Below are 72089 nucleotides of genomic sequence, written 5' to 3'. Positions count from 1 at the left end.
AAATCTAGACCATGTTCCACAGAGGAAAGGAGGCACAGCCAGGCAGAGGGAGGATCCCCTACAGGTCTAAGCTGGGGGACTCCCACTCGGGGAGCAGGGCCCTGGAAAGCTAATGGGTTCAAGCAAGGCCAATTCTAAGGCCAGGCCCACAGTTTCCACCAGGAGAGACACTTGAGCCCTTTGGAGATTTAAACAACTCATTACTTTTCATAGACAAGCAGTAGCCAAGATTGCAAGCCCTTGAGGTCATTGTCCCATACAACAAAAAGGATGACCAAAACAAGAAGGCCAGATGGTGGCAACACGAGCTGTGGAGCACCTCTTTATTGAGAAGTTAATTCTAGTCTTCAGGCAAACGGTTTTACGGTCTACAGCTAGCCCAAAGAAGGAAGGCAGAACACTTCAACCCTCACCAGCGCACCTGCTGCACCTGCATAGCAATAGGAAACCCAGTGGGAGGTAGCCTCAGAGCAGTTGATGACAGACCTCCTTTTTTCCCTTGTGCTCTCAGAGAATACTGAGGTGTTTTGCCCAAGACTCGATGTGGTTCAAGCCTTTGTGTGCATGGCTCATGTGGATATATGCAAGGATGCGGGTTTGCCATAATGGAGACTCCACATGGATTCTATCACTAGGAATCTGCCATGAAAACTCAAATTTTTGGGCCGTTGCCGTGGCTTAACAGGCTAATCCTCTGCCTTGCAGCGCCGGCACACCGGGTTCTAGTCCCAGTGGGGGTGCCAGATTCTATCCTGGTTGCCCCTCTTCCAGGCCAGCTCTCTGCTGTGGCCCGGGAGTGCAGTGGAGGATGGCCCAAGTCCTTGGGCCCTGCACCCGCATGGGAGACCAGGAGAAGCACCTGGCTCCTGGCTTCGGATCAGCGTGATGCACCGGCCGCAGCGGCCATTGGAGGGTGAACCAACGGCAAAAAGGAAGACCTTCCTCTCTGTCTCTCTCTCTCACTATCCACTCTGCCTGTCAAGAAAAAAAGAAAAAAAAAAAACTCAAATTTTTGGAGTTCTGTGTATGCTCATTTGCAAATAGAGGAGATCAATTGCTCAACCAACCATGCCCAGTATGGGCAATCAGGAGTGCCAAGAATTCCTGATTTAGAGATCATGTGGTTATTTTTTTTAACTTTTATTTAATGAATATAAATTTTCAAAGTTCAGCTTATGGATTACAATGGCTTCCCCCCCATAACTTCCCTCCCACCCACAACCCTCCCCTTTCCCGCTCCCTCTCCCCTTCCATTCACATCAAGATTCATTTTCAATTCTCTTTATACACAGAAGATCAGTTTAGTATATATAGATCATGTGATTATTAACATAGAAATAGTATGTTTTAGCTAATAGTCTTTCCTACCTCTAAAATAAATTGGTACTTTGATCATAAGAATAATGATATTTAATAATAATTTATTAGAGTAGTTGAGCAGAATAATTTAGAAAATATATATATAAATCTAGCATAATGTCTGAGATGTAGCAGAAGGTCATCAAATGATGATTGCTTTCATTCATTCACTTGTAATTCATTTATTCAACAAATAGTTTTTTAAAATTTACTACCAGCAAGATATTGAGTCAGATTCTGGATAAATATTGAGGAATAAAGCAGTCAAGTCTCCATTTTCATGAAGTTTCTATGCTATTGGGGGAAATGAGCACGTAATAAATATATTCACAAATCATGTTAAGTGCAATAAGGAAAATCATTTATTACCCCAGATGAACTGAAAAGCAGAAAATGTGGTGTTCACAACACTACTACTCATTTAAGGAGCCTGTATAACCTAGTAAGGAGGACAAGATGAATATATTTTTACACAAAAATATATGAAAAAACTTTCCAACTCTAACTTTCGATGTTTCTTTTATTCCACTTTAATGATATTATCCATCATTTGGTGAAACGTTGTTCTCATACTCTAATTCTTCAGACACAGTAACATTCTTATTTATAAATATTAATTTCATATTTATTATAAGTTATATATAATCACTGGTTTTTTTAAAGATTTATTTATTTATTCAAAAGGCAGAGCTACAGAGAGGCAGAGGCAGAGAAAGATCTTCTATCTGCCGGTTCACTACCCAAATGGCTGCAATGGCCAGAGCTGGGCCGATCCAAAGCCAGGAGCCAGGAGCTTCTTCCAGGTCTCCCATGTGGGTCCAGGGATCCAAGTACTCGGACCATCTTCTACTGCCTTCCCAGGCCCTAGCAGAGAGCTAGATCAGAGTAGGAGCAGCCTGGTGTAAAACTGGCACCCATATGCAGACAGAGGCTTTATCCACTACACTACAATGCCGGCCACATAATTGCTGGCTTAAAGTCATCTAGTAAGTTCAATATTTAGTTTGTTTTGATTGTTCTTTCCTATGCGTGGGACACATTTTCCTCTTTCTTTGCCTATTTCAAAATGTTGTATTAAAAATGGTTTGGGGGAGGGGGACCGGCCCTGTGGCACAGCAGGTTAAAGCCTTGGCCTGCATCGCCGGCATCCTATATGGGCACCAGTTCAAGTCCCAGCTGTTTCAATTCCAAACTCTCTGCTATGGCCTGCGAAAGCAGTAGAGGATGGCCCCTGCACCGACATGGGAGAGCCAGAAAAGTCTCCTGGCTCCTGGCTTCGGATCAGCTTATCTCTGGCTGTTTCGGTCATTTGAAGAGTGAACTAGCAGATGGAAGACCTCTCTGTCTCTCTGGCTCTACCTCCCTCTGTAACTCTGTCTTTCAAATAAATAAAATAAATCTTTAAAAAAACTGTTTGGGGAGGCAGAACTATGGTACAGTGAGTTAAGTTGCCACCTATGATGCCGGCGTTCCATATGTCAGTTAAAGTCTTGGCTGCTCCACTTCACATCCAGTTCCCTGCTAATTTACCTGAGAAAGCAGCAGATTGCCCAAGTGCTTGGGCCCCTGCTACCTAGGGACAAACTCCTGGCTTCAGCCTGGCTCAGCCCTGGTCACTGCAGCCATCTGGGGAATAAACCAAAAGATGGAAAATTCTCTCTCTCTCTCTCTCTCTCTCTCTGTGTGTGTGTGTATCCTCTCTGTAACTCTGCCTTTCAAATAAATTAAAAAAACCTTTTAAAAAATATTTTAGATAATATAATGTAACAACTTTGAAGATGCAATTTACCACATACCATCAGGGTTTGTTATTGCTGTTTGATTGTTGGTGCTGCAACTATGTTAGTTTAGTGACCTTCCTGGACTAGTTCTTTAAAGTCTTATTCTCTGTACTATGGGGCCATTGAGTCTACGGCCATACCACCCAGAACGCATCTGATCTTGTCTGGCTTCAAAAGCAAAGCAGGGTTGGGCCTGGTTAGTACTTGGATGGGAGACTGTGCAGCCACTGAATTCTCTGCTCTGTTAGCTTGGTGATCAGCTAATAATTGGTCAGTTTTTGGACATGCTTTGAACCACTAAACATTCCATTCCTTTCTAAAAAGCTCTGTAAAAATGCACATTAGGTCTTGCCCTCCATATTTAGGCCACTGATAACTTTGCCTTAGCATTCACTTCTTGCTTGTGCAGGGCTTCTAATCAGCCAGAGGTGAAAGAGTGGGACCTCTCAGATCTTTCTTATTTATGCACCCAGCCTTTACATCTGTGTAACCTTTTAGATCCCAGGAATATATCCAAGTTTCTCAAAGCCACTGTGGATAGCTTGTTCTCCAGATGTTCGGTTCAAATGTTGGGCAGGGTCTGTTGCCTCACCTGGTATCCTAGTCAGGCAGGTGTGGTGCTAAACAATTGTCAATGGGTGTTTTGGAAACACACCCTAAAGACAAGAATTTTCAGTAATGAGAACTCCAACTCAGGACAAAAAAGTGACAACTACCCGCAAATTGGGGCTTTTCCAGGGAGCTGCAAGGCTGATCAAATAGAGTCAGCATTCTGGGAACTGGGGGCCAGTGTTACGGCGTAGCTGGTAAAGCCTCCACTGCATGTGGCATGCTGATTGGGCGCTTGTTCAAGTTCTGATTGCCTTACTTCCCATCCAGCTCCTTGCTAATGGCCTGGGTAAAGCAGCAGAAGATGGCCCAAGTGTTTGGGCCCCTGACACCCACCTGGGATATCTGGATGAAACTCCTGGCTCCTGGCTTGGGCCTGGCCCAGCCCATGGCTCTTGTAGCCATTTGGAGAGTGAACCAGTGGATGGGAAATCTCCCTCTCTCCCTCTCGCTCTATAACTGTTTAAAATAAATAAATAAATCTTTTTTTTAATGTTCTGGGTATAGGACCTTTTGAAAAGCTCTATACAGTCTGCCTCCACTGGTACCTGCAAGGCTTCCACAGCTACTGTGATTTCAAGATTTTTCAAGCTTATAGTGGAACTAGAGAGCAACAGGAGCAAAGCAGGTTAAAATGCCACAAAATCCACTGTTCTTTCTGAAATTCAACAGGTATGTTCTTCAATAAACCTTTTAAGATATTATAAACGTTTGTTTAATTTTCTGAATTCTAAAAAGTTGATTTTCAGCATTTTTTCCAGCACTTTAATTTTTTTAGGGGGTAGATTTAGCAAGGTCTTCATTGCATCACACCAGAAACCCAGACTTTCCTGGAATAAGTTAGCTATGAAGTTATGAAGGTGAAGACTAACTTAATGGCTGCAGGAGTGAGAACCACCCATGTGGGAGATATTTTAATTTTTTCCTTTTTACAGATTAATTGATATTTGCATAACAAAATTTACCCATTATCAGTGTAATTCACATTTAGTTGATAAATGATAGTTTCATGTATTTGTAGGGTACATGGTGATACTTTAATATATGTATATATTGTGGAAAGATTTTATCAGAGTAACTAGCATATCCATCACCTCAAATACTGATTCTTTATGGTGAGGACATTTAAAATCCTCTCCTTTTGCTAATTTGAAACATACATTTATTATGAATTATAGTCACCTCACCATACAGCAGAACTTATGCCCTCAAGTAACTAGAGCTTTGTTCTTTTCTCTTTCTACCCTGATTCCTCTGCTTATGGTAACCACCATCGAATTCTCTATTCCTTTGAGTTAGACTTTTTTAGATTCCACATAAAAGTATATAATACGTTCTTTGTCTCTCCATGCCTGGCTGGTTTCACTTCATATAATGTCCTTTAGATTCATCCATGTTGTTGCAAATGACAGAATTTTACTTTTATATGGATGAATAGTGTGGCATTGCATATACATATGCAATATATTAAAATTATAATTTTAATATACATTGTATAACAAATGTAATTTTAATATGTTATATATATAACATTTTAAAATCCATTCATCCATTGATTGGCAACTGAGATTGGTTGTTTCAATGTGGAAGAAATGTTAAGTAAATATTCAGTACAATTTATTTTTAGGATAGAGTACCAAGAAAGAAATGATGACATAGAAATGAGTCTGCTGTGTTAGTCTCCCTGACCCAACTGCATTATGTGCACTTGGAAGCTGGGGCAATTCATTGGCAGAATGGACTCTGCTTCAGAAATAATCCTTATTCCTTTACTCAGAATGAGCTCTCAATGCCTCCATTTACTTCAAATTACCTTGGAATGTTAAGCCCTCAGTACTACACACTGCAAAGCCTTTTGTATGTCCAAAAGAAAGATAGGTCTCATATTGAAGACTAAATCAGAAAAGGTTTTCCGCTGGATGGGGGCTGAAGAGGGAAATTGGGCTTCGTGATCATTCCATAGAGTAATTTTAACTCAAGTTCTGTGATTAAACAAAAACAAACAGAAAACTTTAAGCATTTATGCTGTTACATAAAAGAGCGGCAGCCACCACACACCTGCGCTTAACTAAAGGGAATTTTTGTCCAGAATTTCACCTATGACAAATGAAATAAGCTGTGTTTGACTCAAAAAGAAGTATAAGAAAGAATATACCTATTCCAAAGTTTAAATTTATATAACTTAAGCCACATCACTGAGAAACAGACTACTCAACAGCATCTGAGAATTCATCCTTAAATTAACACTTCAAATGGAGGGGCTATTTTTCTCCAGAATAATTCTCATTAACATTTTAATTCAATAGGAACTAACATTTTAGGGTGTTTTGGTTTTGGTTTTCTTCTATTTTGTTTATTTGTTTTGGATTTTTGTTTTGTTTTTGCTCAGCCAATTATACTCATCTTAATGCTAGAACAGATCTTACTTGATCATCCAGTAAAGAAAAATGTCCTGGCTCCAAATGCTATAAGGCAGTTGTTATAGTTGTGACTATAATTGGCATTTTGCGGTTACTGTGATTTGACCCTCAAAGGATTGTTGCCTGGCTGGTGCTGTGGTATAGCTGTTAAACCCGCTCCTTGCGGTGCTGGCATTCCAAATGGGCACTGGTTTGAGTCCCAGCTGCTCCAATTCTGATCCAGCTCCCTGCAAATGGCCTTGGAAAGCAGTAGAAGATGGCCCAAGTCCTTGGGCCCCTGCACCCACATGGGAAACCTGGAAGAAGCTCCTGGCTTCAGATCATCCCAGTTTCAGATCAGCCATTTGGGGAGTGAACCAGCGGAGAGAAGACCTCTCCCTTCCTCCTTTTCTCTTTTTTTTTCTCTTTCTCTATTTCTCTTTCTCTTTCTCTCTGTAACTCTGCCTTTCAAATAAATAAATTTTTGAAAAAAAAAGAATTCAGGATTTTAGGTAATCAGTCACCTAGTAAAATATTTTTAGCACAAATGGATGATAAATATCATTTACCTTACTTAACTTTGTTATCTGTGACCAATAATGATAACTCCCCCCCCCTAAAACACTATTTTTCCATCTCAAAACAGTTTATGGGGCAGGCATTTAGCCTAGCAATTAAAGGTGCTAGTGAAGATGCCCACATTCCATATCAGAGTACCTGGGTTCAATCCCTGGCTCCAGCTCTTGAATCCAGATTCCTGTTTCTGCGGACTCTGGGAGACAGCAGTAATGGCTCAAGTAATTGGGCTCCTACCACCCACGTGAGAGACCTGGATTGAGTTCCCAGCTCCTGATTCTGGCCTTGGCCGAGCTTCAGCTGTTGCAAGTATTTGGGAAGTAAACCAGGAGGTGGGAGTTCTGGGTTTTTGTCTCTCTTTCTCTCCCTCTCTCCTCCATTTCTCTCTCTCTGTAATACCTTTTAAATTTTTTTCAATAAAAGAGCTGAAAAAACTCAACTCAAAAACTAAACATTTAAAGAATGTACCAACCTGTCCTTAGGAAGCCATTTTGGTGCTGTGACAGATAGCTAAATGGGTCTATAAAAGAATTTTTCCTGGTGCATCAAACAACACCAGAGGCTATTCATAATAACACAAACACAGGAAAATAGTCTTCCCAGATAATTATCTGAAATCTTTGCAATGATTCTCAGTGCAGGAAGTTGAGGAATTTTCCCACACAGCAGAATCCAGTGAGTATTATCTATACAGTGTATTAATGATCTTTTGAAGGCACAAAAAAGCATGTGAGGAGTCCACAGATTTACCATTACTGAAATGCCCTTTCAGCCCATCAGTTCATGAAGATGAGTGATTAGACCCCTGCTTGATTGATGATTGAGTCCACGGCACTCATCTAAGGAGCATGCATACAGTAAGGGTAGAAGTGGTATTTGTTAAATGCTAAGCTATTGTCTTAGCTTTATATCCATTAAAATTCTCATATTCACTTCTACAACAAAACAGTTCAAAAAATGTAACTTTGTTCATAAATCAGCTTGCCTTGAGATTCTCTTATTTCTGTTTGAATATGAAAATAATCTTTTCTCCTCAGATATTGATTTAACAATGGATATCTTCTATCACATTAATCAAACTGACATCACATGTTATGAAACACTGAGAAAAACACAGATTTCCTACCTACATCCCCCCCAAAAAAGCATAGACTAAAGAAACAGACTGAACCAAGCTGAGGAATGTTCCACAAAGAAACTGGCTTTCTATCTTTAAAATGTCATGCTATATTAAACACACAGAAAGACTGAGGGATTGCTCCACACCAGAGGAAATGAAAGTCATGGCATTTTATAATCCATGGCCAAGTGTTGCACTTAGAAAGGATGTTATGGGGCATTTTGCAAAATCTGGAATGAGGTCTATGGAGAAGATGGTCACATCATATCAATACTGATGCACTTGCTGGTTTTGATGGTGTGTACTGTGGTTACGGAGGAATGTGATTTTAAATGAGTGTGCACCACAACCATTTACCATCCTGGATCTGAGGCACAAGTAGATTAGAGTAATGGGCAACTTAGATACGAGTCTCGGGTTTCAGTTGCCTGCAAACTATCCATCATGAAAAGATTGACAACCCAGCATTATGTGTTGACACTGAAATAGAATTCCAAGATGAGCAGTAAAAGGGACTAAGAGTCAAAGACAGGAAGCATAGGGAATTCAAGTGTGGGTTAAAAGTGCTCAAAAAGGCAGTTACCCTATTTGGTCTTACATTTGGGGAGCAATCAATGTTACCAAATGTGACAGGCATAAAGTGAGTCTAATGGCTTTATCATATTTGTTATCAGGAAACCAGAATTCTGATACTGATTTCATTAGAAGCTAATTATAAACACCATTCCATAACAAAATATTGCTACCTGCTACAACAGGATGACCCCCCAAAACCATCATGGATAATGAAAGATGTCACATAACTTATGATTCTATTTATGTGAGTTGTCCAGGAAAAGCTAAACTATAAAGTGGATCAGTGGTGGACTGGAACGGGAGTGAGAATGGGAATTAACTGTGAACTGCTCCATACCTCAATTTTCTCATCAGATAGATGGTGACAATTAGAGCATCTGACTCCCAAGGGTTCTGTGAAGACCAAATGAGATAAAAATAGGTTGAAAGCTTAGAGAAATGTCCTGCACTAAGGGCTGAAGTTGTACACACACACACACACACAGAGAGAGAGAGAGAGAGAGAGAGAGAGAGAGAGAGAGAGAGAGCTTGGAAATATAGAAGATAAATTTCAAGTCTAACTTAATACACCTCACAGTGAAACTTGGGGCCAGCTTGTGGTGCAATGGGTTAAGCCACAGTCTGTGATGTTGGCATCCTATATGAGAACTGATTCAAGTCTTGGCTGCTCTGTTTCCAATCCAGCACCCTGCTAATGTGTCTGGGAAAGCAGAAGAGGCCCATGAGCTTGGGTCCCTGCCACTTGCGTGAGAGACCTGGATGGAGCTCCAGGCTCGTGGTTTCAACCTGGCCCAGACCTGGATGTTTTGATCATTTGGGAAATGAATCAGTAGAATGAAGCACTCTTTCTCTCTCTCTCCCCTCCCTCTGTAGCCTTGCCTCTCTGCCTTTCAATCAAATAAATATTTTTTTAAATGAAACTTGGTTATACCTTCATATAAATAAATCTGAGAAGAAATTTACTACAACATGTACATAATAAATTATAAATATAGAAAAAATATAGGTTTATACTTATCCAAAGATTCAGTAATAAACTATACTACATCCTAGACCCATTCCTTGAACCAAGATAAAAAGCTTAAGACACTATGGGTGAATTCTTAAAATATAAAGTACAGGAAAAAAGGAAAACATACTAAATTATCTGGTTACATCCCTCATGGGTGTAGTTAAATAAAGTACAAAGAAATGCTGAGGTTGGTCTTCCCCAACCTCCCTCCATCCTCTCTGATCTTCTTAGGTTGGCATTTTGGTGTGAAATTCACAGGATTTTTTAGTATTTTTTGTATTTTCCACTCTTTTACTGAAAACAGATTTCCATTTCACTTTAGTAATACTTATAAAGATTAGGATGGTGAGGCAGGCATTTGGTTGAATGGGTAAAGGGTCCACTTGAGACCTTGTATGCTGTTATGAGTGCGCCTGGGTTTGAGTCCTGACTCCACTCTGACTCCAGCTTCCTGTTAATAAGCACCCTGGGAAGCAGTTGGTGATGGCTGAAGTGCTTGGATTCCTGCCACCCATAACAGACTGAGTTCCTGGCACCCATCTTCCAAGTGGTCCAGACCAAGGTGCTGCAGGCATTTCGACAATGAACCAACAGATGAGATTTCTGTCTCTCAAATAACTTTATAAAAATTTAAATAGTATATTGTTTATCCTGTCAATAATATCCCAACACATTCTGGAAGCCAGTAAAACTGGGGCCAAACACACCTGTCTCACTGATATACGAGGGGATCTCAAAAGTTTATGGAGGAGGCAAGCATTCAGCCTACTGGTTAAGATGCCCACATGACCCACATCATACTTGGGTTTGATTCCTGGCTCTGGCTGCTGACTCCAGCTTCCTGCTAATGCACTTCCTAGAGGGTAGGGGTGATGGCTCAAGTAACTGGGTTCCTGCCACCCACATGAGAGGCTTTGTTTGAGTTCACAGCTCTTGGCTTTTGTGTGGGGCTGGTGTTGTGGCCCAGTGGTTTAAGCTGCAGTCTGTGTGATGCTGCCATCCAATATCAGAGTACCAGTTTGAGTCCCAGATTCTCCACTTCTGGCCCAGTTCCCTGCTAATGTGTCTGGAAAGACAGTAGATGATGGACTGAGTGATAGGGCCCCTGCCACCCATATGAGAGACCCAGATGGAGTTCCTGACTCTGGCTTGGCCTAGCCTCAGCTGTTGAGGCCATCTGAGGAGTGAACCAGCAGGTGGAAGATTTGTGTCTCTCCCTCTGTCACTCTGCATCCCAAATAAGTAAAATAAATCTTTTTTTAAAAAAAAAGTTCATATTTCCATAACTTTTCAAAGCCCCCTCCTTCATTCAACTCTCCATGTTTACTTATCTTTTCTAACATATGCTGGGGTCTCGGAGGCAGCAAATTTCTCCCTTCCCCAGCAGGTGTCAAGTAGTAACCCAGGTACTGCCTCCTCGACTAAGCCCCATAATGGGTCCTTTCAATAAATGCTCACAAAGAGCAAAGCTGCTAATTTACTGCTGTAGCACACAAGTGAACAGCTGTTTTATTCTAATTCTTTGAAACAACTACTGCATTGAATATAATCTGTACCTCTTTGGTTAAACTACTTTCTCACCAGCATCAATATTGATATTCTCTTATTTATTCTCTCTCAGACCATTTACAAAATGTACTTCGTTTTTGTTATTCACCACTGATCATTTGAGCATTTTCAGAAAAAAACTTCTCACACGATGAGAGTGTAGACACAAATTTCAATATTTAATAAGCTTTATCTTGATAACTTCAAAAACAAGTTTACCTTTTAAATTGCATTATAAAAAATACATTAAGCTTCACATTAGTTTTACATGGAAATATATAATTATTTGAATATTTAAATATAATTTTCTTTAAGCAAAAAAAAGTGCTACTCAGAGCCCTAGTTACATAAATAATTTAAATGCACAAATGCAAAAACACACTTTACACAATATTGTTTCACATACTTTTTAACTCAGGACAATTACAATAAAAATCTATGCAAGATACCAAACATGGACAAGATTAATAAAATATTCATTATGGTTGTAATTTGACTTTTTACTATTAAAACAATATGATGCATTCTTGAGCACACAAAAACACCAATTGTTTTATCTAATCTGCAAATTAAGCCAACATTTATTTAGACAAAGGGGCACATCCTGTATACTATCAAATTCTGAAAGTAATTCCTTTCCAACTTACTTTCATTTTTCAAGCTTTCCTAAAATAATGGTTACAACTTAGAATAGCATTTCCAGAATGTTAAGCAGTATCATCAATCCCATATTATACTTTAGTACTTTCAGTAATGTAAATTTTAAATACAAACATGTCACCCTGAAAATGGTACTTAAAAGAGTTTCCAATGTGAAAAAGGTAGTACATTTTTCTAACTTTAAATTTTGATCTCTTGAATGGTTAAGAATTGTCATCTGTGTGTGCCATCATCACAACAGATGTGATACATCATATTTACAGAATTATTTCCATATGAAATCTTGTTTTCAAACTTACACTGGAAGAATGTCTATTAATTTGAGAGTCTTCAAAAAGGTCATGGAAAATGTTTATAATGAAAAAGCTATGTTTGGATCTCAAAAAATTTTTGCACCAAAATAATCTTATCTTCTAATTCCATTTTCCAAGAACTTTTTGAAGTTCCCTTGTAGTACCTGAGGGAACTGTGTTGATTCAATAGGAAAAAGGATATCAATAACCATAAATAGAATATTTTTACACAGTTAGCTGTTTACTTCCTGATAATTGGGCCAGAACTTACTTAGTAAATTAAAATTGCAGGATTATTCTGGACTAGTGGCCCACAGTGATATTTTAAGTAAATTAAAATGTTTGTATAGAAGGAGACATAGTTGAAGGAAATGCTATATGTGTTGTTTGGCAACTAAAAAGATAAGCACTTGCCCATTTTTTTCAACATAATTACTGCTTAAATTTAGAAGAAATTACAACACAACACCATCATAACACACCCACAGGTTAAGTAATAGCCCCTGAAATAAAATCACATTTAGAAACAAACCATTACACTATATTCATTAATTTTAAGGTAACACATTTTTTATCTCTGAAATCAAGATACATTTTAACACTGACTGTAGTTTCAATAAAATATGGTAGTCACACAATAGAGTTGAAATTCACGTTTCGCTTTAACATTGATGACAGAAGAAAAGCCAAGATCTTAGCGTACCAGTGAATGGATGCATCTGTACTAGCTCAGCCAGTGTTTCTGAATAAAGAATCTGAAGATATTCCGAGTATCCCAGATGCAAACTGCGTATCTCAACATCTTTCACTTGAATTACCAAAATCAGCAAGTTCAAGACAAATTAATGTGTTCCACTTGCAAAATGAGCCTCCACTTAGGTGATCGATTTTATTCAATTTTTTGAGATATTACATGACTTACTAAAGATTTAAAAAAAAGCGGGCTGCCCAAATAATATTATCAAACCAATAATTTCAGATTAGACGCTTAAAAAAAATGATTCCATGATGTCTAAAATATTTTTAAGAGATAAGATCATAAAATAATACAGATTTTCAAACTAAGCCAACAATCCTTCACAAAAAAGGCCATAAATGTAGTTAAAAAGACCTATCCACATTGGCAACGTGATTCTCCCCACTATGATCTAGTAATACTAAAGAAAAATCTACTGAGATGTGTGTGTGTGAATGCGTTCAAATGGAGAAAGTTAGACTTACAGATTCAATTTAAATGAAGGAGGAATTTGTGTTGTTTATAAAATCACCAGGCACTTTAAAAACTCGATTAAAGATTACGGAAATCTCATTTTCTTGAATAACTTTAAAAGAGAAAGACAAATTATATTTTAGTTATGATCTCTTAAGTCAACCTCACTCAAAGGCTGAAATAATTCAATATAGTTCCTTTTTTTTAATATCCAGTTAGAACACTATCTTGACAATGACACTCTGAAACCAGAATGCAAGTACATTCGCATTTGTTCCAATCTTTAAAAATAAGGGCATTTGTAAGTTTACCATATTCATTCTCACAATGGTATAACTTGCTGGTATGAGAATGATTGTCATAAAAAATAAGTAAGACAGGATCTGATGGACAAAATTCTATATACTGTGCTAAATTATGACAAATTAAGATGAAGATCTTCTACAGAAAATGTTGGACAGAAGTTGTTTTCAAATCTTAAAGAAAAGGACCCTAAATACTAATTTTTAAATGAATATAAAAGTTCTGAAAAATAAAATCTATAGCAAAATATTCAAGGTTCTCCCACCAAAGCTGGGAAAGCTATGTGCATTAAGTACCAAATATATTTCAATTGAAGTACTGAATCCTCAACTAGCCTTCAACTTGACCTCACTAGTTCTCAATTTGTTTGCCAGCCGAGTCAGTATTCTATCAGAATCCGGGATGTAACACACACTTCTCAAATCATAGGGTCGAAAAACAACGGGTTTTTTCTTTCTGCGGCGGCAAGTTTTAAGACCATTATTCTTTCCTCCTGCCGTGCTGGGAGAGGCCTGCACAGGCTGCTTCGGGGAACTTGCCGCAGCTCTTAACTGCACGTCAGCACCAGCTGGTGGAGCTGGGGCATGCGAAAGCACCTCCGCCGGTCTCTCCGCTGTCTCTGACCTACCCACAACAGACTGCTTCTTCTTAAGATGCATTGCCATAAAAGCGGCCCTGGATTGGTATTTACGACGCATAAAAACAGAGTACTTCGAAATATACTTTCTAATGATATCACTTGGTTTGGTCCGAATCCAAATGGACCGTTTTTCTGAAACAATTCTGCTTTTATACCGGAGAATAATTGGTTTATAAACCTTTTGGGGAAAACTTCTCTTATTACTTGTTGTCATCTTCTTTCCCTGACTTTTCTTTTTACTTTTCCTTGCTAAAAACTGACTTCTAACTGATTTTGGAGAGATTTGGGCAATACCACGATTTGAAAAAGTTAGCCGGAAACTACTTCCTTTTGGAATCTCACAATTCCCTAGGACCACAGAGGATTCACTGGTCCGCCGGCGTGACTTTAATCCATATCTTGGTGGCACTATCATGGAAGATGTTGAAGGAAAGCTCTGTCCATCATCATCATCATCATCATCATCATCATCATCATCTCCTGTGAACTCTGGATCAGTTAGAGTTTGCTTTAACGAGGGGTCATCACAATGCATGGCATCCAGCCCACATGTGCATATACACTGCATATCATCACACCCCTCGGGACTCATGGTAGAGAGCTCAGAGCATTCACCTTCTTTCAGTTTATCATCTAGAGATGAAAGAACATGGACTAAGGCTTTGGATGATGTAGGCTTCGAATGTTTGGGGCATGATTCAGGAAATTCATCTGTCCCGATTTTGACTGTTGCTGTTGCTCTGCTGTCACTCTCTGAATGTAAGTGCCTTCTTTTTGGTGATTCTTCCTCTTGGCTAACAATTTTCCTTTTCATCATTTGGTAACTTGAAAAATTGGTTTGCGTCGCATGGCTCACTTTCACTGCCCGGCACCGACATGCCACATGCCACAGCTGGTTGCTAAGCCTGTCTGCTAGAGGGTAATGAAAGCCTAGTCTATCAAAGTCCACTGAAAAGTCATCACTGTCGGAAAAACTCCCGGAAAAACTTCCAGAAAAACTACCAGAAAAACTACCTGTAGTGTCATCTGACAAACCTTGAATTGATGCAGTGTCCTGATGAAGGTCAGGCGGGGTGTTTTTTTTTCCTTTATCCAAAAAAGCTTTTTTGGGCTCACAATCATCATCATTAAAGTAACAGCGGAAACGACCTTCCTTAAATTCCTTCACGAGGGCATCAACTTTTAGGTCATTTTCTCTTATTATCTGAGACCATGTTTTCCCCACAAAAGAAGGAGGCACATTAGGCAAGGCTTCAAGAACTGGTTCATCAGGATCGTCTTCTACGACCTCTTTTGCTTTTTCCAGCTGCTTTCCAGTACCACCCATGGGAGCGGAGCTGGAAGGGGAATCATAGCTATCCTCTTTCAGGTCAAAGGTTACCTTTTTAAGGCGGCCTTTCTTGCCAACAGCTTTTTGAGGCTGGTCAGAGTTAGACCGAAGAGAAGGATTGCCCTGAAAATCCTTCTCAGAACCACAAGATTTCTTTCGCTTTTCCAGAGCTGTACGTTTTAACTTCAAAAGATCTTCTCTACCAGTTATCTGATTGGCCACTGATTCACAAGAAGTACCACAAACAACTGCACAGTCACCAGATTCATTTTTTAGGTCTTTCCAAAGGTTGGCTTCCTTGTCAGCTTTCTGCATTTGATGAGTCACTGGCTGAGAAGTGCCTTTCATATTAGAATTTCTTCTGGGACCATTAGCTCTCACCATTTTTTTATCAGGCCTTTGTGAGTGGCAAGCCACAGACAGGTCAGAGGCATCAACATCACAATCTGTTTCAGAATCACAAGACTGGCAGCTTAAATCTCCCAGAATGATATAGTCATTCTTGCGGTTTATTATTTTGAAACTCTCCTTGGACTGCCTTCTCACTGACTGAGAACGGGCTTCACAAACATGTCTTACGGCAGAACCACAGGAGTCATAGCAGTAATCGTCTACATTAATAGAGTCAGCATTTGCAGAGCTGAGTTCTTTGACAGCCCTGTGAAGTGGGTCAGCCAGCAACTGAAGAGGCATGTGAGGATGAGAAATCACTTCGCAATCACAATCACTATCACTGGTCATCAAGTCCACAAGTAATACCTCTGGATGATTTGTTTCTTTGTCTGACCCTTGACATTGGTTCACTACTATTTGAAAAGGGACATCAGAATCACACATCATTTCAGAATCACAAGGCTCACTCATCTTATCTTCCATGCTCAGATGCGCATCCTTCTGAAAGTTTGTCTCTTTGCAAGCCACTGGAGGTTGGTAGTCTGAATGAAGATGAACACCAGAATCACATTTTATTTCAAAGCCACAAGATTTATAGTTCTTATTTTCCGGGTCATTATGATACATCTTTTCTAAGTTCATTTCTTTGACAGACACAGGAGACTTATCAGCCACAAACTGAACAGGAGTACCAGAATCACAATTTATTTCAAAATCACCTAGCTTATAGCTCTTATTTTCCAGGTAAATATGATCTTCCTTCCAAAGGTTCGGTTCCTTGTCTGTTTTTTGAAGCTGGTCAGCTGCTGACTGAAAAGGATGATTGGAATCAAAACCTATTTCAGGACCACAAGGATCACTGCCCTTAATTTCCAAACTGGCACGTTCCTCTTCCAAAATTTGTGGCTGCTCCATCACTGACTGAAGAGGCATATTTGAAACATAAAATATTTCTGAACCATCAGGTTCATAGCTCTTATCATGCAGACAAACATGTTCCTCCCTCAGAAGATTTGTTTCTTTAATAGGGTCTTGAATTTTATTAGTCACAGATTGAAGAGGTTCATCAGAATCAAAATTCATTTTAGAATCATTGGGTTTGACAGCCTTCTCTTCCAAGTCAACGTGCTCTTTCCGAAGGCTGATCTCCTTAACTACTTCCTTAGTTTGGCCAATCACTGGCTGAAGGCCACCAGAATTACATATAACTCTAAAACCCTTAGCTTCATCCTTCTTATCTTCCCAGCTAACTTCATCCTTCCAGAAACTTCCTTCTTTAGCCATTTCCATAGGCTGATTACCCACGGGCTGATGAGGTTTCTCAGAATCAAAACTTATTGCAGAACCACAAGACTGACTGAGTTTTCCTTCCACCTCAATGTGCTCTGGCTTCAAAACAGTTACATGAGGTGGAGCAACTAGCGACTGAACCGAGAAATCAGAATGGGAACTCATTTCAGAACAACTATACTGGCTGTTCCTAATTTCCAAGTACTTATGATCTTTATTCTCAGGGTTTACTTGTTCAACAGCTACTTGGGGTTGATCAGCTGCAGACAGAAGAGAAACATCAGAGCCATGTTTTGAGCCATTAGGCTCATCAATCTTATTTTTAAGGCCAATATCCCCTTCATTCCACATATTAATTTTTTTAACTGCTTCTTGAAATTGTCCAGCCAATGGCTGATGGGGCGCAACAGAGTCAAAACTTATTTTAGAATCACTAAGTTGCCTGTTTTTATCTTTTGGATCAGCATGTTTTGCTTTCAAAAAGGCTAGCTGAGATTGGCCAGTGACTGAATGAAGAGGGATACCAAAATCCATATTTACTTCAGAACCTCTGGGTTCAGTACTTCCATGATCTGAGTCCACACGGTCCTCCTTCCAAACAGCGAGTTGAGATTTTTTAGTCATTGACCAAGGCGAGAAACCAGGCTTCACAATTTTTTCAGAATCACTGTACTCATCACTCTCCTCTTCTTGAATATGCTTCTCTTTTCTCTTCCTTTTTCTACCAACTTCTTGAGGTTCAGTCACTGAATGAGGAACACTAGAATCTGAATTTGTTTTAGAACCATGAACATCAGCACCTTTACCTTGGAATATAGCAACCCTTTCTTTCTGAAGCCATTTTTCCTTAATGATTCCTTGAGCTTTTTGAATCACTGACTGAAGAGGGATATTAGAACCAGCACGTGTTTCAGAAACACTTCCTTCATTACACTTATTTCCAAAGTGTGCTTGCTTTTCATTTGCAATGTTTAGTTCTTCAGTGGCTTCTTCAGAATGTCCAGTCACAGAACGGAAAAGAGTACCATAATCCAAACTTAGTTCAGAATTGGTACGTTCCTTTTCCTTATTTTCTAAAGGTACCTGCTCTTCTTTTTCAGGATTTAAGTTTTTAACAGCTACTTTAGGAGAATTAATCACTGAATGATGAGGGGCATAAGAGTCCAAACTTATTTCAGAACCACTGGGTTCATCATTCTTCCTTTCTAAGTGTATATACTCTTCTTTCTGAATGATTACTTCTTTAACAGCTACTTCAGGTTGATCATTTCCTGAATGAAGAGGAATATTAGAATCAAAAGTTATTTCAGAAACACAAGGCTCATTACTTTTATTTTCCAGTTCAACAGGTTCCTTCTCACAAACAGCTACTTCAGGTTGGTCAACTACTGAGCAAAGAGGAATATCAGACTCAAAAGTTATGTCAGAACTATTTGACTCACAGCTCTCATCTTCCAGGTTAGCGCGTTCTTCTTTTAGTCTTTCAACATCCAGCTGACTCAGATTAGAAACTGACAAAACGGGGGGATCAGAATCAAAAGTCAACTCAGAAGTGGAGGACCCACAGCTCTTAACTTCCATGTCAACATTTAACTCTTTAAGATTTACTTCACCCAAAGCCCCTTGAGGCTGATCATAAACTGACAGATAAGAAAACGCATGGGAATCAAAACTTAGATTAGAAATGCTAGAGTGAACACTCTGATTCTCTAGGTCATTATCTATGTTTGGAGGGTTTACTTCGTTAACTGCTACTTCAGACTGGTCAGCCACAAATCGAGCATCAGCATGAAAACCCATTTCAGGACCATGAGACTCACAGTTCATATCCATAAGGTCAGCATTCTTCTCTTTCAGAAGATTGATTTCTTCAGCATCCCTCTGGGGTTCATCAGCTACTGCCTCAAGTGAAACATCGCTATGAAGATGCCTTTTAGCCTTCCTGGATTTCCGTTTCTTCTTTTTCAGGCGAGCATGTCTATGCTTCGATTTTTTTTCTTTGACAGTCAGTTGGGGAGGGTCAACTACTGACTGAGGAGGAACATCACAATCATAACTTGCTTCAGAACAACTCGATCCATAGTTCTGATCAACCAACACAACATGAGACTTCTTCCAAAGTTTTGTTTCTGTGACAATCACTGGGGGACGGTCAATCACTGACTGACGTGGGAAAACAGTATCAGCACTTACTTCAGAGCTACTAGATCCATAGTTCTTATCAACCAAAGAAATGGGCATCTCATTAGGAAGGTCTTCATCTTTTACAGACTGCATGGGGTAGTCACTAGTTGTGGGGAGTGAGGCATCACAATCAAAATTCATTTCAGAACCACTAGAGTCATAGCTTTGGTCAACCAGGCTAACAGGCTTTATATTTTGAAGATTTTCGCCTCTAACAATCACTTGAGATTGGCTAGTACCCACCTGAGGAGACTCATCACAATCACGACTTAATTCAGAAACATAAGATTTAATATTCTTATACGGTAAGTCAGAATATAATTTCTTTGAAAGATTCGTTTCTTTGGCAGCCACTTTAGATATACTAGACAGCGAATGAAAAAAGGAACTGCAATCAAAACTCGTTTCAGAACCTCTAGATTCTTCCTGATCAATTCCATCCTCCTTCCACAGATTTACACCTTGAACAGCCTCCTGGGGCTGATCAGATACTGACCGGACAGAGTCACAGTCAAACTTCATTTCAGTACTCATTGAGCCCTTGTGTTCCAAAATCACTGACTTACTAAAACCCAAATGCTTTTCTTCTTTAGTACAATCCATATTAGAAAAGAATTCCTCCTGATGCCTTGGAATGGCATCTTCAAAGATCCCTATATTAGAAGGCATGTCAGTTACACTCAAGTTCTGTGCTGGGTTTGCTGCTAATTCAGGAAATTCAGCTCCTTCAGAGCTCTCAGCACCCATAGTTTCATGGGATTTAAAGCCACCTGACAAAGTTTTTCCCTGTGATTTTAAACCTTTCTGTATGACCAATTTATCTGAATTTATACGTGAAGATTTCCTATTTGATTCTTTATGTTTCTCATATGAAACTGAAGACGTTTCTAGGTTGGATGATGACCTAAGATTTTTAGAAACCCCATCTGATGGTTCAAGGTATTTTCCAAGTTTGTTTGGGTCACATTTGCTAGCTGAACCCATATGTGCTGCTAGCGGTAACCTAGTCATTTTAGTTATAACTGGTCTAGTACAAGAACTTTCAGGGAGACCACGAGCGGGGGCATTACAAATCACTGGGTGTCGGATTAAGCTTTTGCCTTTATTTGTAGCTTGACCAGTATCTACTGGATTAAACTTTTTCATACTACTCTCAACCTTAGGAACAAACACCAAAGACTGCTGCTGTCCCTTTTCCAGCTTTTGTATAACCGATGGTCGAACGGAGACTTCCTCTCCACGTTCCAGGAGTTTACTAGGTCTGGCATGGGACTCTTCAGCAGGTTCAGAACTCTCAGAGGGACTCTCTCTGTGGGGTCCAGCCGCATCCTCAGCCTTTTCTTCAGGAATAGACTCATCCATAGGCACCGTATCAGGTGATGCATCAGGATTCGCAGGTACTTCATTTTGCATTGATCTAAAAAAGATCAGAAAAAAAATATAAAACATTCTGGTATTTGTTTACAATGTTAAAATAAAAGCCGTCACAGCTGCTGCTCTCTTTCTATTATGGGCCATCCTTAGAGAGCCAAGAATCAAGGCAATCATATCAGGCTGTCTACTGTATGTACCCTAATGAGGTCACTAGCAGCCCCACCAACTGCCACTGAATAAACACAAAAACAACTGGCTCCTAAACATGTGAAAATGCAAATAAAACCAGGCATCATTTTTCAGTTATCAAGGTTAGAAAAAATTTGACACAGTTAATTAACATTGTATGTCTCAGGTTCTGCTTCTGGAGAAAGGGAATGATCATACTATTTTCCCTAATAAGATTGCTTTGAAAAATAAATTAGTTATTATTTGTAAAGATTGTTAAAGAGAAAACAAAGTCTGGCACATAGTAAACATTCAGCAATGTCAGCTACTATTATTTTCACATACTGTTTTGGCAAGGGTGTAAGGGCACAGGCACTTTAATATACTGCTGGTAGGAGTATGGATTAAGTAATGCATATGAAGATTATTAGTTAACCTCTTTGTAAACGTGTCACCTTGATAAAAAGCAATTTGGCAATGCCTACTAAAATTTAAAATATACATCCCTCTGACCTGATAATTCTACTTTTAATTTCCTCATATGTTTAATAAGGAATATTTAAGAACATTCATTGCCTTTTATTTCTAATAGCACACGAGTAGAGTCCATCTGGGTACTAGTTAAATCATCCACAGCATTTAATATGATATAATTTAGGTTTTAAAAATAATAAGGCAGGTCTACATGTACTAATAAAAATCAAACACTATAAACATTGCTAGTGAAAATAAGTGTATATAGGATGCTACCATTTATGTAAAATGGAAGGGAAAAAATATACACTTAGAACAGCACAGTATGCATGTGTCTTTTGAATTATGTCCATGTGCTTATATATTCATCATTCAAATTTTGAAATATCTTACTTTTTAAAAAGATCTAAAATTTTCATATCTAAAATCAGTCTGGGAATCTTTCCTATCAGCATTAAGACAACATGCTTGATTTAAAGCATTTTAGGGGTAGCTCATTCATATATATATATATAACCTGCTGACCTAATGATACTGCCACATTCTGAATTCATAACTTAAAACACGCAAAAATTCAGTCATCAATAACCACCTACTAAGGACTTACTACTATGTGACAGGTTCTATGCTAGATACTGATACAAATTCCAAGAAAGATAAGCTGTCTCCCAGGGAGCATTCATGCATCAGCAGAAAGTAATACAAAAAATAATTACAACTCAAAGTGAGAAGCATTATCATATCTAGACCTATTAAAAAGGGGATTAAACCGTCACAGCCCAAAGGAGCCTAAGTTAATGTCATATGCAATCCTGGATAGGATCCTCAAACGGAAAAAGAGGTAAACTAGAAGATTTTTGTTTAGGAAAACTTAATTTAAGTAAAAAAATAAGGAAATCTGAATAAACCATAGACTTTAATGTATTAATATCAGATTATTTCTTAAAACAAATGTACCATGTTAATGTAAGATGTTAATAACAGAAAAACTAGGTAGAGAAATAAAATCTATCTCCACTATCTTCTCAATTTGTCTGTGAGTTTAAAAGTATTCCTAAAAATAGACTATAAAAATAACAAAAATAAAAAGAGATTAAAGAGAGGTTGGCACTATGGCATACTGGGCCGAGCCTCCCTCTGTGGCGCCAGCATCCCATGTGGGTGCTGGTTCTAGTCCGGCTGCTCCTCTTCCAATCCAGCAATGGAGGATGGCCTAAGTGCTTGGGCTCCTTCACGTACATGGGATACAGGGAAGAGCTCCTGGCTCCTGGCTCTTGGCTTCAGATCAGCCCAGCTCCAGCCGCTGTGACCACTTGGGGAGTGAACCAGAGGATGGAAGACCTTTCTCTCTGTCTCTCCCTCTCTCTGTCTGTAACTCTACCTCTCAAATAAATAAATATTTTTTTTTTTAAAAAAAAAGGTAATTCTTAGGGCCAGCACTGTGGCATAGTGGGTCAATGCCGTGGCCTAAAGCGCTGGCATCCCATATGGGTGCCAGTTCGAGACCCAGTTGCTCCATTTCCCATCCAGCTCCCTGCTATGGCCTGGAAAAGCAGTAGAAGATGGCCCAAGTCCTTGGGCCCCTGCATCCACATGGGAGACCTAGAAGAAGCTCCTGGCTCCTAGCTTCAGATCAGCACAGCTCCAGCCATTGCGGCCAATTGGGGAGTGAACCATCAGATGGAAGACCCCTCTCTCTCTCTCTCTCTGCCTCTCCTCTCTCTGTGTAACTCTGATTTTCAAATAATAAATAAATTTTTAAAAGGTTATTCTTTAAAAAATAATTTAAGAAACCTTTATTAAATATTTTTGAATTTGAAAAAAGCCTCATTTGTCTAAAAGAACATGTGTATGTATATACGTGATATATATATATAAAATGTCAGTAACATGCAACTCTTCTTCTAATGTATCATAAGTATTAATTTTACTTTCCTGTATAAATTTATTGTCTTAATTTGAATTTGGAAAATAGAAAAATTAATTCTAACATCAATAATAGTATAATGATGGGGGAAAAATCCATACATTATCATACAACAGAATTCTAATCAATGAAAATGCCATGCAATAATCACTTTACTCTAGGTTTTCCAGAATCCTAGACTATTTTCATTTGTCTTGAGGACTATGCCACCATTCTCAAAACAAAACAAATTTTGTAATGTTTGTCTAAGAAAACAAAGGAAAGAAAGAAAAGGAGAGAAAGCAGAGTCATAAAACCAAACAAGCTGATAAAATCCCTAAAAGGTTGGGAACTGCCATCTAGATGCTTTGATTTGCACCTAAATCTGCATGAGTTTATGTTTAGACTTATAACTTGCTACAGATTAACTGAATTTCAAGTTTTGTCCTCAAGGCCAGACCAAATGATTTCATGGGTCTTCTACAACCAGCGGGCCAGACGTTCCCCATCCCTGATGTAAAGCTCTTTTTCAAGGTAACACTGTGATGAATAGGATAATAACTGGTTCAGGGAAGAATCAGGAGATGTAAAGTAAGTGGGTAATATTTACACAGCCTCAAAATTCTTCCCCGCAAGATTCTCATTAACCACACCTAGAAAAACAGTAACTACAGAGTGGAGTAACTTGCTAGATACCACCTTAATCAAGCGACTCAAGTTAAAACCATCAGCAATGAGTTAAGGCATAATCATCTGTCTGTTGATTCATACACTGAGAAGGTCACAACATCAACTCTGAGATTTTCTCAAGATGCCTAATCTAAGTTAAACCACGAGAAAACAACAAGCAGATCTAAACTTAGGGACATCCCATACAATAACTGCCCAGAACTCTTTAAAAAGGTCTTATGAGCAAAGGAAGACTGAGAACTGTTCAAGATTAAGGAGAATAAAAAGATAAGACAACTAGATACAATGTGTGATCCTAGATTGGATCTTGTTCTGGACAAAGGACATTAGGAAGGACAACTGACGAGATCCCATACGGTTTACAGATTCAATAGTACTATGCTATCAGCGCCTTTTACTGCTGTTGATCACTGTAGGGTAGTTATTTTAGATTCAATATTCAGGGAAGCCAAGTAAAGGTAACACAAGAATTTCTTATACCAGTTTTGCAATGTTTTCATAAGCCTGAATTTTTTTCCAAATGAAAAGTAAAAATATAAAAACTATTTTTAAAGGTTTAGAAACTGACCCAAAGTTCAAATTCTAGGAACGTATACCACAGAAATTGCTGCACTGGATAAACATAGTTTTTGAAAGCACTGCATATGAGAGTTATAAACTGACAACTAATACTGACTCCATGATAGGCTAATTCTATTTTTCCACCAGCTAAGAAACCTTATCTTTTGCCTCTAACTTCTCCATTACAACACTTTCACCATTTCTAAATTCTAGGTTAGAAGCTTATCCCTCTTTGACTACTGGTGTGCCTCCTGGCTAACCTAGCACAGAGATGCTCATGATTTTACCCATCTTGTATGGCCAGAGTGGCAAACACACTGTAGTACTTAATCTCATTTTCTAAAAATATGGGATATTAATTCTTCAATATTATCAAATATTTACTATTTAAATAACCAAAATAAATTTATACAAGCAAAAGGTATAAAGATATTGACAGATTATAGTCAATTCTACTTAACACTTTTAGCAAACAGGTCCAGTAACATAACTTAGTTTTTACTCTATGTTCACTCTGCTCTTGTCACTAGCTTTTCTGTTACTAATCTTTTGAAAACATTTTGCTCTCACCTTTTTCCTCTGCTATGACGTACTTATAAAACACCTCATTGACACATATTTATCTATTGGCCTGCGACTAGAAAACTTAAAATTGTAAATGGAAATTACTACCTAAAATGTCATTTTGTATTTCTTGATTCAAAGATTTACTTCAAAAAGCATTGGAACTTCACCACTTCAGCTTCTACTGTAGCATGTAATTACCGAGTAACATTATTCCACTCAGCTACTTTACCTGTTTTCTTGATAGTTATACGGGTGGTGCCGCAGTACATCCTGCAAGAAGCGTTCCATCAAACTACTGGTACACATCTGACGTCTACTCTGTCTGGTCAAGCTTCTGTGCTGAGCACTGAACAAATGCTATGAATAAAAAGGAAATGGAATGTTTTTAAATTGGTAATACTCAGTAGGAGTGACAGTTTCACGAAGTGGATTCATATACTCCCGGTAGAAATGTACATCGATACCTTCTCTACAAAGCAACTCCAAAACACGCATCTAAAAACCATGATTAAAAAAAGGTAAAATAAATAAATAAATATCATGAAAGTATCTCTCCCTTAGATGTAGTCATTGCAGTTCTCTAAATAGATCCTAAGGAAATTATTTTAAATGTGGATAATTTTCACAAAACACAATGCCTATCAGAGCATGATAACAAAGAACTGGAAACTCCTTAGGTGTTTAACAATAAAATCCTTAAATTATGCCCTAAAATACAATACATCTATCTAAGATAACACACAGTGAGTGCTGTGGCATGGTGGGTTAAGCCACTGCTTAAGATGCCCACACTGGGGCCAGCACTGTGGTGTAGCAGCTGGTAAGGCCTCTACCTGCAGTGCCGGTATCCCATGTGGGGTCTGGTTTAAGCCCTGGCTGCTCCTCTTCCAGTCCAGCTCTCTGCTAACGGCCTGGGAAAGTGGTGGAGGATGGCCCAAGTCCTTGGGCCCCTGCACCTAAGTGGGAGACCCTCAGGAGGCTCCTGGCTCCTGGCTTCGGATCGGCTCAGCTCCAACCATTATGGTCATTTGGGGAGTGAACCAGTGGAGAGAAGACCTCTCTCTCTCTCTCTCTGTCCCTGCCCCTCTGTAACTCTGCTGTTCAACTAAATAAATAAATCTTTTAAAAAAAATGCCCATATCCTAGGTAAAAGTGCCTGTGTCCTTATCCCAGATACTCCAGGGTCCAATCCCAATTCCTGCTAATGCACCTAAAAGTCACGAATGATGGCCCAAGTACTTATGTCCCTGTCACTCATGTGAAGACTTGAATGCAGTTCCTGACTACTAGCTTCAGCCTAGCCCAGCCCTGGTTGTTGTGAGCATATTGGGAGTGAACCAGCAGATCAAAGATCTCTGATTCTCTCTCAGTCTCTGTGTCCTTCCTACTCTTTCAATTTAAATTGCATGGTATTCTGAGTAGCATGATGAAAACTCACAACATCCCATTCCGGAGAGGGAACAGGAGATGGGAGGGTTGCGGGTGGGAGAGAAGTTATGGGGGGGAAAAAGCCACTGTAATCCAAAAGCTGTACTTTGGAAATTTATATTCATTAAATAAAAGTTTAAAAAATCCCACTCCATCTCACTCACAATCTAATTCATCCATGTGTTGAGCATATCCACACCATATATGCTACCCACCTACCAGTCACTTAGTAACTGTCTGATCAACTATTACAGGATCTCAGTGTTTGCATTCAAGAAACACTTATTTTACTAAATAATAGCCCCAAAGCACAAGAGTAATGATGCTGATAATTCAGATATGCCCAAGGGAAGTTATAAGGTGCTTCCTTTAAGACTTAATGCAGTACAAGATATTCTGGGAGAAAAAGCAAAATCATATTCACATATCTTTTATTACAACTCATTGTTGAAATTGTTCTATCTTGACATCTCTTACTGTACCTAGTTTATAAATTAAACCCTATCATAGGTATACATATATAGGAAAACACAACAGAATAAGGGTATAAAGAAAGAAAATGTTTTTGCACAGCTATACAATGTATGTTTTAAGCTAAGTGTTATTATTACAAAAAAGTCCAAAACAGTCATGTGTTGCTTAACATTGAGGAAACATTCTGAGAAATGCTATTGGTTGCCTTCATCCTACTCCATCTTTGCACAAATGTCATTATACAAATCTAGACAGGACAGCCAACCACTAGATACCTACAATACACTGTATAACCTATTGCTCCCAGGCTGCAAACCTGTACAGCATGCTACTCTGTTGAATACTATAGGCAAATCCGATATAATGGTATTTGTGATGTCAACATGACTAAGTATCGAAAACAAACAGTAAAGATACGGTATAAAAGAGTTCAAATGGTACATTTGTATAGGACATGAACAGACCCGAAAGATTGGAAGGTGCTCTGGGAGAATCAGTGAGAGGGGAGAGAATGTGAAGGCCTTGGACACTACTGCACACCACTGTGGACTTTGTTTTTGTTTTGTTTTGTTTTTTAACTTAACTGGTCCATATACTTTTTAAATTTTTATTTATTTATTTATTTATTTTTAAATATTTATTTATTTATTTGAAAGAGAGAGAGAATGGGAGGCAGAGGGAGAGAGAGGTCTTCCATCCAATGGTTCACTCCCAAGATGGCCGCAAAGGCAGGAGCTATGCCGATCCAAAACCAGGAGCCAGGAGCTTCTTCCCGGTCTCCCATGTGGGTGCAGGGATCCAAGCACTTAGACCATCGTCTACTGTTTCCCAGACTATAGCACAGAGCTGAAGTGGAAGTGGAGTAGCCAGGTCTCAAACTGGCATCCATATGGGATGCCAGCACTGCAGGTGGCAACTTTACCCACTACACCACAGCGCCAACCCTACCACTGTGGACTTTGTAAATGCAGTACGATTAGGCTGCACTACATTTATTTATGTATTCATTATTTCTTTAAAGATTTATTTACTTATTTGAAAAACAGAGTGACAGTCAGAGTCGGAGATATCTTCCATCTGCTGGTTGCCTCCCCAAATGCCAGGAACAGCCAGAGCTATGCTACACCAAAGCCAAGCATCAGGAACTCCATTTAGGTCTCATACGCGGGAGCAGGAATTGGGCCATGCTCCATTGCCTCCTCCATGCGTTAGTAGGAAGCTGGATGGGAAGTGTGGAGCAGCAAGGACTCAAACCACCCATACCTGGTGGCTTCACATGCTCTACCACACTGTCAGCCCCTAAATTTATTTATTTTTATTTCTTTCAATAATAAATTAACCTCAGCTTATTTTAGTTGTCTTAGTTTATGCATTTTTGATTTTAAAAGTTTTTGACTCTTGTAAAAACACATAGCTTAAAACATTATTGTACAACTGTACAAGAAATATTTTCAAGGCCAAATTGCTGCCTAAGAGACTGGCATTACATATGGGCCCCAGGTCATGTCTCAGCTACTCCACTTCTGATCCAGCTCATGGCCAATGGCCTGGAATAAGCAGCAGAGGATGGTCCAAGTATTTTGGATCCTGCCATCCACGTGAGAGACCTAGGTGAAGCTCTTGGCTCCTGGGTTTGGTCAGCAGATGGAAGATTTCTCTCTATCTCTCCCTCTCTCTCTGTAATTCTGACTTTCAAATCAATAAATCTTTTAAAAATAAATAAAAATAATTTTTAAATCGCATTTTCTGCATGGCATTTACATATAAAAATACAAGTCCCTTTTCATGTTGGTACAACTCCATTAACTCACTGATTAATCACAATAGTCTGTCTAGATATCTTTTAGACTGTCTATATCCACAATCATGTATACAAAAAGCAGCAGCTTTATTTCTTATGATCCAATTTTATAACTTTTTATAACTTTCATTTCTTTTTTCTTTCCTTATTTCCCGTAGCTAGGAACCTCTGATAATATATGCCTGTATATAATATATATATATATATATATATATATATATATTTTATTTGACAGGTAGAGTGAGAGAGAGAGACAGAGAGAAAGGTCTTCCTTCCATTGGTTCACTCCCCAAATGGCCACCCACTGCAACCGGCGCTGTGCCAATCCGAAGCCAGGAGCCAGGTGCTTCCTCCTGGTTTCCCATGCGGGTGCAGGGCCCAAGCACTTGGGCCATCCTCCACTGCCCTCCCGGACCACAGCAGAGAGCTGGACTGGAAGAGGAGCAACTGGGCCTAGAACCCGGTGCATATATGGGATGTCGGCGCCGCAGGCGGAGGATTAACCAAGTGAGCCACGGCGCCAGCCCCTATGATAAAATATTGAATATACATTTAATTCAAGCATTAAACCCATGTCCACTTAAGATATTACTGATCTTAGATTTAAATTTTTTCTTCTGGGGCCAGCGCTGTGGCACAGTGGGTTAACACCCTGGCCTGAAGCGCCGGCATCCTATATGGGCACTGGTTCTAATCCTGGCTGCTCCTCTTCCAATCCAGCTCTCTGCTATGGCCCAGGAAAGCAGTAGAAGATGACCCAAGTCCTTGGGCCCCTGCATCTGTGTGGGAGACCCGGAAGAAGCTCCTGGCTCCTGCTTCAGATCAGCGCAGCTCTGGCCGTTGCAGCCAATTGGGGAGTGAACCAGCAGATGGAAGACCTCTCTCTCTCTCTCTCTCTCTCTCTCTGTGTGTAACTATTTCAAATAAATACATAAATCTTTTTTTAAAAAATCTTTTTCTTCTTCTTCTTCTTCTTCTTTTTTTTTTTTTTTTTTTTTTTGGACAGGCAGAGTGGACAGTGAGAAAGGTGAGAGAGAGAGAGAGAGAAAGGTCTTCCTTTTTGCCGTTGGTTCACCCTCCAATGGCTGCCGCGGCCTGCGCGCCGCAGCCGGTGCACCGCGCTGATCCGAAGGCAGGAGTCAGGTGCTTATCCTGGCCTCCCATGGGGTGCAGGGCCCAAGCACCTGGGCCATCCTCCACTGCACTCCCGGGCCACGGCAGAGAGCTGGCCTGGAAGAGGGGCAACCGGGACAGGATCGGTGTCCCGACCGGGACTAGAACCCGGTGTGACGGCGCCGTAAGGCGGAGGATTAGCCTATTGAGCTGCGACGCCGGCCAAAAATCTTTTTCTTCTTAAATCTGCTTTTATTATTCTTTCCTATATAATATCCCATTTTTTTCTTCTTTCTTGCCCTATGAATTCTGTTTTAGTATACCATATTTCCTTTTTAATCAGTTTGGTAGTTACAAAATTTTTTTCATATTCTTTAGAAGTAACAGATTACATCAAGATTTTCTGACCTATCAATATCTAAAATTACTTATTAATGTTGCAGCCATTGGGGGAGTGAACAAGTAGATGGAAGACACTTTCCTTCTCTTTCTCTCTCAAATAAATAATCTTTAAAAATAAAATAAAATTACTTGTTATTTTCAACTTTTTCATAAATAATGCAAGGTTTTTAGAAATTAACTCCATTTACATCCCTCATTCTATGAAGTTGAAATTACCCTGATACCAAAACCAGATAAGAAAATAAAACAAGAAACCAATATTCCTTAAGAATTCCAGGCAAAAATAACCTGAATAAAAATATTAGCAAACTGAATCTCACACCACATAAAGGGATTATGTACCATGACCAAATGAGACTTATCCCAGGAATGCAATATAGTTTAACATCCAAAAAATCAATGTAACTGCTATAGACTGAAACTGTATACCCTCAAAATTCATATGTTGAGGTTCTAACCCCTAATGTGACTATACATGGAGATAGGGCTTTAGGAGGTAATTAAGATTACATGAAGCTGGGGTGGGCATTTTCAAAGAATATTAATTTATTTGAAGAGTTAGACAGGACTGGCACTGTGGCATAATGGGTTAAGCCTCCACCTGCAGCGCTGGCATCCCATATGGGAGCCGGTTCTAGTCCTGACTGACCCTCTTCCAATCCAGCTCTCTACTACAGCCTGGGAAAGCAGTAGAAGATTGCCAAACATGTGGGCCCCTGCATCTGTGTGGGAGACCCAGAGGAGGCTCCTGTCTCCTAGCTTCTGGCTTCAGATTGGCCCAGCTCCAGCCGTTGCAGCCAACTGGAGAGTGAACCAGCAGATGGAAGGCCTTTCTCTCTGTCTCTCCCTCTCTCTGTCTGTAACTCTACCTCTCAAATAAATAAATCAAATCTTAAAAAAAGAGAGAGAGAGAAAGAGAGAGGGAGAGACAGAAAGAGAGGTCTTCCATTCCCAGATGACTTCAATGGACATCACTGGACTAGGCTGACACAGGGCCCAAACACATGGGCTATCTTCTGATCCTAGGCCAATAGCAGGGAGCTGGATTGGAAGTGGGGCAGCCAGAACAGGAACTGGTACCCATATGGGGTGCCAACATTGTTACACCATAACACCAGCCCTGGGGTGGGCATTTAGCTTAACAGGAAGATGTTGGTTAACATGCTCATTTGCCATATCAAAGGCCTTGGTTTGATATTCAACTCCAGCTCTGGCTGCTGACTTCAGCTTCCTGCTAATGCATATGCTAGCAGACAGTGGTGATGGCTCTGTCACCCAGGTGGAGACCTGGACTGCAATCCTGGCTACTGACTTTGGCCCCAGCTGCTACACACATTTAAGAGGTAAACCAATGGATGGGAGTTTCTCTCTCTCTCTCTCTCTCTTCCAATGTCTCTCAAATAAATGAATAAATGTTAAAAGGTAAAAGGTTAACTGAAGTCATAAAAGTCCTGTTAGGATTGGTGGCCTTACAAGAAAAAGGATGAGATTTCCCACTCTCCATCAAGTGAGGACATAATGAGAAAGTAATCATCAACAAGCCAGAAAGAGGCCTTCACCAGGAACTGAACCAGTTGGCATCTTGAGCTCCAACTTCATAGTGCCTTCAGAATGATGACAAGTTTCTACTGATTAAGCCACCTAGTCCATGGTCTTTTATTATGGCAACCTGAGCTAACCAATACAGCAATATACTAGTATTAATAGACAAGGAAAAGAACACATAATTATCTAATAGAGAAAGGCATTTGACAAAAGCCTGTACCCTTTTGTAACTAAACACTCAAGAAACTAAGAATAGAAAGTTACTTCTTCAACCCTATAAGGTCATGTGTTGAAAACTCACAACCAATATAGTTAATAGTAAAAGAAAGTTTTTCTCCCTAAATTCAAGAATAAGACAAAGATGTCTATTCTTACTACTTGTATTCTCATCACTGATGATACTAGAAGTTGTAGCAAAGGTGATTAGGAAAGAAAAAGAAATAAAGGTATCCAGAATGTAAAAGTAAAACTGTTCGAATATGACATGATCTTAGGTATAGAAAAATCTTAAGGAATCTACAAAAAAACTATTAGAGCTAATAAACAAGTTCAGCAAAATGATATGACATCGATATTTTAAAAATCCATCAACTGTTGAATGAACAAGCAAAATGTGGTATATCATTCAATGAAATATTAACCATCCATAAAAAGGAATACAATGGTAATACATGCTAAAACATGGATGAACCTTGACAATATTATACTAAATCAAAGAAGCCAGACACAGTCAAATAGTATATGATTCCATTTATGTGAAATATCCAGGGTCTACAGAGTCAGAAAGTAGATTCGTGGTGGCCAGGGTCTGGGATAGAAAGGAGTAGGGAGACTTCATGCTTAATGGGATCAAGATTCCCTTTTAAGGAGATGGAAATGTTCTGAAATTCGACAGTGGTAATGGCTGTATCACTTTGTGAAAAAAAATAATAATAATCCAAAGCTCCTGGCTTCGGATTGGCGCAGCGTGCTGGCCGTAGCAGCCATTTGGGAGGGTGACCCAACGGAAAAGGAAGACCTTTCTCTCTGTCTCTCTAACTCTGCCTATTAAAAAAAAAAAAAAAAAAAAAAAGGAAAAAGAAACATGGTTTTGTTCATGTTCATATCCCTAGAATCTTAAATAGCCTCTTCCAACTAGTATACCGAAATATCTGTTCAATAAATGGATTCAATAAAATATCAAAGAACAGAGAGGCACGATTAAGGTCCTTTGCGTCATTATCATGCAAGAGGAAGCGCTCACCTGTTCCAGGTTAGTGTACTGCACTCGGCAGTAGCTGCAATAGCCTTGCTTCCGCTGCATCTTGAATAGTCGAAGTCTGTGAATACTCTAACTGCCAAAAGAAGAAAAATGGCCCAAATGACAAGATTTCCTTATGAACGTGAGAAAGATGGCTTTGATAAATATTGGAAAGCAAAAATGTACTCCTGAGTCCTACTCACTCTTATTTCTAAACTAATTAGGAAAACACATAAAATAGCCATGAGCTACTGAGTCGATCAGCAAATCCCAAGTAGAGATGAAATGACTCAGCTTCTGAAAGAGCAGTTTGTTGCCAAAAATTGAAGACCAGATGCTTAAATTTCTTATCGATTTTCTCATAACTCATAATTAAGAATTAGGAATTGATTCAGTAACAAATAATACTCAATTTGTACAAATTACTACTTCTAAAATATTACTATAGTATATTTACCATACTCCATTGGAGCTTATTAATTAATTTTCCCACTATGTTTCTATGTAAAACCCCAGATTATTTGAACTCTCCATGTCATTTATAATAATGACTAATTCTCTGTCAGGAGAGTAAAGATACCCATGACATGTTCTGATTAACTCACAGAGAGGCAGATTTTAAAATAATTTGCTAAAAATCATAACAACTAATTTAGATTCTGAAACACAAGCCATTTTCCTCTTGAGAAGTATATAATGCAAACAAATATGAGAAATTATTTCTTACTGGAGCTTTGAGATTTCCTATAAATAGATACCTAGGCTCCACTCCCCTAAAACAAAAGTGCTTCAACATTATGTACTATACCAGTTCCCAAAACAGGCTGAATGCCAAAATCACTTCCCAGAATTCTGAGTTAGTAGAGCTGAGCTAGAGCCCAGGATTCAGAATTTTTTAAGTTCCTTAGGTATTTGGATGCAGCATCAATTCATGAGCTGACACAATGTATGTACAGTTATGGTTATTTTAAGCAGAGAATGCAGGGTTTTTTAAACTGAAAATAGAAATTACAAATAATTTTGTTCAATTTTTTATTCAAATTAAACATTCTTATGTTACAACATTTTTAACAGAATCTATGAGTACTCCTGAATAAAAAGATTATTCTGCAATAAAAAAAAGTTAAACTCACGAATGAACTATAGCCTTAAGACCAATTAGATGAGACTATGAAAGCTTCATTAACTCAAAATGCCATCATAGTGTTTACTCACCTATTAACTTTTTATTCAGGATCTTTGATTTTCTGACTTCACATTTATGGGGAAAATAAATCAACTGAAGCAACTTCTAAAACAAAGAACACATAAGAAATTACTTATTTAAAAATTGTGTCTTTGTTCCATTAATTTACTTCATCTATTAACCTAAAGCAACAAAACAAAACAAAGCTTCTTAGTTTAAGTTGAACATGTAGATAAGGTAATGTTTAAGAGAACCCTTGAACTTTAACCTAAATTTTGAAAGTCATAACATATTAAACATTTTAGTGACTCACTGAAAATGTAATTAAAACAGTCAACAAATGAAAGCCAAATTGAGAGCCAGCACCGTAGCACAGAGGTTAAGCCTCCGCCTGCAGTGCCAGCAGCCCACGTGGATACTGGTCTAAGTCCCAGCTGCTCCATTTCTAATCCAGCTCCCTACTACTGCACCTGGGAAAAGCAGAAAAAGATGGCCCAAGTTTTTGGGACCCTGCACCCATGTGGGAGACCCGAAAGAAGCTCCCGGCTCCTGGCTTCAGTGTGGCCCAGCCCCAGCTGTTTGGGCCATTTAGGGAGTAATCCAGCACGTGGAAGCTCAGTCTCTCTCTCTCTCTCTCTCCCCTTCTCGCTCTGTACCTCTGCCTTTCAAATAAATAAATAAATAAATCTTTAAAAACAAAAAGGAAGTCAAAATGAAAGTATGAGTCTAATCGCACACACACAAAACTAAGTACTTCAAATATCTTCTAAATTTTAGCCCTGTGGCCATTTATCCCTGTCTCATTCTCACCAGCCATTCCACGATCTCTAGTGCCACAATGACGAGTCACGGTGAATCAGAAATGTTTGTTGTCATTTTAAAAAACTCACACACCAGAACCCCAGCCAAAATTTATCAGTCAATCAAAATACCCTTGGATGGGTTAAGGGAAGCCCAAGCACATAAATATTTTTGTTTGGTTGTTTGAAAATCAGCAAAACAGAGAAACACAGAAAGAGAGCTTCCTCCACTGATTTCATTTTCCAAATGCCCACAACAATGCTTACTAGGCCAGACCAAAGCCAGGAACCTGGAACTCATGGAGGTGACAAGGTCTCAAGTACTTGAGCCATTACCTGCTGCCTCCCAGGATACACATTAGCAAGAAGCTTGAATAGGGAGCAGGGTTGGGACTTAAACCAAGCACTCCAACATATGATGTAGGCATCCCAAACAGCAACTTAACCACTGTGCCAAGTGGATGCCCCATATTATGCATACTTTTAATTGACACATAGTAAATGTATATATTTATGGGGTATAGTGTGACATTTCAGTAAATGTACATAATATGTAATGATCAAATCAGGGTAACTGCTATTTCTCATACATTTTTCATTTGTTTGCATCAGCAACATTCAAAATCCTTTCTCCTAGTTGTTTAGAAATATTCAAATAATTGCTGTCAATCATGGCTGTCCTGCACCTCCTAGAATACTATGTTATTTCTGGAGCAGGAGTTTGGCACAGCCATTAAGACACTGCTTTGGGTGCCAGTGCTGTAGCACAGTGGGTAAATCCACCGCCTGCAGTGCCGGCATTCCATATGAGTGCCAATTCAAGTGCTGGCTGCTCTACTTCTGATCCAGCTCTCTGCTATGGTCTGGAAAGCAGTAGAAAATGGCCCAAGTCCTTGGGCCCTTGCACCCACGTGGGAGACCCAGAAGAAACTCCTGGCTCCTGGCTTTGGATCAGCACAGCTCTGGCCATCTGGGAAGTGAACCAGTAGACAGAAGATGTCTCTCTAACTCTGACTTTCAAATAAATAAATAAATAAATCTTAAAAAAAGAAAAAAAGACACTACTCTGGATGCCTACATCCCATATAGGAGTGCCTGATTCAAGTACCAGCTACTTCCAATCGTTTCCTGCTAATGCATACCCTGGGAGGTAGCAGATCATGGGTCAATTATTTGGATCTGGGCCACCCATGTGGTAAATCCAAAATAAACCCATAATATTAACTCCATTTTTTTCCACAAAATTTTAAAAATATATTTTAAAGGCAGAGCAACAGAGTGGAAGAGACAAAGAGACAGACAGAGAGCGAGTGAGATAACTTTCACCCATTGGTTCACTCTCCAAATGGCCACAATGCTTGGGGGTGGGGAAATCTAGTAGGGTCTCCCACATGGGTGGCAGGGTTTCACTGCCCTCCCAGGTACATTAGCAGGGAACTAGATCAGAAGTGGAGCAGCCAGGACAAAGAACCAGTGCTCCGTTATGGAATGAAAGTATCGCAAGCTGTAGCTTAACCCACAGCACCATGCAAGCCTTCCCACAAACTTTTTGAAGTAACTTCATATATTCAGTAATGGGATTGCTAGGTCACATGATAGTTCTGTGTCGGGTTTTTTTAGGAACTTCCATAGTATTTTCCATAAAAACTGATTTTAAATTCCCACCACCAGTATATAACCTCTTTCTCCCCACCCTCAATAGCCATTTGCTATTGTTTGCTTTTTTTATGTTATTACTCCCACTTTTTAAAATTGTGGATATTTATGTAGTACTATGTAATGTTTCATTACATGTATACCTTGCGTAGTATCAAATCACAGTAAATATATTTATCACTTCAGGCATTTAATGTTTCTTTACAGTGAAAGCATCCAAAACCCTGTCTTCCATGTTTTTTTAACAGAGAAGTATACAGCACAGTATCTACAGTCACCCTATTTGCAAAAGAACCCCAGAACTTCTTACTCCTATCTAGCTATAACCTAGAATCCATCAATCAACCTTCTCTCCCCAGCCTCTGGTAGCCACCATTATATGAGTAAGGTCATGTGATAGTTTTTCTTTCTGTGGTTGGTTTATTTCATATAACATGATGACCTCCATTTCTATCTATGTTGTTGCAAACAATATTTCATCTTTTCATGGCTGAATAGTATTCCACCAGGTAAATGTACTACATGTTCTTTACCCATTCATCAGTGGATGGACACTTGGGTTGTTTCCATTTATTGGCTGCTGTGGAAAGTGCTACAACAGACATGGGTAGGCAGATGTCTCTTCAACAGAAATGTTTCACTTCCCTTGGACATAAACCCAGGAGTGGGATTGCTGGATCATATGATAATCCTACTTTTATTTTTTGGAGGAACCTCCGTATTATTTTCCACAATGGCTGTACTAATTTGCATTTCCACCAACAGTGTAAAAGGTTCTCTTTTCTCCACATCCTCACCAACACTTATCTTTTGTCTTTGGATAAAAGTCAATCTTACGGGAGTAGGGTGATATCTCACTGAGGTTTAGATTTACATTTCCCTGATGATTACTGACTGATACGGAGCATTTTTTCTGTACCAGCTGACAATTTATATATCTTCCTTTGAGAAATGTCCATGATCTACTGCCCATTTTTTTCTTTCTTTTTTTATTTTTTAAAAACTTTTATTTAATAAATATAAATTTTAAAAGCACAACTTTTGGATTATAGCAGTTTTCCCCCCATAACCTCCCTCCCACCTGCAAACCATTCCATTTCCTACTTCCTCTCCCATCCCATTCTTCACTAAGATTCATTTTTAACTATCTTTATATACAGAAGATCAGCTTAGTATATACCAAGTAAAGATCTAACAGTTTGCACCCACACAGACACACAAAGTATAGAGTACTGTTTGAGTACTAGTTTTACCATTAATTCTCATAGTACAACACATTAAGGACAGAGATCCTACATGGGGAGTAAGTGCACAGTAACTCCTGTTGTTGATTCAACAAGTGACACTCTTATTTATGACGTCAGTAATCACCCGAGGCTCTTGTCATGAGCTGCCAAGGCTATGGAAGATTCTTGAGTTCACAAACTCCGACCTTATTTAGACAAGGCCATAATCAAAATGGAAGTTCTCTCCTCCTTTCAGAGAAAGGTACCTCCTTCTTTGATGGTCCGTTCTTTCCGCTGGGATCTCATTCACAGAGCTCTTTCATTTAGGTCATTTTTTTTTTTTTTTTTGCCACAGTGTCTTGGCTTTCCATGCCTGAGAAACTCTCATGGTTACTGCCCATTTTTAATTGTACTATTAATTGTTATTGAATTGGGTTCCTTACATATCCTAGATATTAAGCTCTTGTCAGATGTGTAGCTTGCAAATATTTTCTCCCATTCTATAGGTTGTCTCTTCACTCTACTGTTTCCCCTTTGCTGTGTAAAACTCTTTGGTTTGATGAAATCCCATTTGTCTATCTTAGCTTTTATTTCCTGTGCTTTTGGAGTCTGATCTAGACAATGCTTGCTGATTCCAATGTCCTGAATAATTTTCCCTATAATTTATTCTAATAGCTTCAAAGTTTCAGGTTTCACATCTCAGCTTGTAATCTTTTTTAGTTGATTTTTGTACATGGTAGGAGATAAGGGTCTAAGATCATTCTTCTGCATGTAGATACTGTTATCTATTTGATAACAGTCATTCTAACCAGGGTGAGATGATATACTATGTTTTTGACTTATACCTTCCTAATGATTTGTAGTTAAGCATGTTTTCATATATTTGTTACTACTTTGTATATCCCCTTTTGGGAATTGTATACTCCGGTCATTTGCTCATTTAAAAAAAAAAAACTATTTATTTATTTATTTAAAAGGCAGAGTGACAGAGAGATAGAGAGAGAGAGAGAGAGAGAGAAACAGAGAAAGAGATCTTTCACCTGCTGGTTCACTGCCCAAATGACTGGGCCAAGCCGAATTCAGGAGCTACAAAATCCATCTGGTTCTCCTACATGAGCGGTGGCAGGTAGCACTGGATGAGATGTGGAGCAGCTGGGACTCAAGCCAATGCCACAATACTGGATGCCAACATCACAGGCAGTGGCTTACCCAGTGTGCCACAACACCAGCCCCCATTTGCCCATTTTAAAATCAAATTACTTGGCTTTTTCCTGATGAGTTGTTGAGTTCCTTATTTATCCTTACTTATCGTTTGTCAGATAAACAGTTTGCAAATATTTTCCCCATTCTGAGGGTTGCTACAGTTGGTTGTCTCCTTTACTGTGCAGAAAGTTTTTGTTTGATGTAATCTGATTTGTCAGTTTTGGTTTTTTAAAAAATTAATGTTTATTTATCTGAGAGGAAGCCAAGAGAGAGAGAGCATGCGCTCCCATCCTCTGGTTCACTCCCCAGATGCCTGCAATGTCAAGGGATGGGCTGGGGCTAAAGCCAGGAACCAGGTCTCCTATGTGGATGGCAGAAGCCCAATTACCGGAGTATAATCATGCTGTCAGTCAGGGTCTACATTGGCAGGAAGCTGGAATCAGGATCTGAAACAAAGAATTGAACCCAGTTGCTCCAGTGTGGGACATGGGCACATTAGCCAGCAGGCCACATGCCCACCCCAAGTTTTGTTTTCACTGCCTGTGTTCTGAAGTCATATCCAACAACAAAAAATTTACCTATAGCAATGTTCTGAGCTGCTTCCCCTATGTTTTTTTCTCATAGCTTTACAGTTTAAGTCTTACATTTAAGTCTGAGTTGATTTTTGTATGTGTTGCGAAACAGAACTAATTTCATCTGCTTATGAATACCCTGCACCATTTCTCCAAAGTTCTTGAAGCCTTTGTAGAAATCAGTTGGCTGTAAACAGCTGAGTTCTCTACTCTGTTCCATTTATCTGTGTGCTGTTTTCATGCCAATATCATGCTGTTACTATAGTTTTATACAGGTTTCAAAGTCAGGTATTGCAATGACTCCAGCTTTGGTCACTTGGTTCAGGATTGTTCTGGCTACTTAGGGGTCTTCTGAGGTTCCATACAAATGGAAGAGTTTTTTTTTTTTTCTATTTTATGTTTAGAATAACATTGGCATTTTGATAGGAAATGTAATGAATCTATATGTGTCTGGATAGTATGGGTATTTTAACAATATTAATTTTTCCGATCTATGAACACAGATATCCATTGTGTGTGTGTCCGTGTGCATGTGCATGTGCGTGTGTGTTCTCAATTTCTTTCAGTAATGCTATGTCACTTTTCATGGTACAAATCATAAAATTCCTAAGTAAAATTTACATGTAGGTATTTTCTGTTGTGATTGGGGTTGCTTCTTGATGTCTTTCTCAGTAATTTTGTCATTGGTGTATAAATTTTTGTATGTTGATTTTGTCCTGCAACTTCAGTGTATTCATTTACCAATTCTAATGTGTGTGTGTGTGACAGAGAGAGAGAGAGATCTGTAGATTTTTCTATACATAAAGAATCATGTCATCTATAAACAGGCATAGTTTGATCTCCCCCTTTTTATTTACATGGTCCTCATTTCCTTCTCTTGCCTTGTTGCTCTGGCTAAGACTTCCAATACTATATTAAGTAAGAGTGGTGAAAAGTAGACACCTTTGTCTTGCTCCTGATCTTAGAGAAAATGATTTAAGTTCTTCCCTCTTCAGCAGATGTTGGCTGTGGATTTTGTATATACAGTCCTTACTATACTGAAGTAATCCTTTTTTCAGAGTTTTTGTCATTAAGAGATACTGAATTTGATCAAATAAAATCAAATTGTATCCACTGAGATGATAATATGGTTTTTATCTTTCATTTTGTTGATGTGATATATTGCATTAATTAACTTGTATATGTTGAAACATCTTTGTATTCCTGGGATTAATATCACTTGATGGTGGTGTACAATCTTTTTGATGTACTGTTGGATTCAATTTGTTAGTATTTTATTGAGAATTTTTGCATCTATAGTTTTTTGTTGGTTTGTCTATAGTTGTTGGTTGGTTGGTTGATTGAGGTTTATGCTGTGTTTCTCTCGGGCTTTGGTAGGGTAATGCTGGTCACACAAAAGTGGAGTTTTGAAGTCCCCCCTATGATTACAATAGAGGACAACTCTCCTTTTAGACCTAATAATGTATGTTTTGCAGAATTATTGGTTGCACCAGCATTGGGTGTGTGCATATGTATATATGTATTTGTTAGGGTGGGCATTTAGCCTAGCAGTTAAGACTCCCATAGCCCATATCAGAGTACCTGGATTCAATACCCAGCTCCAGTTCCTTACTCCAACTTCCTGCTAATACTGACTCTGAAAGGTAATAGTGATGGCTCAGTAGGATTCCTGCCACCCACGCAGAACTAAATTAAGTTCTTGGCTTCAACCTGGCCCAGCCTTGCCCACCATAAGCATTTGGGGAGTGAAGCAGTAGATGGGAGCTCTCTCTCTTCCCTCTATCTGTCTCTCAAATAAGTAAATAATTTTATGAGTAAATAATTTTTTAAAATAAATTTGTTGTTTCCTTTTTTTTTTGGATTGAGCCCCTTATGGTTATATAACAACTTCTTTGTTTCTTTTCACAGTTTTTGACTTAAAGTTTATTTTATCTGATATAAAATTTTATCTGATATATAATCACCACTGCTAACTTCTGGTTTCTAGTCACTTGGTATATTTCTCCTACCTCTTCACTGTCAGGAATGTGTCTTTACTGGTGAAGTAAGTTTCTAAAAGGCAGCATATTGCTAGGTCTTGTTTTTTTTTTTTAAAAAAAGATTTATTGAAAGTCAGAGTTACACAGAGAAAGAGAGAGAGAGAGAGAGAGAGAGAGAGAGAGAGAGAGAGAGAAGTCTTCCATCCACTGGTTCCCTACCCAGATGGCCACAATGGCCAGAGCTTCACTGATCCGAAGGCAGGAGCCAGGAGCTTCTTCCAGGTCTCCCACATGGGTGCAGGGGCCCAAAGATTTGGGCCATCTTCCACTGCTTTCCCAGGCCACAGCAGAGAGTTGGATTGGAAGTGAAGCAGCACGGTCTCAAACCGGTGCCCATATGGGACAGGCACTGCAGGCGGTGGCTTTACTCACTATGCCACAGCGCTGGCCACCATGTCTTGCTTCTTTACCCATTCAGCTGATCTATATCTTTTAATTTTGGAAAATATAATCCATCTATTTCCAGGGTATTATCAATAAGTAAAGACATACTCTTGGGTCCAGCACAGATAAAGCCACCACCTGCAACATCTGCATTTCATATGGGTGCCAATTCAAATCCCAGCTGCTCCACTTCTGATCCAGTTTCCTGTTAATGGCCTGAGAAAAGCCACAGAAGATGGCCCAAGTGCTTGGACCCCTGACACCCACCTGGGAGACCCTGAAGAAGCTCCTGGGTACTGGGTTTGGCCTGGCCAGCCCTTGCCATTGTAACCATCTGGGGAGTGAACAAGCAGATAGAAGATCTCTCTGTGTGTCTCTCCCTCCCTCTCTGTAACTCTTTCAAATAAATAAGTCTTTTTTTTTTTTTTTTTTTTTTGACAGGCACAGCGAATAGTGAGCGAGAGAGACAGAGAGAAAGGTCTTCCTTTTTGCCGTTGGTTCACCCTCCAATGGCCGCTGTGGCCGGCGCATCACGCCAATCCAAAGCCAGGAGCCAGGTGCTTCTCCTAGTCTCCCATGCAAGTGTAGGGCCCAAGGACTTGGGCCATCCTCCACTGCCTTCCAGGGCCACAGCAGAGAGCTGGCCTGGAAGAGGGGCAACCGGGATAGAATCCGGCGCCCCAACCGGGACTAGAACCCGGTGTGCCGGCGCCGCAAGGATTAGCCTGTTAAGCCACAGCGCCGGCCAAATAAATAAGTCTTTAAAAAAGAAAAAGTCATACTCGTATCATTTCATTAATTTTTTTTTCTGATTGATTTATATATCCTTCAGTTTTTGCCTTGTTGTTTTTTACCATGTATTTGGTGGTTTTCTGTGCTGATAAAATTTTATTCTCTTTGTCTTTTATGTATCTGTTCTATTAGTGAGTTCCTTACTAGTAAAATATCATGTTTCCATAACGGTAGTTATCATTCTTTTGCTTCTAGTATAGGACTCCCTTAAAAGCCTGTCTTGTTGGGTTTATCTATTAGTGGTGAACTCTTTCAGTTTTTGCTTGTCTTTGAAAGACTTTCAATTTTACTTCATTTCTGAAAGATAGCTTTTCAGGTATAGCATTCTTTGTTGGCAAAGTTTGTTCTATAGAACTATGACTATATTTCATCCCATTCTCTCCTGGCTTATAAGATATCTTTTGATAAATCTGTTACTAGTCTAAAGCAGATTCTCTCATAAATGATAAATTACCTCTTGATGCTTACCTCTTGATGTTTTCAGAATTTTGTCATACTTTTGACAGTTTGCCTAAAATATGCCTTGAAGAGAAATTTTTTGGATGAATTAGTCAACTTTTTGTCACTATAACAAAACACCCAAGACAAGCTAACCTTGTAAAGAAAAGAAGTTCACATAGCTTCCAGTTTTGAAGGCTGAGAATCCAAACAGCATGGCACAGACTCTTGTGAGGTATCCCTTTGGCTACATCACTTCATATTGGATAGCCTCCTTGCTGGCAGCCCCAAGGAAGCACATAGCAGTACACAGCATCTGTGAGTCACTCTATCTAGATATTAGGTCTGCATCCTTCTTCTTATTAAGCAACCAAGATTCAACCATGGGGGCTCTATGCTATTGGCTTTACCTAAATATAATCATTTTCCAAGGCTCCATTTCTAAATACATAATTGGATTCTTTCCACTTTTTAATGTCATTATCATGTAACTTTGCAGATCAAACTCTTGAGCTTGCGAGGGACAAATCATAGCACCAGTCTATTTCAAAAGACCCATCTTCAACTTCAGAAATCTTTTCTTCTGATGTATCCAGTCTGTTGTTGAAGCTCTCAACTCGATGTTTTTTACTTCATGTGCTGAGTTCTTTCATTCCAAGATTCCTGTTTGGTTCTTCTTTATGATGTCTTATCTCTGTCAAATTTTTCATTCAGATCATGAATTGTCTTCCTCATTTTGATGAATTGTCTGTCTACATTCTTTTGTAATGTACTGAGTTTCCTTGAAGTCACCATTTAAATTCTATCAGGCAACTTTTCAATTTCCTTTTCTCTGGGATTCATTGCTAAAGTTATTGTGTTCTTTTGGAGGCACCATGTTACTTTGTTGTTTCACACTTATATCCCTAAATTGATATTTGTGCTTCTAGTGCCTTGGTCACCTCTACCAATTCTGAGGTGGCTTTCACAGCAAAAGATGATATGCTATCAGTTAGGAAGGCTGTGTTGGCTTTGGTTCTAGGTAGGTGCCTTAGTGTAGCTTTTTCAGTTGTAAACCACATCAATGTTTGTGGATATTTCAGCAGCCTAGGCTGTACGGCTTTGGAGAATGCACCACTGTCTGGGATGCAGCTCTCGTGGGCATCTTGTGGGATTGCTGGTGGCTCTGGGCACAGTAGGCTTAGCTGTGGGTGTGATGCACCCATCAGTTTCCAGCAGTCAAGAGGGAGTGGATTGTTCCAGAGGGTTCAGGCAGGTGTGACGCAGTGGGCCCAGTAGGGGGCATGGTGCCTGTCAGTGTCTGAGGGCCACACAGGAGCCAAGCTGCACCAGTGGGTCCAGAGAAGATGCCAGTCACTGTCTGGGGCTGCACAAATGACTTCACGGGACCTTCAGGGGCCAACCTCTTCCAATTGCTCCCAAGGCTGAATGTGGGTGGGCAAGGCCACCTATCTGCTTTTCAGAGCCTCAGCAAGCCAAGTCACTTAAGGCAGTGCCTGCTTCCCAGAGACATAAGATGGTGGGCAGGGCCACCTGACTGGTTGGCAGGTCTAGGTCGACCCCAAAGCTGTGATCCACTGCCTGACTACTTTACAGGACCTTGGATGGGTGAGGTCTTGATCTGGAGCTGGCAGCAGTAGTCTAGATGGGGGAGAGTACCCCACGAGCCAGGCTCTTTCTCTCAGTTAACTTAGTGTAGTAACCCAGCACCTCCCCAGCTTGAGCTCAGGGCCCCAAGAGCTGCAGGTTTCTCTAGCAGCAAATGCTTCAGCCGTCCGTGGCATGAGTGGGGACTGCTGGGGGCTTCCCACTTACTGCTTCCCCTCCACACAAGGTCCATACTAGTTCAGAGTTGATCTCAGAGATGAGATGAGATGGTAGATGCTGTGTGTTTAGTTCCCTTCCTTACAAGGCAATCATGTATCTCCAGGTTCCACAGTATCTCTGTCACATCTACAACTGCACTGTCGCACTCTTCCCCACACACTCCAGTGAAATTCCTGTTTTTGCTTTGCTTTGCTTTGATCCTGTGTTCGGGAGGAAAGCAAGCCGGGCTCCTCCGGTAAGCCATCTTGTTGACATCATTCCATATTATCATGTTTAAAATGTTCCAAGGTGATTGTAGGTAGATCCAATAACATAAGTCATCAATTTTTATAAACTAATAGAATTCTTTCTAACTAAGGGGATCATTTCTTTAAGACATGGGAATTATGTTACTTGGTATGACTGAATGGATCTTTTTATGTGAGTACACACTCTGAATTCTACTAAAACCTGGCATTCTTATATAGCAACAAATTATTTACCTTTAGCAATAAAGGGCAGATATTTCATCAGCTATATTTAGTCTTGGTAAACATTTGCAAATTAAAATAAAGCAATTTTTAAAATAATGATAAATCCTGTGTCTACCACTGACAAAAAATAAAGACCCCAAAATCATATTTAAGTTTGCAAAGTGACACAATTCTGTCTGCAGTAACAGAAGAAAGTGTTGACTTTCAAACAGAGAACACCTTATATACTATGATTCGTTGAATCTTACAACCTGACCTCCTAAGGTGCCCCAGAGTGACTGACAGCCCATCTAACCCACCACCAAACACATCTATCTCTGGGCTCCAGGGGTAACAACCGTAATAGACTAGAAAGTACAACTGTACCTGTGGTAAGGTTAAGAACAAAAATTCTGGAGCCTGTGTTGTGGCACGGCAGGTCAAGCCTGCAACAGCAGCATCCCCTATGGACACCAGTTTGTGTCCCAGCTGCTCCACTTTGACCCAGCTCCTTGCTAATAGTCTGGGAAAGCAGCAGAAGATGGCCCAAGTGTTTCGGCCCTGGCTACCCGCGTGGGAGACCTGTATGAAGCTTCTGGCTGCTGGCTTCAACAGGCTCAGCCCTGGCTGTTGCAGCTATCTGGGAAGTAAATCAGTGAATGTGAGATCTCTCTTTCTCTCTCTGTCTCTCCCTTCTCTGTAATTCTTTCAAACAAATAAATAAATCTTCAACAAAACCAAAAAGAACGAAAACTTGTTCTCAAACACAAAATGAGTTTCATGAGACATTTTCCAAGAAATACACATTTGGGTCCTAAACTAACCAATCAATTCTCGGCTACAACGTTAGTTTCAATGGAAAACAATGTCAATTCTTTAGCATTTATCTATACTAATGAATAATTACACGGAATTAACACATGTTTTTATTCCTCTGCACTGTTGATCCTTACCCAGGATCACTGGTTAAAAATGTTTCCATTAGTTAGTCTCAAAAGTGCCAGTGACAGCTGGCGCTGCGGCTTAATGGGCTAACCCTCTGCCTGCAGCGCCTGCACCCCGGGTTCTAGTCCCTATTGCCTCTCTTCCAGTCCAGCTCTCTGCTGTGGCCCGGGAGTGCAGTGGAGGATGGCCCAAGTGCTTGGGCCCTGCACCCTCATGGGAGACCAGGAGGAAGCACCTGGCTCCTGGCTTCGGATCAGTGCGGTGCGCCGGCCGCAGCGGCCATTGGGGGGTGAACCAACGGTAAAGGAAGACCTTTCTCCCTGTCTCTCTCTCTCACTGTCCACTCTGCCTTTCAAAAAAATAAAGAAAAAAGAAAAAAGTGCCAGTGATACCACTGTATCATCGAAGAATAGCTATTAAGCACCTATCCTATGCACAATTCTACACTAGAAGACTTGAGGCACAGACACAAATATAAGACAAGCTTTCTTGCCCTTAGGAAGTTTAAAATGGAATTGGGGAATGAATGCAAAAGCACAGAGTGGCGTCTGAGAAATGCCTAACCAAAAATAAGTGCGAATGGGTTCAACTGCAAAGTTCGCGTGTTGCTGGCATGGCCACGGCCGTCGCAGTAGATACGGTTTTTTAACCATATATTGGACAATGCATAGGATTTGCTTATATAAAAGTCAGAAAAAGATTCCAAGCAACAAGCAAGCAAAAAGCACAAAAGCAAGAAAGCACAAGGCCATTTGGAGATAATAAGCTAACGAGTTCAGATGAATCTAAGATTTCATTTGAGAATTTAAGGGGCAAAAAAACAAGAAAGGCAGACAGAGTTTAGACACCAAAGGATTCAAAAGCACACTAAAAAATTTAGAGTGTATCTTCAGGTAAAATTATTTTGGACAGAGAGATACTCAAAGGTTACTTTAGGAAAATTCTGGAACAACGCTTGTCTCCTACGCAAAAATTCCTTACCTTCCATGGGTAAGGAATAGCACTGTTAAACTATTCAGCACCATTTCCTAGAATACCGGGGAATTCGTTCATACCCAAAATATTCAGGTTCAAAGAATCAGGATCCTAAAGTACGGTCTCAATTATGCTTGAAAATTAGAAAGAAACACACATCTACATTTTCTTTAAAAAAATCTTTATTTTTATTACAAAAGCAAAACATACTCATAATTACAAAAATTTTAAAATAAAGATTAGTAAAATCAGCCATAATGCCACCATCCACCATTAGCACTTGTATTATTATTTGTTCTAAACACATTTTTACAAAAAAAAAAAAAGAGGTTGGTCCTGTGCATTCCATTTTATAAACAACCTCTCACTAACCATTTAAGATGAGCACCTTGATATGCCATTATATATTCACATAATTCTAATACAGAATATCTAGTAATTGTATCATATTTTATTTTATCAGCGTAAGATTAAAGCAGTCTGATCTGACAAGAACCTGTCACCCATGAGTTAACTTTTCAATCAATGAGGTGATTTTAAAAATACATATACAATCAACCTTAATATTTTATTTAACTTAAAATATAAATATATATTTGTTTGATATAAAGTCAAGTTGGGGTTTTTTGTCTCATTTGGGTTTTTTTTTTTGTTTGCGGCTTTTTGGCGGACAGGCTAGGGAGAGCTCCAAGTCATTTTTTTTTTTCATAAACCAAGTCACAATAAACCCTCAGATGAGTCTATTTTCATTCACCTGGAGCAGATGAAAAATCTCAAGGCATTTTCAAATCTGAGAACAGAATTATAATTAATGTTAAGATTTTCTGCGCAACCTTTTACAGTCGTCACACCCAGTTAAGCACTTTTGTAACAAAAGCCTTTTTTTTTTAGTCTAAGACACCTCATTTATTTTTCATAAAAACAACAATACTGTTTTTAAAATGTCAGTGTTTACCCTCTAATTTCACTGGCTTAATGTAGCATTCAGTACATCACAAACTCATCTGAGGCAGTAAACAGAGATCTCTGAACTGCCCAAGATGACTTTAGCATGACTGTCTCAAAATTGAAATAAAGTTGTATTTTGGGTTTTGGGTTTTTGTTAAGGAATATTTCTTGCCCATCTGAGACCTGTGGCAGGCACAAAGATAAACACTAATAAAATTATTGTTGAATTGATTTTGGAGTTGTAGTGCGTGTTTCTCAAGCCGGCTATGGCATTATAATAAGATCTAACAAAATCTAGAATCCTCGGGGGAAATATTTTTCAATTGCCTGACAAAAGAGATGTCAAGTTAATAGAAAATAAAACAATAGAAGGGTATCTGGTTTTTTGAATAAGACGATCTAAATTATCTGTCCAAATAAAGTAGGAAAACAATTGGAAAGCAATCGCAAAACAATAGCCAAATGATATAAAAACAAAACCCTCATAATTCAGTGTAAGTTTCATCGTGTAACACCTGTTAGCTAATTTTTAACTTTCTGGGTTTTTTTTTTTTTTCTTTTAATTCACGCTGTGCTGTCTTTCCTCTGATGAGCAGCGCTATCTGTGACACCTTTCTTCAGTCTCAATAAAATAGTAACAGCTAATATTTAGTATTTAATCTGACCCAGGCACCCTGTCAACAGCTTCATAGGCATCATCTAAATAACAAGCAGCCTGATACCGCAGATGCCATAATAATTTCCATTTCACAAATTAGGAAACGGAGGTATATAGCTAGCTAGCATTTGACCTGAAGGCAATCTGAACTCCTCAATTTCTATAAAACATTTTCTCCCTTTATGTTTAGAAATGTCAATCGATTGTTTTCCTATTAGGTGAAAACAAATAATTAGGAACCTCATTTGCTGCAATAAACAATGTCACTATTCCAAAGGAAAAAAGTAAAACTGATATTTAATTTGATTGAATCAATGCTCCTTTTTCGGAATGCTGACAGTACCTTGAATTAGTGATTTCAAATTTATTTAGCGGAAAACGCAGGAAACAATACATTGCATATTACACTCCAGCACACACACACAGGCACCCATGTGCACTTAAAACAAAATTCCACGAAACAATACCCTCACTACATGCAATGCGTTCTGGTGTTTTCTCTGCTATCTAATTTCACTTTTTTAAAGAAAACGCTAGTCATGATTTACTAAATTCATCTCACAATTCACTAATGGGTGGCAAACTGCAGTCTGAACAAACAGTGCAGATGATTAAGCACAGCAAACAACAGTTAGTAGCAACCGCTTGTTACCCTGAATTCAGCTTTTTTTCTAGCCAATGCACACTGACCACTGAAGCGACAGGTTATCAAACCTGCAACGAGCTTCTGCCCGGCATCACAGGATACAGAAAAACTCCTCGACGTGCGAAGTGAAAAAAGCAGAAAGGCAATACCCTACCTAGGCACCCCACGTATCCATGTTTGTGGACTCACTAGAGAGAGGCAGCGGCAGACACCCCTCAGACTGTCCGTGGATGCCCGCTGGAGGGTGAGATGGCTACTACGGCTTCCCGCGGTCCTCGCCTCCCAGCCCCGTAGTATATAATTACTATAAAAATAACAACCAAGATACTACCGTGGGGGTGGGGGGCGCGTTCCAGTCCTTAAGAACCAGAACCGCGTTCTGCATTTCCACCCCGAGCCGCCGAGAAGCTTCGCGCCCAGTGATCGTGGGGCTGCCAGGGGCCTCTTTAGGAGCCACTCCTGAGGATGGCGAAGCCCGCCCAGCTTACACAACTGTTGCACGACGGAAGCAAAACCGATCAGGCACACAAAAATCGCACCTTTCCAAGAGAAACTCCAATCTCCAACGGCCGGCCGAGGCCTAAGTCTGGGGTCGCGGAGCGGGGTAGGGTGGGGGGGCACGACGCAACGAAGGGCACGGGGCAAGGGGGGTGCGCAGACAGGTGGCTGCGATCCCCGCCCCACAGGTGCCCAAGCAAGTCTCCGCGGGGACAGAGCCCTAAATCCGACCTCCACGAGCCGCCTCCTCCCAGGCCCGGCCCCGACCCGAGGCCTCGTCCGCGGGCCCCTCCGACCCAGGGTCCCCACCTCCTCCCCTCCCGAGCCACCGCGATCCGGCCCGGAGACGCCGGTCCCTCTCACACAGTAGGGGCAGAAAGGGCTCGGGGTGAGGGAAAGACGAAGACCTGCGAAGCGGGTGCGGGAAGCGGGTGCAGGAGCCCGGCCAGCGGTCCACGCGTCCCCCGGGAGGAAGCAGGCGCCCGAGGCGCCGGGCTAGCAGGCTCCGCCCGCGGGCGTCGCCCGGGCCGCGCGCCGCCCTGGCCCGCCCCGCCGCGGCACTCACCTCCGCGGAGGCTGCCCGGATTCCTTCCGGATCGCTGTGGAGACCCAAGAGCGGGCTCGGTGCTCGCCCTGCTTATGCCGGTTCCGTGGCCGCGGCTGGACCGCCGAGCCGTCCAGAGCGCCGCGGAGCCAGAAAGCCGAGCCCCCGGCCACTCATGCCGGGAGCGAGAAGCGGCGAGGCGGGAGCGCGTCTCGCAAGACGCGGGCCCCGAGTCACGACTGGGCTCACGCAGGCATCCACGGGCAACGTGGCGTTGCAGCCCTGATGCAGGTTTGACGTCAGGGAAGGTGCGAAAATGGGGCCCCTTGTGACGCAGGAGGAGCGGCCCGCCCCCCGCACGCCCGCCCACCCACTCACTCGCCCCGGCGCGGGAGCCCCCTTCCTCCCCGCCAGGAGCTCTTAAAGCGGACACTTCCTCCCTGGTCAGGGCCCCACTCCCGAGCTTGGGAAACAAGTCCCGTTGCAGCTCACAGGACGAGGCGCTCAGCGCAGCTCCCGACACCGGGGCTTTAGCTTTGGAGGGCCCCAGCAAAAATGGCTTGCCAGTTTCAAGCAGCGCACGAAGGCGAGGACGAAAACGGGGCGAAGGCGACGAGTGGGTCGCGCTGGCCCCGTGAGTACTCGGCAGCGAGGTGCGTCTCACAAAAGCTGCAGCCCAGGGAGCAATTCCTCTGGGCTGGGCTGTGCTTCAGCGTTTTGGGGACACTCTTTTAAGAGGCATCCCATTGTTAGCCCCCTCTGACAAGCGAGAAAACTGAGGCCCCTTTAAGGAGGTTAGGTTTTTCGAAGCCCAGGGCTGCCCATGAAAGGGTTACGAATATTAACAAGCATCCACTCGGTCATTCAATTAGATTCACTGCACTACCCACTACGAGGAAGAGCAAATGGTGAACAAAAACATTTTATGTATAATGGGGGAACACAAACCTAAATCAATCACACTACGAATACATAATTAGAATCTGTGCGCAGGAAAGTAATTGTTATCGAAAAAGGGACAGAGTCCCCTGTTGCAAAGCTTGTGTTTTATGTCATAACAACCCTAGAGAGCCACCTTGCTTTTTGGCCGTTGCTACAATTATTATTTCATCTTTATTTGATAAGCTTATGATTTTGTCCCTTAAAAAAAAAAACTCACCCATCGCATCAGCATCCATAGTTTCCATTCTTTGTGCGTTTCTTAGCTCTTGCGATCCGCAACCCCAGCCTGTGTTTCTCCCACTTGCGACCGAGGCTCCTGCATCTGTTGGATTCATACCCTCCTTATATCTTTAGATGTTGAACACTCCAAAAAACAAAAACAAAAAAAACCATTTCTTTGAAGGCAAGCTCTTTCCCAATCTTGGAATTAATAAAGGAAAACCCATGATACATTAATCCAGCCACAGTAACGCAATTTGCAGATGCTAAAACACACTTTTTGTAGATGTTTTTAACAATACAGAGAACTCCATATGTAAGGGTACCATGTGGAGTTCAGCTACATGCATATACTAAGTAATGTTCAAGTCAAGGGGACAAATCAGCCTCATTTATCAGGAAAATATTTTCTTTAGCTTTAAATATATATATGTATATATATATATATATAAAATACATTTTCCATACTCACCCTACTGTATGTTCAACTGCACATCAGAACCTGTTTCTCTTAGTACCGGTTAATAAATCTTTCCCCATCCCTCCCTCCTCCTACTCTCCTCAGCCTCTGCTCTCAATTTATGTAAGATCAACTTGTTTATTCTACATGTAAGTGTAGGTCTTTCTATGCCCGACCTATTTCACTTCACATGTCCTCCAGTCCATCCAGGTGGTCACAAGCAACAGGATTTCATCCCTTTTTAGGGCTGGGTAACATTTCTTGTGTAGATTTATCAAAATCCCTCTCTTCATTCTTCAGTGGGCATGTAGGTGACATTCATTTCGAGCCTAATGTAAGAAACGCTGCAGTAAACTGGGAAGTGTTTCTGTGAGATGCGTGTTTTTTTCACACTCTAACATCTCTGGAATCAGGATGCATCTTACAAACTCTGCGCTCTACATGTTGGGCAAATGGCAGAACATTTTGAATGCTGCTGTTGCAATTGTCTTCCTTTCAGCTGAGTTAAGTGCGTGGTTTGATAAAAATCCTCAGCCCTAAAAAGGGGGAAGTTAATGACATAGGGTTTTTTCAAACTTGCAGAGAGATTTTCCTAGGAAAACAGGGAAGATTTTCCTAGGAAAACAGAGAAGATTTTCTTGGAGAAGAGGATTTTCTTAGAACCAAGAGATTTCCACAGCTCTTAGAAAAGAAAAAGGACTGGCTAAAACCTATTAGATTTCTAGAAGCCCTAAATTGCTCACTAAGTACATTTATTCTTGTTTGTTTGTTTGTTTTTCAGATTCATTTATTTATTTGAAAGGCAGAGTTACAGAGAGGCAGAGACAGGTCTTCCATCCACTGGTTCATTCCCCAGGTGGAAGCCAGAGCTGTGCTTATCCGAAGCTGGGAGCCAGGGGCTTCTTCCAGGTCTCCCACACGGCTGCAGGGGCCCACGGACTGCTTTCAGAGGCCATAGCAGAGAGCTGGACTGGAAGTGAAGCAGCCTGGGACTCAAACTGGCGCCCATATGGGATGCGGGCACTGCAGGAGGTGGCTTTACGCACTCCGCCACATTGCTGGCCCCCAAGTACATTTATTGTTAATGTATTTATTGTTAAATTTATTGTTAACCTGCATGTGAACAATTAAACTATAAACCTAATCCACCAACACCACCCCCCCACACACACACACACACACAAACACAAACACAAAATACTTTTAAGACTTGGCTATTATTATTCCTGATAGCCTGGTTAATCAACTGTAACCCCTTAAGTTTTAGTCAGAAACACATCAAAGAAAAACAAGTCCTGGATATTACCTGAAAACCTGCTGTTGACTTCTGCTTCAAGAAGGTGCCCCCATGGGGTGTGCATTCTGGCTCAACAGGTAACCCCCTGCCTGCCCCCCTCCCCTTTCCCATATCATACTAGTGGGCCTGGGATCAAGTCCCACACGCCTCTGCTTCTGATCCAGCTTTATGCTAATGCACGCGGGAGGCAGCCGATGATGGTCCACTGTTTGATTTGGGCCCCTGCCACTCACGTGGGAGATGCGGATGCAGTACCTGACTACTCACTTCAGTCTGGCCCAGCTCCAGCTGCGTGGACATCTGGGGGGGGGGAACCAGCAGATGGAAGATCAATATCTGTGTGTCTCTCCTCTCTTTGCCTTTCAAATTAAAAATAAAGAAAAAAAGAGAGCTGTTGCAGCCATTTGGGGAACAAAAGAGTGGACGGAAGATCTCTGTCTTTCCCTCTCTCTCTTTCTGTAACTCTGCCTTTTAAATAAATAAATACATCTTTAAAAAATGGAAGGTAGGAACGAACGAATGAATGAGCCAAGGATCAAAACTTATGGGACAGGGCCAACTGCTTATAAGAAAATCCAGGGTTCAATAGTGGCACACTCTTTGAAAAGGAGTTTTACATCTTTCAACAGTATAATATTATCTCTCAGAGTTGTTGCCTTGACCCAACATAGATGTACGCATGCATTATGGGTGCTGTGCCCACTCTTCACACTTGGGCTTCTCCCTGTTGGCCCCACACCAGCAGGATGGCCCACAAGCAGATTTCTCACTCTGGCCAGCACTACCGGAAGCAGTGCCGGCATGCCAAGATACCCAGAGAACACTCCGAACAAGTACCCAAACCCATCTATCTGGATAGGAGTGGAGGAGGCAGGGTGTCCAGCAGAGTCCAGGACAGGTTCACTGCCTGACTCAGGAGCCAGAGCCCCAGATTCTTCTCTTTAGACGACCTCTCCCAAAAGACTGACAAAAAAAAAAAAAAGAGAGATCTCCAGTATATCTGGAGATCACCAATTCTTTTCCAAATGTAACGCATATGTGTATTATGTGTATTCCATGAACACCTGGGAAATGTACAAATCACTCATCCACACCTGCGTGAGATTATCCTTCATGACAGAGCTCAGTTAAATGCAACTGCAGGTAGCTTACTGTAAGGTATTTACCATACAGTTTTCTCAGTCAGTTTTTCTCTTCATGCAAGCGCCTGTTTGGCTCTATCTGTTATTTTCGTTAAATAAAGTTTCTATGTTGCATATAAAATACATAAATTATCTTTTACTGTAACACAATCACCCCTAGGTGCCATCCAAATCACAATTTAAAAATAAACAAGAATGATCACAAAAACAGCTCCATACTGCCTTGCCGGTTCCTGTAAGACAAAGATGACATTCATGAAGAAGAGGGCAAGATGCTAGCACTAGTTCCCACAGCTGCTTATTGTAACAACACAGTGGATAGAAATGCAAGCTAAAGCACTAACCTGATCAGAAGCATTCATGGAAAACGGAAATTAGCAAATAAGATTATTTTGGCACAAAAAAGTTAAAATCTATGCATTCGGTGGGTTTTCAACAAGTTCATAGAGATGTGTATTATGGAAAACCTGTGCATGTATTTCAGCCTTTTTTGCACCAAAACAAATTCATATCTCAATGTCATTTTCCACAAACTTTTTGAAGTTCCGGTTAAAGCTGCAGTAGTAAGTGTGGAGAGGAGACTGCAAATATCTTCAATCCTCCTGCTTCCTACAGAAATTATTTTTTGTTAGTATTTACTTATGTATTTAATTTGAAAGGCAGAGTTGAAAGAGCAAGAGAGAGGAGAGAGGAGGAGGAGAAGGAGGTAGAAAAAGAGGAGGAGGAGGAGGAGGCGAGAGAGAGAGAGAGAGAGAGAGAGAGAGAGAGAGAGAGAATCTTCCATTTGCTGGTTAACTCCCCAAATGGCTGCAACAGCCAAGGCTGGGACAGCCTGAAGCCAAGAGCCAGGCACATAACCAGGGAGCTGGATCAGAAACAAAGCAGTCAGGTCTCTCATATGGGATACCAGTGTTGCAAGCCAAGGCTTAACCCACTGCACCAGAAACACTTAGCCCAGTTAAAAAAAAAAAGAAAAAAGGCATTACTATTGGGGTGGGTGATTGATGCAGCCGTTAAGACATCGCTTAGGGACACTTGCATCTCACAGCAGAATGCCGTGGTTCAGATTCCCTGCTGATGCACACCCTGGACAGCAGCAGGTGATGACTCAAATGCTTGCCACCCACGTGGGAGACCTAGATTGAGTTCTGGGCTCCTGGCTTCAGCCTTGCCTAGCCCTGGCTGCTGCAGCCATTGGGGAGTGAATTGGCAAATGCGAGATCTATTTGTCTCTCTTGTTCCACTTTCCTTCAAATAAATAAAAATAAGTGAATAAAGATCATTCATTTTTAAAAGAATTGCTATCCTTTTCATACAATGAGGCATCAATATGAAAATATATTCTTAAGCCTTTCACTCTACTTAAAATCTCCACTTGTCCATTTGCAACAATATGTAATTAATCTTTTTTGAGGTCTAGTCTTAATTTTTTTACTTTTAAAAATTCTCATTCTTCACTGGACTAAGAAATGGAAGCCCTTGAAGAAGACGCCTCTGAATCTTGGCAATCAATTGCTGGCAATTTTCTTTGGTCTTCATTCTCTTAGCCAAAAGTTTAGCATATTCTGCAGCCTCTTTTTAAAAATACATTTATTTGAGGGGCTGGTGCTGTGGCGCAGCAGGTTAATGACCTGGCCTGAAGCGCCGGCATCCCATATGGGCTCCGGTTTGAGACCTGGCTGCTCAACTTCTGATCCAGCTCTCTGCTGTGACCTGGGAAAGCAGTAGAAGATGACCCAAGTCCTTGGGCCCCTGCACCCACTTGGGAGACCCTGAAGAAGCTCCTGGCTGCTGGCTTCGGATCAGCGCAGCTCTGGCCGTTGAGGCCATCTGTGTAGTGAACCAGTGGATGGAAGATCTCTCTCTCTCTCTCTCTCTCTGCCTCTCCTCTCTCTGTGTAACTCTGACTTTCAAATAAATAAATAAATATTTTTTTAAAATGCATTTATTTGAAAGACACACTGAGTGGAAGAGACAGAGAAGAGAGAGAGAGAAAGCTTCCATCTGCTGGTTCACTCCCAAATGACCACAATGTCCAGGGCTCCATCCCAGGTCTACCGTGTGGTTGGCAGGGGCCCAACGATGGGCCATCCTCCTCTGCTTTCCCAGGTGCATTAGCATAGAACTGGATCAGAAGTGGAGCAGCCTGGACTCGAACCAGCGCCCACATGGGATGCCGGGATTGCAGGTGGCGGCTTAACTCGTTCCGCCACAGCGCTGCCTCCCCTCCCTGGTTTCTTAGTACCCTTGTTTCCTCAGTGCAATTACCCAGCATTGCTCTTACAGAACGCGTAGAGTAGTAGGATGCTGAATCTTGGGTGCTTGGTCTTGGGTTCCTATCTTCTTTTGCAAGGGCTCTCTTAATACATATTGGCAGACATCATCTTCTTTGTAAAGTCTTTGTAGAGACGGAAAGGTTTGTGGATTCTCATAATTCTTTTGGGCCCCAGGTGACGAGGAACTGGGTATACTGATCTGTCAAGAATCTCCTACCTCTCTCCCTTCCTCCCTCTCTCCTAACAAAAACCAGGTTGAAAAGGCTCCAACTGTCATCCACAATGCAACCTGGACAGATCTGCACTTTCTCCAGTTCCCCTGGTCTTTAACAGAAGTGCCCCCTACTCAGCAGCGGGCAGATGCCACCACGGTCAGGACACCCTGCTGCTTCGTGGGGAAACCTCATTTGCCATTCCCACCACGGATTCAGACCACAAAACCCTTCCGTTCTTCTCAGAGACTGTGAGCAGCAACGTCTGTGGCCACGTGCTACTCATGACGAGCACGAAGCTGACATTCATCGTCCACTTTAATGAGTCTCGGCAGCCAACAGCGGGGAAGGGGACATTCAGCTTCATCGAAAGCAGCCGATTGCGTCCAAGGCTACGGGGAAAAGAGCCAATTATTGCATTGGAGTGTAAGAGGCTACAAGGAAAAAATTGGAGGCTAATGTGAATTTCACAGACCCTATTTCTAGAAATGAATTGGTGGCATTCAAATATTATGATATGGAAAAAGTTCCAGAAATTTCTGTAATGTCGGAGCACCTCATAGTCAATTGTATCGACTATATTTTCTGTATTCTTCATGCAACTGGGGACTTTCAGGGCTGAGGAACCACCTCTCTCAGGATTAACTAATTCCTAGAGAGCAAACTGACCTGCCAGTTTGTTTTTGCTATGCAAACCAACCAATCCACCGAACCCTAGCCCCAACCATCTCAATTACCAGACCTCTGGGGTCTGGGACACTATCCCCTGTTCTAATCATTGCAGGGCTAGGTACCAAACCATTGGCACAGCCTAGAAACCAGAGTCTATATATGTATGCCTGCTGACTCTGCTTTATTTATTTCTTCCTGAGAAAAATCAGAGCAAAGTTCCCGCCCACCTGCAGGTCACCCCCACCACCACCTCTGCCTTTTGTATCTCATTCGGCATTTCCCTGTGTAGCCCTGCATTGTGCTGTGTCTCCTGGGTCAAAACTTCTTCTTGCTTACTACACCTGCTCAAACAGGTCTGGGGTGCATTAGAACAATGGGCGCAATGAGTAGGGTAGCAAGATACCCATTAGACTGCTGTGGGCTCAGTAACCAGCCCGACAGACAGAAGCCCCTGCTGGAGAGAGAGCACTGTGGCGTGTGCCTACATGCTGTTTGATGGATACCACTGTGTGATTTCTCTGTCAGGGACTGACTGCTGTGATCTCACAACTTACAGCTTGGGAGCTGCAGCGCAGTGTCGCGCAGCACTACAAAGCGTTCCAAGATGAGAATGAGGTGTACTGTACCCCCAAAGAGCTTGAAAATAGGGGCACACAACACACGAATAGTTCCGAGATCATGGCAGGAGGGAGGGGGGCAACAGTTTCGATATGAGAATGTGGGGTTTTTTTGTTTTTTGTTTTTTGTTTTTAAATCTTACTTGTTTGAAAGGCACAGAGACAAAGAGAGAATCTCCCATCTGCTGGCTCACTCCCCAAGTGACCACAACAACCAGGGCTGAGCCAGGATGAAACCAGGAGCCTCGAACTTTATCTGGGTCTCCCACGTGGGTGCAGGGACCTAAGCACTTGGGCCATCTTCCGCTGCTTTCCCAGGCACATTAGTAGAGAGCTGGATTTTAACTATCGCAGGTGGGATTCTAACCACTGTTCATATGGGATGCCTTTGCCCTGGGTGGCAGCTTAACCTGCCATGCCACAACACCTGCCTGCTGAGGCATTCCGTACCCCAAACTGTTCCAAGATGGAAATACTGGGCATTTCATCCCCCAAACGCTGGAGCAAGAGTTTCAAGATGAGAATGTTGGGGCGTTTTGTAGCCCAAACAATTCAAACACAAAAATGCTGGGATGTTTTTGACCCCAAACAGTCCCAAGATGAGAATGACTGGAAGCGGGCCAGACGGGTGCCTGTTTGAGTCCAGGCTACTCCACTTCTGATCCAACTTCCTACTAATGCACCCGGGGAAAGCAGAGGAAGATGGCCCAAGTGCTTGGGCCCCTGCCACCCACATGGGAGACCCAGATGGGGTTACAGGCTCCTGGCTTCCACTTTGTCCAATTCCAGGGCATTGCAGCCATTTGGGGAGAGATGGAAGATATCTCTCTTTCTCTCTTCCCCCCTGCCCCATATTCTTTAAGATTTATTATATTTATTTCAAAGGCAAAGTTACTGAGAGGGAGAGGGAGAGGGAGAGGGAGAGAGAGAGAGAGAGAGAGAGAGAGAGAGAGATCCCCTGGTTCATTTCCCAAATGGCTGCAATGGGTAGGATTGGGCCAGATCAAACCAAGGAACCAAGAACTTCTCCCGGGTCTCCTACATGCGTGCAGGGGCCCAAGAACCTGGGCCATCTTCCACTGCTTTCCCACGGGCATTTGCAGTGAGCTGGATTGGAAGAGGAGCAGCCAGGACTCGAACCAGCACCCATATGGGATGCCAGCAAAGACGGCAGCTTTACCTGCTACACCACAATACTGTCCCTATAACCTATAAGTACAATAAATATTATTTAAAAAAAAAAAAAAAGAATGCTGGGGCATACTTCAGGTTAAAGGGCTCCAAAACAAGAACAATCGCCCAAACGTTCCAAGACAGACCTGGAGAATGCCTTGAAGAGCACCAGGCTGTGCAGGATGCAGTGTAGCTTGCCATATACACAACCAAGATGCACAGAGTAAAAACTGCAGAACTCCTGGCACACACTCCACCCCACCCACACCCGTGCACTCAGAGATGAGCCCAACCCCAGCATGCCATCTAGCAGCACGGGGCTGCCTCCCTGAGTGACCTCTGTTCCCCTTAAAGTGCCTCCTGGAGACAGCTCAACGCTGCCAGAAAAGTTACAATATGTCCTCGCCAACACACACCCAGAGATAGGCCCCTGATGTCCCTTTCTTAGTGCATTTACTAAAAAGGGTTCACAGTTGTATTTTAGAGGGTGTAGTTCTTGCAACTCAGAAGCTTCTCTATCAAAGGTCTCAAGGCCGTTGGATGTTTTCAACAGGAAAGGTAAGCCTTGTTTGTCTCCAGGTCTTGTGGGAGGATAGGATCCTAAGTTAGATAACAGCCTGCCAGCCGACAAAGCTGCCTAATCACATTTAATTTACAATGACCAGCCCTGGGTGCTTTGCTTTTTTTTTTTTTTTTTTTTTTCTTTTGAGTATGGAAGTCATTTAATCTGGGAACATTACCCAGGATATATATTTAAATCACAAATATGTTCTCATTTGTTTCTGGCAAAACACACTATACTCAAAAGTTATATGACTTGGTAAAAACCAAATAAAAAGAAGAACATTTAGAGCAAGTATCTCTAGAATTAAAATCGATCTGGGAAAGTACAAAAGAGCCATAATTATATTACTGTAGTTGGCAAGGCTAAATTTGTATGTTAATTTGACAGGTTTTTTTGGCCTTGAATAATAAAACACATTATCTATATGTTTATCAGACTTTATCAGACAGTTTTCTGATGCATTATCACTAATTGGAGGAACTTCTTAAGGCTTTGTCTCCTTGCAGTTCTCAGTTGTTGTGACCGTTCTGAGAAACATGGCAAATCTGTCCTTCTGTGCAAGGTACTGCTGCATTATTGCTGATGGCTTATCTGATTTTTCCTCAAAGGCTGTCAGTGATGCTGATTTGTTTGTGGCAGTAATTAAACTCATTCAATGGCCTGGAAGACACTCATTGCTTCCTTGCAAAAATGCTATCAATTCAATGTGATTCATTATACTGTAGGAAAATACTCTTCAGTTTCTGTACTAAATATTTGAAGACAAATTTTCTGCACAGTTTAAGCATCCTTCCTATTTCAAATGCACTTTAATAGCAAGAGAGTACAATTTGTAAATATTTGTATATTTATTTGAAAAAGAGTGACTGAAAAAGAGGGAGAGACAGAGAAGGGGGAGGAGAGAGAAATAGAGAGAGAGAGAGAGAGAGAGAGTGAAAGAGAGACAGAGAGAGAATTTTCCATAAACCGGTTCATTCCCCAAATGCCCACAACAGTCGGGACGGGGCTAGGTAGAAACCAGGAGCCAAGAACTCCATCCATGTCCCCTACACAGGTGGCAAGGACTCAAGTTCTTGAGCCATCATCTGCTGCCTTCTTAGGGTGTGTGTTACCGGGAAGCTGGATCAAAAGGAGTAGCCATAACTTGAACCCAATCTCTGATATGGGATGTAGACATCCCAAGCAACAACTTAACCTATTGTGCTACAATGCCTGCCAAGAAGGTAAAATCTGTTTATTTGTAGGTATTACCTTGAACTTTCACAGTACCTTTAAAGATTCAGTGAGCTGGCCGGCGCCGCGGCTTACTTGGCTAATCCTCTGCCTGTGGCACTGGCACTCCTGGTTCTTGTCTCAGTTGGGGCGCCGGATTCTGTCCCGGTAGTTCCTCTTCCAGTCCAGCTCTCTGCTGTGGCCCGGGAGCGCAGTGGAGGATGGCCCAAGTGTTTGGGCCCTGGACCCGCATGGGAGACCAGGAGGAAGCACCTGGCTCCTGGCTTCGGATAGGCGCAGCGCGCCGGCTGTAGCAGCCATTTTGGGGGTGAACCAACGGAAAGGAAGACCTTCCTCTCTCTCTCTCTCTCTCTCTCTCTCACTCACTGTCTAATTCTACCAGTCAAAAAAAAAAAAAAAAAAAAGATTCAGTGTGCTGGGGCTGAGGCTGTGGCGCTACAGGTTAAACGGCCCCTTACAACACAGCATCCTATAAAGACACCGTTTCATGACCTGGCTGCTCCATTTCTGATCCAGCTCTCTGCTAATGGCCTGGGAAAGCAGCGGAAGATGGCCCAAGTCCTTGGGTCCCTGCACCCACATGGGAGACCTGGAAGAAGCTCTTGGCTCCTGGCTACTAGCTCTAGACCTGCACAGTTCCCACCGTTGCCACCATGTGGGATTGAACCAGTATATGGAACAGCTCTTTCTCTCTGTTTCTCCTACCATTTCTGTAACTCTACATTTCAAATAAATATATTCATATTTTAAAAAAAAAGATTCAGTGTCCTCATTTTGCATCTGAATTAACTCCAAATTCTGTCAACCACGTAAGGAAATATCCGTCTAGAGTAAATCCCATGTTCAGGTGCTTCAAGCCACTGTATACCTGCTAACTCTGACAACTAAAATGGATCCACTATGGAAAGGACAGTCAAAAAGAAAAAAATCTTTTCTTTCGAAGTGCAATTCTGCACTGGACATGTTCAATCAGATCTGAGTGTGCCCGGATTAAACAGTGCCAAATCAGCAAAGGAGCCACCAACTCTGCATTAGGTACCTGACTGCCAAAATGGCTCTCTGATCGCCACAGTAATTCCACGCCATCAAATTCCACATTAATTGGAATTCACACATCCAAGAGCTTCAGAAGTAAGTCTGGGGCTAGCACGTGGTGTAGCGGATAAAGCTGTCACCTGCAGTGCCAGCATTTCATGTGGACGCCGCTTGGAGTCCCGGCTGCTCCACTTCCGATCCAGCTCTGTGCCATGGCCTGGGAAAGCAGTGGAAGATGGCTCAAGTCCTTGGGCCCCTGCACCCGCGTGGAAGACCCAAATGAAACTCCTGGCCCCTGGTTTCACCCTGGCCCTGCCCAGGGCCGATGCAGCTCTTTGGGGAGTGAAGCAGAGAGGATGGGAGATCTCTCCCTCTCTCTCTCCCTCCCTCCCTTCTCTCTTTGTAACTCTGCCTTTGGAATAAACAAACAAACCTTTAAAAGAAAAAAAAAAATGTCTGTCATTGGCAGGACTGAGGAGCCACATAAAGTACATTTGTTTCATATATTCTTCCAAATGATCCACACCTAAAGCAAATTCACGGTTTCCAAACCTGCAAGTGTATCCCCAATTCACTTAATATGGGAATTGTGTGTTTCCTTTTCATTATTGTAATTAACGCTGAAGCATCTGAGCAATTGTTCACTAACAATCAAAGGTGGATTCAGGAAAAGCTTTTCATAGCTGCTGCAAATTTACATCCACTGGTTTATCATAAAGGATATTACAGAGGCTACCGACGAGCCAGACCGAGGAGATGCACAGGCCAACATCCGAGGTTGGGAGCACGAAGCTTCTGTGCCCTTCCACCCCCAGGGACCTGGAAGCCCTTTGATTCGATTTCATGTCTCTGACTCTACCGATTCCTTTAAAATGGCCAAATTCCTTCTGCACAAATCGGAACGGAGCCCGGTTCTTTCCCCTACTGCCAGTAGTTACTGAACAGAATTAACCGGTCTTCACCGACTTAACTAATACGCACTCCGTTGACCTTTGTCATTACCGGTGCCGACTGCCATCCAGCTAACAGGACACCCCTCGACACGCACGGTGACTTCGACATCCCTCGACACGCTCGGTGACTTCCGTCTCGACACTCGTCTGAGTGTGGTGGTCATTCTGACTCCGAGTCCAGTGCTCTGGATGAACATCCATCGAAGCGCGTGGAGGGTGGTTTTTGATTCTTACCGTTCTGAGCGAAGTCGCTGAGAGGGGGTTAGAGCACCAGGCTTCTTGCCATCCGTGACTCCTGGGCTCAAAGTTCTTCCTCCCGGCTTCTTGTGTACACTGGGGTTCATTTCCGAGTCCTCAGCTGGAAAACCTCTGTTCCTGGCTCCTCATGAGGCCCTGTTCTATTCGATCCACTTCTCTCCAGAGAACTCCTCATTCATCGAAATCCTTTACCACCGGGGTCTCCACACTGTCTGCTTTCTGTCTCACCTACAAAAGTCTACTCAAGACTCTTTTAATAACAATCACCCTTGTAGGGTTCCTTTGACATCTCCAAATTAATCCACCTAAGGGGAGATGTAAAGCAAAAGGAAAAAAAAAATCTCAAATACATGAAGGTCTGCCTATTTCATCTAGTATCACAAAGCTGAAAGTCAGCTAAATGATTCAAATCTCACTCAAACTGTGAGGCTTTTAAACTGCGTCTTCAGAAACATTTTTCTGATCCAGTACACCCCACAGCAACTCTGTATCCCTCCCATCCCCACTACCTCTCTTCTGCATCCTTCTCTCCCCAACATCCTCCACCGCCCAAACATCGAGCCCCTCGATCCCCAGAAGATTTGGCACCGGACGCCCGGCTCCTGCGAAGCAGCTCAGCGTACACTAGGCACCAGTTCCCCAGCTACATAAACAGCGAGAGCACTTAAACCTGCAGCCAGTGCTGTAGCACGGCCAGTACAGTGCAGTTTGCGCTGCTCGGCTTCCCATCTACTCTGCTAGTGTGAAACGGGAAAGCCGCGGAGGATGGCGCAAGTGCTTCGGACCCTGCCACCTAAGTGGGAAACTTGCATAGAGTTCCTGGCACCTGCCTTCGGCCTGGATCATCCTGGGTCATTGCAACCAATTGGGGAGGGAGCCAGCAGATGGAAGATCTCTATTTCTTTCTCTCTCTTCCTCCCCCTGCCACCCCAACCACCTGCCTTTTAATAAATAAAAATAAGGGGCCCGGCACTGGGCTTAGCAGGTGAAGCTGCCACCTGAAGTGCTGACTTCCCATATGGGTGCTGGTTCAAGACCCAGCTGCTCCACTTCTGATCCAGCTCTCTGCTATGGCCTGGGAAAGCAGCGGAAGATGGCACAAGTGTTTAGTCCGCTTCACCCATGAGGAAGACCCAGAAGAAGCTCCTGGCTTCGGATCAGCCCAGCTCCTGTCGTTGCAGCCATTTGGAAAGTGAACCAACGGATGGAAGACCTCTCTCCCCCTCTGCCTCTGCTTCTCTGTAACTCTGCCTTCCAAATATATAAATCTTTAAATAAACAAATGAAAAGTATTTAAAGAAAAAACAGCGCTTAAGCCTGGGTCTGAATGACAGGCCATCACCAGGGACTTTTCCTAACCACTTTTCAGAAAAAAAAAAAAAAAAGAAAAGAAAAGAAAAGAAAAATTTGCGGAACAACTTAGGATTGTTCAGGGGGCATACTCTCCAAGATTCTCTTACCTGCATCAACTCACTTACTGATCATTCCTGCAGATGCCTCCCTTTTCGTTTGAAAAAGCCAAGCGGACCACTTCTGAGGACCTTCCAGGGTCTCAGAAGATCCCTGATTCTTGCTGAAGCCTGAGGAGAATGAGAAAAACGGCTAGGAGGCACCTGTCCTGTCTGTCTCACCACAATGTATGGGCTGCACATTCAAAACCGTGAGCAACGAAAGGATAACACCACTGAGGAAGACGCCGTGGAAAACACATTCCATGTGGGAACAGACCTCCCATCTGGGCTCTGGAAGCAACCTTTGTAACGATCTCCAACCCCAGCTCACATCTCCAAAAATAATAGCAACAGACAAAACGCAAACATGTCTGAGCTGCAATAATAGTATTTCTTTTTGTTGATGTTGTTCTTAAGATTAATTTATTCCTCCGCCTTGCAGCGCCGGCACACCGGGTTCTAGTCCCGGCCGGGACACCGATCCTGTCCCAGTTGCCCCTCTTCCAGGCCAGCTCTCTGCTGTGGCCCGGGAGTGCAGTGGAGGATGGCCCAAGTCCTTGGGCCCTGCACCCGCATGGGAGACCAGGATAAGTACCTGGCTCCTGCCATCGGATCAGCACGGTGCGCCGGCGGCAGCGCACCTACCGCGGCGGCCATTGGAGGGTGAACCAACGGCAAAAGGAAGACCTTTCTGTCTGTCTCTCTCTCACTGTCCACTCTGCCTGTCAAAAATAAAAAAATAAAATAAAATAAATAAAAAGATTAATTTATTTGCCAGCACCTCGGCTCAATAGGCTAATCCTTTCCCTGTGGTGCCGGCACACCGGGTTCTAGTCCCAGTCGGGGCGCCGGATTCTATCCCGGTTGCCCCTCTTCCAGGCCAGCTCTCTGCTGTGGCCAGGGAGTGCAGTGGAGGATGGCCCAAGTGCTTGGGCCCTGCACCCCAAGGGAGACCAGGAGAAGTACCCGGCTCCTGCCTTCGGATCAGCGCGGTGCGACTGCCGCAGCGCAGCACGGCGGCCGTTGGAGGGTGAACCAATGGCAAAAAGGAAGACCTTTCTCTCTCTCTCTCTCACTGTCCACTCTGCCTGTCAAAAAAAAAAAAAAAAGATTAATTTATTGTCTCCCAAATGCTCCTGCCATCTTCCGCTGCTTTACCTGGGCGCATCAGCGCAGAAGCACAATAGTGGGATTTGAACCGGCACTCAGATACTGAATGACAGCGTCTCAAGCGGGTGTTTAGCCCACAGGGGGGGGGGGGGGGGGGGGTGCGGCGGGGAAGGAACATTCACAAGGCAGAGTGATGACACTGTGCCATTGCAATTAAAATAATTAGAAAAACTGAAAATATTAACCCACAGCCCCAAAATCATAGGTGCTCCGTGATCTAGCTGCTTGCCCACACTAAAAACTGCAGGTAAGTTAGCGGGAAACTGGATCCAAGGCAAACAGTGTAAAAAGAACACTAGTTCCGGAATCGGAAGAACCCCAAGGCTCCTTCTAATCAGAAAAATCATTGACTCCCAATCGTTTACATTAGAAATAAATGGCAAATGCCCTCCACTGCCACAGCACTGAAAGGGAAATAAGCCTGGCCGGCACTGTGGCGAAGCAGGTTAAAGCCCCACCTGCAGTGCCGGCATTCCGTACTCCGGTTGGCGGCCCGGCTGCTCCTCTTCCGATCCAGCTCTCTGCAATGCCTGGGAAAGCAGTGGGAGATGGCCCAAGTGCCTGGGCCCCTGCACCGACGTTGGAGACCCAGAAGAAGCTCCTGGCTTCGGATCCATGATGGAAGACCTCCCTCTATCTCTGTAACTCTGCCTCTCAAATAAATAAACGAAAATCTTAAGAAAAAAAAAAAAAGGCAGGGCGGGGAACAGTGTATAATTGAAAGGCGACCTACCTCGTTTCTTATGCCACCTCTAACATCACCTAAAGCTCCCGCGTATCTGTTGCCGACCTTCGCATGAATTGAGGTACCAAGATACGGTGTTGCCCTCAAAGGATTCCTCCCTGACTCCTGAGCCTCGTATTTCTGTCCCCAGTGGCTTCAACTGGTTCCCCTGAGTTCCTTTTCCCCACTTCAACCTAGCACTCATTCAATTAAGGCTCTAAATCAGCGGCTGGTGCTTGTGGCACAGTGTGGTAAGCTGCCGCTTCTGAGGTGGCATCCCATACCACAGCCCAAATCCAGCTCCCTGCTAATCCACCTGGCAAAGCAGCAGATGCTGACCCAAGTACTTGGCCCCTGCCACCCTCGTGGGGCACTCAGATAGAGTTCTAGGCTCCTGGCTTCTGCCCGTGCAGCCATTTGGGGAGTGAATCAGTGGGTGAAAGATGTTCTCTCTCTCTCTGCCTTGCAAATAAAGTGAAAACAAAGAAAAATGATTTAATAAAATAAAACAATTAAGAGCTAAATGATAAAGGACATCTGCTAACACCAGATCTGAGATTTATCAATCAACATGACAAATCCAGCTTCCCCTGATGCCTACCTAACCTGACGCTGACCTGTCTATGATCTCTGCCAGCACCCACATATTTTACCCATCGTCCATCTGTGTTCTGCTTTTGTCAATACGCTCCTCTACAAAGATTCCCATTACTTGTCTCCCATTACCTGGGACAATCAATGATGTACCTGGACTGATAGGACCCCAGGATTTACTGAGGCTCCCTACCTACTTCTCGTGCACCCAAAATATGAATTTAAGGGACTCAGAATTCCCAGGAAACCACTTTACTCCAACATGTGGATGAGCTTCTGTGTTCTGATAGTTAGGACTGCTCTCCTCTGGGCACAGATTGAACAAAGGTTTAGCAACTAAAAAAGGTGGTGGGGGTGGGGGAGGCAACAAGGTAGTGAAAAAGAAAATTCAATTGTGCTTTTCTTGTGTCTTGATAATTGTTGGGTCTTGATACCTGGGTTACAGGAAAAATTATCTCCACAAAATGAACTCCTACTGGTCAATAGTCTCCCAAAAATAAAAAAAAAAAAAAAATGAAAGAGAGGGTTTCCGCTGTGAGTGCCTAATTTCTCACCTTACTGCCAGGACTAGGGAGTCATTTTCAGACTCCCCGAGGACTCCCTATCCAAAGATGCTTCTGCGAAGCTTTAGGGCTCTCTTCTCCATCTGGCAGGCGAGGCAGGTGCCCTTGCTCTCTCACCGCTCTCGGTTCCCATCCCTTCCTCGATAAAGGACGGTCATTTAAAACAAACAGACAAAAAAGACTGAGTTACAGAGAGGGAGAAGTCTTCCATCTGCTGGTTCACTCCCCAGATGGCCACAACGGCCGGCCGGAGCTGGACCAATCTGAAGCCAGGGGCCAAAAGCTTCTTCCAATCTCCCATGTGGGTGATCTCTGGCCATCTTCCACTGCTTCCCAGGCTATAAGCAGCAAGCTGGAAAGAACTGGAGCAGTCGGGGCTCGAACCAGGGTCCACATGGGATGCTGGCACCGCACATGGAGGATTAACCTTCTAAGCCACAGCACCGGCCCCAGGAGGGCCATTCTTGATCTTTGTACACAACTAGCTGCACTCCCCTGCTTAGAACAGCCACACAAGCTCTCAAGGGCTCCCTGTTTTCAACCCTCACCCTTGAACTTCCCAGTTATGCGTTCACTTTTCGCTTGCGGCCAGGCACCTGACACATGCCCTCCCGGCTGGCAGATGCTTCAGAGAAGGTCAGCATTGCTGAACGGGCAGGGAGGGAAGTGCCCAAAAGACCGGCGAGGCTGTCAGCTCTTCCTGCTCCTGCAAAAAAAGGCAGTAGGCAAGGATAAATCTTCAAACAAAAAAGTGCAAACAAGGGAAGGGGTGGGGCATGGTAGTGCAGCAGTTTAAGCCAAAGCTTGGGACTGAGGCAGGACCACCAGTTGGAGTCTGGGCTACTCCTTCCTTGTGATCCAGTTTCCTGCTAATATGTGTGGGAAGCAGTAAATGATGGCAAATCATGGCACAATTATACTTGGGTTCCTGCCACCCATGTAGGAGACCTGGAAGGAGTTTTGGCTCCCGGCTTCAGTCCAGCCCAGCTCCTGCAGTTGGGGGAAAGAAGAAGCAGATAGAAGACCTCTCCCCACCCCCCACCCCCCCACCCCACCCCCCCACCCCCACCTCTGATATGGACAGCCCATATCAGAGTGATCTAAATTCTCTGCTTTTGACCCAGCTCCCTGCTGCTTACGCATACCCTGGGAAACAGTAGGTGGTGGCTCAAGTACCAGAATTCTTGCCCCATTTATGGGAGATCTGAACTGAGTTAAGGGCTCCTAGTTTCATCCTGGCCCAGCTCCAGCTGTTGCGAGCATCTGGGGACTAAATCAGCAGACTGACAATCTCTCTGTGTCTCTGTTGCTCTGCCTTTCAAATAATAATAATAATAATAATAATAAAAAGACCTTTTTTGAGAAAGGGAAAAGAGGAGCAAAGGGAAAGCAGGCAAAGCAAGAAATTAAAGATTCACCTGCAGAATGGAAAACTAAAAAATGAGGCACTGCGGCTCAAAAGGCTAATCCTCTGCCTGTGGCGCCGGCACCCCGTGGTTCTAGTCCCGGTCAGGGCGCCGGATTCTGTCCCGGTTGCTCCTCTTCCAGTCCAGCTCTCTGCTGTGGCCCGGGAGTGCAGTAGAGGATGGCCCAGGTCCTTGGGCCCTGCACCTGCATCGGAGACCAGGAGAGGCACCTGGCTTCTGGCTTCGGATCAGCATGGTGTGCCGGCCGCAGCGTGCCGGCCGCAGCGGCAATTGGCAGGGTGAACCAACGGTAAAGAAAGACCTTTCGGCCGGCGCCGTGGCTCAACAGGCTAATCCTCCGCCTTGCGGCGCCGGCACACTGGGTTCTAGTCCCGGTCGGGGCACCGATCCTGTCCCGGTTGCCCCTCTTCCAGGCCAGCTCTCTGCTGTGGCCAGGGAGTGCAGTGGAGGATGGCCCAAGTGTTTGGGCCCTGCACCCCATGGGAGACCAGGAGAAGCACCTGGCTCCTGCCATCGGAACAGCGCGGCGGCCATTGGAGGGTGAACCAACGGCAAAGGAAGACCTTTCTCTCTGTCTCTCTCTCACTGTCCACTCTGCCTGTCAAAAAAATAAATAAATAAATAAAAATAAAAAAAATAAATCCTAAAACTTAAAAAAAAAAAAAAGAAAGACCTTTCTCTCTGTCTCTCTCTATCACTGTCCACTCTGCCTGTCAAAAAAAAAAAAAATGAGGAGAGTCAGGTTCTGCTAGAACTGAAGAGAAAGAAACTAAGTCTGAGCTCACACCCTCGCATGCGCGCGCTGCTCGCTCGCTCTCTCTCTCTCTCCCCCTACTTGCTGGTTGAGGGTGTATATCCAAGATGCATCCCCCTGCTCCTTGGCCCTGAGAGACAGGCTGCCCTCTGCCCTCCACACTCTCGGACCTGTCATTATTAACGCACTGCATCTGCTGCATCATGGGATTTGCTGTGCTGCAAAGACAGCAACCGCAACCCAAACTCTCTGGGTCCAGTCTTTCCTAGAGAGTATCTGTCTCTGTAGGAATACACTGGACATAAGTCAAAAAAGAGCCACAAAGACATCTGCCAGTACAGACAATCCCGCACAGAAAATGGTTCCACTTAATCATTTTTCCATTTCATGATGGTAGGAAAGCCATACGCATTCGTAGCACCCGTGCTTCAATTATGCTCTTTTCGCAGGCTAGCACTATGCAACAGCACGGTACTTGTCTCGCAGCTGAGAAGCCACAATGAGCCCCAGCTCCCAGTCAGCCCCGCGATCATGAGGGAAAGCAAATGATAACCTGCAGTGCACCACGCTGCTAAGCTCTGCTGTTCGGTAGCCTAGGTATATTAAATGGATTTTCCACTTACTGAATTTTCAACTTGCAATGAGCTTACTGCGATGCAACACCATAAAAAAAAAAATCCAGGAACGTCTGTATAAACAAGTTTCCTATGAGAACGATCTCTGCTCATAGGTTGGATACTTAGGCATCGGGTCAGAATAAAAAGCATTCTGTGGAGGCGACATTGTGGTACAGAGGGTTAAATTGCCATTTAGGGCTCCTGCAACCCACACTGGAGTTCACAGTTCTGGCTTTGCCACTTACAATTCGGCTCCCTGTTAATGAAGTAGCTGGTGATGGCCCAAGTACTTGGGTCCCTGACACCCATATGAGAGATCAGGATGGACCGCTGCAGCCATTTGGGGAATAAGCCAGCAGATGGGAGATTCTCTCTCTCTCTCTCTCTCTCTCTCTCTCTCTCTCTCTCTCTCTTCCCCTCCTTGTCACTCTCTCTTTCAAAGAAATAAAAACAAATCATTAAAAAAAAATACAGAGGGAAGTCCCCACTTCACTTTAAGGAGAACCAACCAACCCGCATTAGAAGACAGGAATATTAGGGAACAGGGAGATGTTCCCCGAGTCCTTGGAGAGGTGAGCTACTCCAGAACTACGTGCCCTAACCTGGAGGAGGGGAATAATCTTACAACAGGAATCCAAAGGCACCAGCAAAGTGGAAAGAGGGCCAAAGCCCGAGGTCTCTACATTGGGACCTCCCTGGGATTCTGTCTCTTTAGTCCCCACCCCATCCCCGCCCCAACTCCAATGAGGACACTTTAGAGAAGAAGCAGACTACCAACATGGCCACGGGGAAACAAAAGTAGAGTTTGCTGCTTGATATTACCAGGAGCTCAGCAGATAAACATCAAAAGAGAGCGGGAGAAAAATTTGTTTGGCCTCCTAAATACAAGCCGTTCTCAAGATTTTACTTGGGAAGGAAGC

The 72089-nt window shown here is 42.2% G+C and overlaps 1 protein-coding gene across 1 annotated transcript; it reads right to left on the bottom strand.

Annotated features, from left to right (window-relative positions):
- Nucleotides 1-13640: 13640 nt before the first annotated feature.
- ZDBF2 (zinc finger DBF-type containing 2) lies at nt 13641-50723 on the bottom strand. Its single transcript, XM_062201548.1, has 6 exons — nt 50679-50723; nt 34242-34317; nt 33030-33120; nt 25253-25380; nt 17773-20700; nt 13641-17649 (listed from the first exon to the last, which is right to left on the bottom strand). Exons 3-6 carry the CDS (start codon nt 33087-33089, stop codon nt 13773-13775), a joined length of 6993 nt encoding a protein of 2330 aa, XP_062057532.1. The 5' UTR covers nt 33090-33120; nt 34242-34317; nt 50679-50723; the 3' UTR covers nt 13641-13772.
- Between the last annotated feature and the right edge of the window lie 21366 nt (nt 50724-72089).

The sequence above is a fragment of the Lepus europaeus genome, chromosome 1 (genome assembly GCF_033115175.1).
Source record: "Lepus europaeus isolate LE1 chromosome 1, mLepTim1.pri, whole genome shotgun sequence".
Lineage (NCBI taxonomy): Eukaryota > Metazoa > Chordata > Mammalia > Lagomorpha > Leporidae > Lepus > Lepus europaeus.
Note: the sequence above shows the minus strand (reverse complement) of the source record. Positions and strands in the feature narration are given on the sequence as shown.

Bases quoted from the DNA above. Each gene is read 5' to 3' on its own strand.
- ZDBF2 (XM_062201548.1), bottom strand. From the start codon at position 33,089: ATGCAGCGGAAGCAAGGCTATTGCAGCTACTGCCGAGTGCAGTACACT. The intron at 25,381-33,029 runs GTGAGCGCTTCC...TTTTATTCATAG, and splicing joins AGTACACTAACCTGGAACAG to CATTTGTTCAGTGCTCAGCA. The intron at 20,701-25,252 runs GTAAAGTAGCTG...GATCTTTTTTAG, and splicing joins TATAACTATCAAGAAAACAG to ATCAATGCAAAATGAAGTAC.